The sequence below is a fragment of the Schistocerca nitens genome, chromosome 2 (genome assembly GCF_023898315.1).
Source record: "Schistocerca nitens isolate TAMUIC-IGC-003100 chromosome 2, iqSchNite1.1, whole genome shotgun sequence".
NCBI lineage: Eukaryota > Metazoa > Arthropoda > Insecta > Orthoptera > Acrididae > Schistocerca > Schistocerca nitens.
In genome coordinates, this window is record NC_064615.1 from 670,860,657 (window position 1) to 670,932,745 (window position 72,089).

Below are 72,089 nucleotides of genomic sequence, written 5' to 3' on the forward strand. Positions count from 1 at the left end.
CACAGGTTTGTTTGATCCATGGGAGAGTCTCACAGAGATACTGAAGGAACTGAACTGGAAGAGAGACATAAACTATCTCGAGAATGTCTATTGAAAAATTTCAAGAATCGGCTTTAAATGATTACTCTAGGAAAATACTACAACCCCCTACGTATCGCTCACATACGGAACGTGAGTTTAAGATCAGAACAATTACTGCATGCAAGAGGCATTCAAACAATCATTCTTCCCGCTCTCCATACTGAATGGAACAGAAAGAAACTCTACTGACTGGTATAATGGGACTTACCCTCTGCCATGCACCTCACGGTGGTTTGTAGAGTATAAACGTCGATGTAGACTTAAAAGCGATACACTTTCTGCTATTTTGATTGAAAGGTACAGTTTCAGATGCCATCATAGCCCACGTGTTGTTTTTCATGCGATGTTACAGAAGCAGTACTGTAATTTGGTGGTACAAACGCCGCATACACGAGGGAGACCAAGGAAATCTGCAGCACCAGCAAAGGAAAATAGGTAGAAGGGGATGAGTAGTATGATATTTATTTTGGTAATTTCCAAGAATGATCGCCTACAGAAGTCTCGAGGTCCAAACGATACATATCGAACGTGATATTGTAAATCGATCATGCGATTCTGGGGGCAGGCGATATGAGTATGTTTATGGTGGTCATTACAGCAATGACAAAAGAAGAGCGTTACAAAAATACTTATAATTACAAAGGGGACCACTTACCTTACTCGTCGTTGGTGTTGTGATGTCCATGTGATGTGTACGCTACGGGAACAATTCCCTTTTTGCCATAGTCTTGGTAAACTCTGCCAATGTCTTGCAGGAATATGGGTAGAGTGTCACACGCGTTAACGTTTCCCTGCAAACGCAAGTTGTGGAAATAGAGGTACTGAAACAAGTACAGTTCGTCTCTTTGTCCTGGACGCTCTTCTCTGTTAACGGAAGACTTCATAAATTTCCATAGCCGCTCGATGTTCTGCGTGTGCACACTGGGGTGATCCTAAAACACGAACTCTACAGTGTGATTGACGAACTCGTGGTCGAATCCTTCTGCTTTGAGTGTCTTGTTGGACTGAAACTTGTCTGTAATTACTTTACTACCAGGCAGTATGAAGTACTTTATCAGACACACTAATGTGACCTTGTCTCTGGACAATACTCTGACAGGGACTCTCGTTCTATTCCACCGAATACCCAAATATAATCGATTTCACTTTTTGAAGGTTGTCCTCTCTGGTTCTTTCTTCTTGCTGTGTGAGAGTTGTCCACTTCAACAACTTTACTCGGTCCACCAATTGGTACACTGTCGTTCGGCAATACCACATAACACACTTCTCTGTAAAACCGGAAATAGTCACACGCGGTATTAACAGATAAATCAATTTCCGATACTGTTCCTTTTAAGGTGTAGCCTCGAATCCAGCAAGAATTACGCTGGCCTGGATGGATAATTTGGAAAAGTCGATCCACGTATTGTTCCTGATACTTGTTCGTTTTCCACAATGCCCGAAATGAAATTGTAACGGTATTTCAGCATCGAAACTCTGCTTACGAAGTTGTACACACTTCGCACCACCACAGTCTACACAGTCCCTGCTTTCCTCGGCCGGTAGTACTCCAAATTGCGACAAAAATTTAAACAATTTTATACGCTGGATGAGCATGGAATAACATTGTTCCATGTGAGAATATCCGGCTAAGAAACATCAAGAAAACCAGACATCCCACTCACTACCGACAGAAATCATCTGGGTTTCCCTACCGACTCACAAATAATTCGCGGAGGTATGTAATTTGCAACAACTAAGGGAAAGACGAAAAACAAATAAAACTGACGATCACAAATAATTTATCATAGCACCCGCCACCAAATTCGCATGATCGATTTACAATTGCACGTTCGATATGTATCGTTTGGAACCCGCGACTTCGACAAGCAGCTATTCTTGGAAATTAGCATTGTTTTTCCTAAATGAGTGTTATTTTCTCATTTTTTAAATTTTTCATCTATTAAACATATAAATTATAAGTTAGCCGTGTCTGTCCTATTTTGCGAGACTGTTTTGCTATTTTTATTGACTGTAGTTGGCAACACTGCAACAAATGTATCTTCAAATGTTTCGCGGCGTTTGAGTGTTTGTTATTTGTTTATACTTCGTGCTAGGGAAAGAAGAAGGCAAGTAGAAAATCTGATTAACATAGTTGTTACAAAGGTTAGTGTTTATGGATATCAATACACGGTGCGACAAGCATTCATTCAGTGCATCACAAATGCGTGATCTGCAGTGGTGACAAGATTTAGGCTGTAGGAGAGTAAAGCAGTCATCATCAAGCGTGTTGTTTTCTTTAGTGTGGACACATCACCGCTTAATCCACAGTGTCACCATTCAGTGTACCTCTTTTCACATTTGTTAACCATACGATTTTAATAGGAATGCATATAATTCATACTGACGGCAGTATGGTTAACAGTTGCACCAAACTCGGGTTCTAACATTAACCGTAGTATTCACGTGTACAGTAACTCATGTTTGGTTTCTTCTGATTTGTCAAGGAACACCATTGTTATGTTAAAGTAGACAATGACAGTTTTTGCAGCACTGATGAGATCTACGTGTTGATTTGTAATTAGTGGTTTATTCACCCCCGCAGGTTTGTTTAGAGTGATATTAGAAATTTCTGGTACTCCGGTGGTGCTTCACATCGCATGTTTGAACAGCGCTGCTGTTGACAGAAATATGTATTGGGAAATGGGCATGAAATAGCTATTTTTATGATAAAAAAATTGATTTTTCCACAATGTATTTGAAATAACAAGACTGTTTCACCAGTATGTAAGGTGCCTGTAGTGATTGTGGCTGAGGTGTGAAAAAATTGATCTTTGAGCCCTCTGCTATCTACCTGCTTACAGTTCCGACAGGCTGTCTGCTACCTATAACATTACACTTTGATTAAAATAACATTATTATTGACATTTATGTTATTCGATGTGTAATGGTTATGTGCCATGCTATCGTGGTTCATTCTTGAGTGCCACCTGCAGCATGTGTTGCCTTATTTAGGTGTAGCTGCCTGCCCTCCCCCTTTGTCTCCACTTAAATTTTTCGGAAGGGATCGGACGCTTCTGTCAACCCAATTTTTCAATCACAGAGTTATCTTTTTAGCGATAATTTGTTTCCCAAATGTGCTGTTATTTAATCCCAAATTTATGATTTCATTTTTGGTAGTGATGCACACACGAAAAACTTTAGATTTAGTTATTACTAAAAAACTGCAAAGCAGACAAATTTGAACAACTGCACCAATTTGAGACAGTCTTTAACATCCCAGTTAAACTCGTAAAATTGTTAAAGACCTGTCTGTCTGTGTATAATGATGTATGGACACATTAACATGAACGAGTGTCAAGAAGTCTCCTATGATTCTGATATTTCTAAGTCAAGTGACATTTACAGAAAATGTAAATCCCAAATTAAATTTCCTCTCTAACTATATACATGTAGAGCTGTTTCAGAGCAATTGATCAGTTGGGCTTGATTAATATGTAGGCTATGTATCATTTGCATGACACTACTCATTGACAGTTTTATGGTGTGTGGACAATGTTGTTTTTATGATGTTTCAGAATGATACAAACAGCAAAAATATGTCGACATATTAGGCAATATTGCAGTAAAGCAGACCAGATCAACAACAATGAGATAACTTCCATGTTTTATAACAGGAATCCTCGTAATCTGGAACGACTACGAATTGCATACAAACCAAGAGGGTATGGTCTTGAAGCTCCAGGAAGAGAATACTGGCACAGGTCTGTGTTATTCAGTGTTGCTTGCATTGTACAACTTTTTCACTGAGTTAGAACCTAATGACAATCACTTGTGAAACCAGTCTCATTTATGAAACAAGTTAAATAGTATGTTGTACAAATTGTGTTGTAGTTTCTGTAGATGAACGAAAAATGAAGTACTCATACAGTGCATTTCCAGTTTACTTTTTCCCCTAAAAATTTGTCATCACCTATTCTGTTAACTAATAATATAATTGTGTTGAATCATTCCATCATTGCAGAAACATATTCAGAGTTGCATAGATAATTCATGCCTACCAGCTGAATTTTACCAAAAAGAACTATCAACAGCACTTGATTTTGTGTAATTAATTGTCATTTAACACATCCTGGATAAAATTAATTTTTGGGTATCATAGACTTATTTTAAGAGCAAATGGCAGCTGCCTTTTTAAAATAATGTATTAATTCAAATACAGCAGAGTCAAGCATTAACTCTTAACTGGTATCATAATGTCTGTCAGACTCCGGAAGTTTACTATTAAATTGTATAATACCGTATTAACTTATTAGCCATTTATTGATCTCGGCTAATTGCAACATGTAACATAAATATTAATAATCATGAAGAAAATACAGAAAATATTCAAATGATGAACCGAAGAAGCAGATTATCAAAGATCTAGACATAAAACTTTTAATTACTAGTCCTAGTCTGCACCTACCTTTCATAAACAACCAAGAAACAGAAACAAAACTGCTGGAAAATTTCGAGGGTAAATTTACGTTTTGAAGTCACAGTGTTCGCATTATATAAGTTCTGCATCCTGGTGTCTGTCACACACAATCTTGAATGCCTACTCAGCCAGTTTTCTTGGCAGGTACATCCAAACTTTATATTGATTGTGGAAAATACAAACAGTACATTTGAAGAGTAACACTGCTGATGGTTCCCAGTAAATCTCTTAAAGGTGTTTGATACTGCAGCAGTTGAATCTTACTTTTCCCTCTCTTCCACATCATAAATGTTCTCAAACCAAAAAGCCATTGAATATAATAGAGTGAAACATTCCATGTGGGAAAAATATATCCAAAAACAAAGATGATGTGACTTACCAAACGAAAGCGCTGGCAGGTCAATAGACACACAAACATACACACAAAATTCTAGCTTTCGCAACCAACGGTTGCTTCGTCAGGAAAGAGGGGAGGAAAGGGAAAGACGAAAGGATGTGGGTTTTAAGGGAGAGGGTAAGGAGTCATTCCAATCCCGGGAGCGGAAAGACTTACCTTAGGGGGAAAAAGGACGGGTATACACTTGCGCGCGCACACACACACACACACATCCATCAACACATATACAGACACAAGCAGACATATTCAAAGACGAAGAGTTTGGGCAGAGATGTCAGTCGAGGCGGAAGTGCAGAGGCAAAGATGTTGTTGAATGACAGGTGAGGTATGAGTGGCGGCAACTTAAAATTAGCGGAGATTGGGGCCTGGTGGGTAACGGGAAGAGAGTATATATTGAAGAGCAAGTTCCCATCTCCGGAGTTCAGATAGGTTGGTGTTAGTGGGAAGTATCCAGATAACCCGGACGGTGTAACACTGTGCCAAGATGTGCTGGCCGTGCACCAAGGCATGTTTAGCCATAGGGTGATCCTCATTACCAACAAACACTGTCTGCCTGTGTCCATTCATGCGAATGGACAGTTTGTTGCTGGTCATTCCCACATAGAATGCATCACAGTGTAGGCAGGTCAGTTGGTAAATCACGTGGGTGCTTTCACACATGGCTCTGCCTTTGATCGTGTACACCTTCCGGGTTACAGGACTGGAGTAGGTGGTGCTGGGAGGGTGCATGGGACAGGTTTTACACCGGGGGCGGTTACAAGGATAGGAGCCAGATGGTAGGGAAGGTGGTTTGGGGATTTCATAGGGATGAACTAACAGGTTACGAAGGTTAGGTGGACAGCGGAAAGACACTCTTGGTGGAGTGGGGAGGATTTCATGAAGGATGGATCTCATTTCAGGGCAGGATTTGAGGAAGTCGTATCCCTGCTGGAGAGCCACATTCAGAGTCTGGTCCAGTCCCGGAAAGTATCCTGTCACAAGTGGGGCACTTTTGTGGTTCTTCTGTGGGAGGTTCTGGGTTTGAGGGGATGAGGAAGTGGCTCTGGTTATTTGCTTCTGTACCAGGTCGGGAGGGTAGTTGCGGGATGCGAAAGCTGTTGTCAGGTTGTTGGTGTATTGGTTCAGGGATTCCGGACTGGAGCAGATTCGTTTGCCACGAAGACCTAGGCTGTAGGGAAGGGACCGTTTGATGTGGAATGGGTGGCAGCTGTCATAATGGAGGTACTGTTGCTTGTTGGTGGGTTTGATGTGGACAGACGTGTGAAGCTGGCCATTGGACAGATGGAGGTCAACGTCGAGGAAAGTGGCGTGGGATTTGGAGTAGGACCAGGTGAATCTGATGGAACCAAAGGAGTTGAGGTTGGAGAGGAAATTCTGGAGTTCTTCTTCACTGTGAGTCCAGATCATGAAGATGTCATCAATAAATCTGTACCAAACTTTGGGTTGGCAGGCTTGGGTAACCAAGAAGGCTTCCTCTAAGTGACCCATGAATAGGTTGGCGTACAAGGGGGCCATCCTGGTACCCGTGGCTGTTCCCTTTAATTGTTGGTATGTCTGGCCTTCAAAAGTGAAGAAGTTGTGGGTCAGGATGAAGCTGGCTAAGGTAATGAGGAAAGAGGTTTTAGGTAGGGTGGCAGGTGATCGGCGTGAAAGGAAGTGCCCCATCGCAGCGAGGCCCTGGACATGCGGAATATTTGTGTATAAGGAAGTGGCATCAGTGGTTACAAGGATGGTTTCCAGGGGTAACAGATTGGGTAAGGATTCCAGGCGTTCGAAAACGTGGTTGGTGTCTTTGATGAAAAGCCATTGAAATGAACAAAAGCTTTTTTTTACAGTACTTTGAAAAATGTTATGTCTGCTTCCACCCACTGAGGAAAGCTTACCTATGGATTCAGTGCCAGATTAAGAGATTGCTGTGAAGCTTATTAAAGCTTTCAGCTCAAGAACAGCAAATATCATGCACAAGAGATATGAGAGTACTTTTATTTTACCGATTTTTATTGTGTGATCTCTGCAGAATCATATCGAAAATCTTGTGAGTGAAAAGTAAACCCCATATTTGTTCAACATCTGGATTGTTACTGAAGGCATTTATCCTAAAGTCACAGATCAGAAATCTGCAACACAGTGCTGTGTTATGTTGTCTTTTTCTGATATTAGTTGATGGTTGTGCTTGTCTCCATTTGGAGTAGTTTCCCTTCACGGCGATGTGAGTGACTTATACTTAGATCATCTTCACCTGTTTGCATGTCCTATGTTCCATCGTCATTCTCTTTCTGTTTTCAGTTCGTATCACCATCACTTTCTGTCTCAAAATCTGGATTAGTATTACTGTCATCCAAAAGGTCATTCATCATTTCTTCCAGAGAAGTTTTGAAGTTTGCTTCATTTACTCTCAGAACCCGTTGAGAATAATAAGTCTGTTTGGGCTATTTTGAATGACTATGAGAGGGACCTGGTAGAGGCTCTCTATTGTGCAAATTGATGATACACTGCCACTAAGAACTGCAATATACAGGGTGATTCAAAAAGAATACCACAACTTTAGGAATTTAAAACTCTGCAACGACAAAAGGCAGAGCTAAGCACTATCTGTCGGCGAATTAAGGGAGCTATAAAGTTTCACTTAGTTGTACATTTGTTCGCTTGAGGCGCTGTTGACTAGGCGTCAGCGTCAGTTGATGCTAAGATGGCGACCGCTCAACAGAAAGCTTTTTGTGTTATTGAGTACGGCAGAAGTGAATCGACGACAGTTGTTCAGCGTGCATTTCGAACGAAGTATGGTGTTAAACCTCCTGGTAGGTGGTGTATTAAACGTTGGTATAAACAGTTTACAGAGAATAGGTGTTTGTGCAAAGGGAAAAGTCCTGGACGGCCAAGAACGAGTGATGAAAATGTAGCACGCATCCAGCAAGCATTTGTTCGCAGCCCAGGAAAATCGACTCGCAGAGCTAGCAGAGAGCTGCAAATTCCACAATCAACTGTATGGAGAGTCCTACGAAAAAGGTTAGTTATGAAACCTTATCGTCTGAAATTGGTTCAAGCACTGTCTGCAGCTGATAAGATTAAAAGAATCGATTTCTGTGATTTTGTCCTTGCTCAAATGGAAACAGATGAATCTTTCGTTTCAAAGATTGTGTTTAGTGATGAAGCAACTTTCCACACTAACGGGAAAGTCAACCGTCACAATGTCTGTATATGGGGCACTGAGAATCCGCGGGAAACAACCCAGTATGAACGTGACTCACCTAAGGTGAATGTTTTCTGTGCCATTTCAGCCAATAAAGTTTTTGGTCCCTTTTTCTTCGAAGGTGCTACTGTAACTGGACTACAGTATCTGGAGATGTTAGAGAATTGGCTGTTCCCTCAGCTCAAACAAGAAGCACAACAATTCATATTTCAGCAGGATGGAGCACCACCACATTGGCACTTATCTGTCCATAACTACCTGAACGTCAACTACCCGAGGCGATGGATCGGCCGCCAGGCAGCCCGTGACAGAGCACTTCATCACTGGCCTCCAAGAAGCCGTGATCTTACCCCCTGCGATTTTTTTCTTATGGGGGTATGTTAAGGATATGGTGTTTCGGCCACCTCTCCCAGCCACCATTGATGATTGGAAACGAGAAATAACAGCAGCTATCCAAACTGTTACGCCTGATATGCTACAGAGAGTGTGGAACGAGTTGGAGTATAGGGTTGATATTGCTCGTGTGTCTGGAGGGGGCCATATTGAACATCTCTGAACTTGTTTTTGAGTGAAAAAAAACCTTTTTAAATACTCTTTGTAATGATGTATAACAGAAGGTTATATTATGTTTCTTTCATTAAATACACATTTTTAAAGTTGTGGTATTCTTTTTGAATCACCCTGTACAGTATTATACCATAATTATTCTAATAAATACAAAATGTCGAGAAATGCATCTTGATGAAAAATAATCTCACAACTGGTAGCATAAATCTGCCAGATTTTGCGCTTTTACTAAAGGTATAACAGTGTGACCAGCACCCAACATTTGCAGCGGGAAGCCAGCACTCCATCTGAAAGGTACACGGGGGGGAGAAAATGCAAAACTGCGTCAGAATGGTAGGGGATGGCCACCAGGAAGATACAGCCCTCCAACAGGTGTATGATACCAGTTAAGGGTTAAAGAAGAGCTTAAACCCGCATTACTGACCATTTTAACTCTCATAATGCTCTTGCGTTGTTCTGTAAATTTGTGTATAACTTTGATTTTTACCAAACAGTGCAGTGGCTGAAATTGCTGCTTTGAGTTAAATTTTTGTGTTAGATATTTTTGTGTACCATGGATCACATAAGTGTGTAATCATATTGAGACACTACTGTTCGTTTACCTTGCAGCTTAATGCATTGTCTGCAGGAGGATCGAAGAAGTGTACCGTGTATGTCAGGAGAACATACTTCTAATGTTTTCCTTGTGTGTATTTGTGTGGCTGCTGTCATATCATTAATATGCCAATATTTTTCTCTCTGAATTACTACTATACCTGTCATTGCATTCCTGAGGATACAGCTAGGGATAGCTTAAAATTCATACTTCTCTTTTTCTTTGCACCAGTCTCCTCCTTTTATGTAGTGCGATTATATTTGTGGTGGTGCACAAAATTCATATTTCCAGACACATTGTTTGCATGTAGTCCTTTTTTTTCTGGTGCTGCCATCACAAATGCTTTTTGGTTTTGTCAGTGTGATAAATGCAGTCATTTAAGACCAACACCTACCCATGCACAAAGCTGTAGCTATCCAAAAGATGTAGCAGAGTACACAGCTCCTTAATGTTAACATTTCGTAGCATCTATACCAGTTATTATAATTGCTAATTTAACTATCATACTCATTGCAGAAGTTACATGCTGCAGCACATTTTTTTGTGATTTTTAGGTCCTTTGCATTATGATTCTCTTCTAAGTAAAAATGGATCATCAGATAATACTAGGTATAAAATTGAGTACCTGTTTGCTAGATAGTGAAAAATATGTGTCTGGAGTGTAGCTGTTAAAAGTGAAAACTAGATGAAGCTGTAGCATTTGTGACAGTTATTAAAGTAGTTCCTCTGTTGTGGGGAGGCAGATGTAGAAGAAGAAAATATAAGTAAACATGGTGATCAACAAAAGTTTTGCATCACCCCGATTCCCAGAACTTCTGAAGACAGACATTGACTGTGGATATTGTATCACAGACACAGTCCCTTTGACTGTTCAGAGATGTCCCTAAACCCGCCCAAAGATGTAAACTACCATGCATGAGCACTGCCTATTAGATGGAGAGGGGGTCCGACAGCTGATCAGTTCCAGTCCTTCGACCAGGAAGGAGGTACGCAGCTTGTGTTGTGTGTAATTCAACCATGCCTAGACAGTCAATAATGCAGTTCAATTGTGTCCACATTGTTACTTAGTGCCAGGAAGGGCTCTCAACAAGAGAAGTGTCCAGACATTTCGGTGTGAACCAAAGTGTTGTTGCTCAGACATGGAGGAGATACAGAGAGACAGGAACTGTTGATGACATGTCTTGCTCAGGCCGCCCAAGGGCCACTACTGCAGTAGGTGACTGCTACCTACTGATTGTGGCTCAGAGGAACCCTAACAGCAACACCAACATGTTGAATAAAGCTTTTCGTGCAGCCGCAAGACGTCATGTTACGACTCAAATTGTGCACAATAGGCTGCGTGATTTGCAACTTCACTCCCGACATCCATGCAGCGAGGTACAGGTGGACCCAGCAACATGCCTAGTGGATTGCTCAAGATTGGCATTATGTTCACTTCACCAGTGAGTGTTGCACGTGCCTTCAAGCAGACAATTGTCAGAGATGTGTTTGGAGACAACTCCGTCAGGCCGAACGCCTTAGACACACTGTCCAGCGAGTGCAGCAAGGTGGAGGTTCCCTGCTGTTCTGGGGTGGCATTATGTGGGGCCGACGTACACCGCGGTGGTCATGGAAGGCGCTGTAACGGCGGTACAGTACATGAATTCCATCCTCCGACTGATAGTGGAACCATATCGGCAGCATATTGGCAAGGCTTTCGTTTTCGTGGGCGACAGTTGGCGCCCCCATCGTGCACATCTTGTGAATGTCTTCCTTCAGGATAACGACAACGCTCGACTAGAATGGAAAGCATGTTCTCCAAACATGAACCCTATCGAACATGCCTGGGATGGATTGAAAAGGACTGTTTATGGATGACATGACCCACCAACCACTTGATGGATCTACACCGAATTGCCGTTTAGGAGTGAGACAATGTGGACCAGTAGTGCCTTGATGAATAAAATGGGCGGAAATGATGTTTGTGTTGATCTTTATTCCAGTTTTCTGTACAGGTTCCGAAAGTCTTGGAACCAAGGTGATACAAAACTTTTTTTAATGTGTGTATATCTAGGATGAGTGAGTTTCCATCATATGTGCACTAAAAAGAATTGGCGGATGAAAAAGAAAGGCTGTCAGGTATGTGGGGAGAACAACCGGAAAATACTTCTTTCAGTTGCATTGCATAGATATTTTACCAATATGCAATTATCTTTTAAACTGGGAGCTCATTAATAACAATGTTCAAAGCCAATTTGGACAGTTTGATAATAAATTAAATGCTTCTAAAAATTAACCTGTCAGCAACCACAAATACACTGTGGAAAAACACACAGTGTTCAAACAGTCTGTTCCCTGTCTCATAGTAATTTTAAGGGTTTAAAATAGGCTTATAAACATGTCATGAGCAGTCTAACACAAGATGAAGTTTTTTTAAAAATGTACCATATTGGCCATCAGAAGTGTCGCGCATTTATCATCTCAAAGACAGGCCCATTTCAATTTATGTCTGGTTGCGCACAGATGCGTTGATTTATATTTCTTCCTATGTACTCTGTTCTGTTAGCAGATTCCATATTCCTAGATTTTCATAAAGCATTTGACACAGTACCACGCTGCCAACTGTTAACAAAGGTATGAGCATATGGAATAGTTTCTCATTTGCGATTGGCTCAAAGACTTCCTAAGTAACAGAACCCAGTACATTGTTCTCTAAGTGTTCATCAAAGGCAAGGGTATCATCAGGAGAGCCCCCAGAAAAGTATGAGAGGACTGATGTTATTTTCTATATTCATAAACAGTCTTGTGTTCAGGGTAAGTAGTGTCCCATCCGGTTAGCCGTGTGGTCTAACACACTGCTTTCCAGGCAGGAAGGCGTGCCAATCCTCGGCACAAATCACCCCGGTGGATTAGTATCGAGGTCTGGTGTGCCAGCCATTCAATGGATGGTTTTCAGGCAGTTTTCCATTTGCCTTGGCGAATGCGGGCTGGTTCCATGTACGCATACACCATCATTCTCTACCATGCCAACATTGGGGCAACACTTGTCTTGTGTGAGATGTTCACAGGGGGGTCCACTGGGGGCCTGAACTGCACAGTAATCCTGGGTTCAGTGAGGAGCAGCAGAGGGGTGAGTGGACTGCTGTACCCTATTGTGGGGTTGTGTACCACTGAGGCTACAGTGGGGTCACAACCTCTCTCATCATTTCTAGGTCCCCAGTTCCATACAATACAATACAGGGTAAGTAGCAGTCTGCAACTGTTAGCTGATGATGCTACGGTGTATGGGAAGTTGTCATTATTGAGTGACTGTGGGAGGACACAAGATGACTTAGGCAAAATTTCTAGTTTCTGTAATGAATGGCAACTATCTCTAAATGTAGAAAATGTAAGTTAATGCAGTTGAGTAGGAAAAATAAACCAATAATATTCGAATACAGTATTAGTAGTGTGTTGCGTACACAGTCATGTTGATTAAATATCTAGGTATAACATTGCAAAGAAATATGAAGTGGAATGAGCAATGAGCATGTCAGGATTGTCAAAGGGAATGCAAATGATCAACTTTAGCTTATTGGGAGAATTTTAGGAAAATGGTTCATCTGTAAAGGATACCGCGTGTAGGTCACTAGTGCAGCCCATTGTTGAGTACTTGAGTGTTTGGGATCTGCACCAGATTGGATCAAAGGAAGGCATCACAGCAATTCAGGGGCAAGCTGCTGGATTTGTTACCGGTAAGTTTGAACAACACGCAAGTATTATGGAATGCATCGGGAAATCAAAAGGGAATCACTGGAGGTAAGGTGACATTCTTTTCAAGAAGCATTATTGAGGAAATTCAAAGAACTGGCATTTGATGCTGACTGCCAAACAATTCAACTGCTACTAAAGTACGTTCTGCATCAGGACCATGAAGATAAGATTAGAGCAATTAGGGCTCATATTAAGGCATATAGACAGTTGTTTTCCCCTCACTGTATTTTCAAGTGGAATAGATGAGGAAATGATTAGTAGTAGTACAAGGTACCCTCTGCCAAGCATCATATGTATGTGGATGTAGATTAGCGTTTTCCTTGTATTGGTGTGAGTCACTTTGTTTCTCTTTCTGTTAAGTAAATCTATTCAAAATGGAGGCATGAGAAATAGAGGAGTGTCTACTTAACAGCCGAGAAACGTGGACTAAGGCTGACAGAACTAGTTTAAAAGCGCCGGTGAATTTTAAGTTTTTGTTGCTTTTTTTTTTTTTTAACAATTTCTTCATCAAAAGGAACTATTAAATGGAAAGGGCAAATGCACAATTACTGATGGGAGGGAAAAGTCACTTGCAGCCTGTGGTCAGGAGACAAACAGTATACAGGAAATGTTAAGGATGTTATTGTGGCCCTAAATTGCCAGATGGAAATTTCAGAGTATGTCTAATAATGAGTTCTAGCTTGTCCAGAATTCAAAGATGGGAGCTAAACTAATGAATAATGCAAGTGAAAAGATTATAATGCAGGTTATGGATAGTATAGATGACAGTGCGAGAAAAGCAGTGAAAGAGAAACTGAAGACGAAGAAACATATTAAATTAACACCAGGTGAGTTGTGATGGCCTGATATGAGATGGAGATTTGAAGCCCTAGTTTGTGATGGTTTGGTGAAATATATTGCAGAAGCTCTGATTCTGTTTCATAGCATGGTTATCATCAGGCTGTTCATGTTATTCAGTGCTAATATAAAACACAAGACCAAACTTACAAGTTTAGCTGGTTGACTACAAGGAGATTTTCAGCTTGCAGAGTATATATCTAGATGCAGAAATGTTACCTATCTTCAGATTTTTTCTTCTTTCAGTCATGAGGCTCTTACATTTGGTACCGATAGGCTGCAAAGAACTGATTTTAGAACGAAGTTGCTCACATGGCTGGAAGCCATGGGGGCAGACAGACATGATTTGGGGCTAAAAAATATATTATGAAGTTATGGGGTGTGGTGGAAGGTACTAAAGAAGGCTTTGGAACAGTTTTAGGAAATATTGATCATATTTCAATCCTTACATAAGTATCAATAGAACTGCTACACTCATGACGTTCTTACTCAACAGTAAGTTTATCACTCTGTAACCCTACTGCAAAATTCATTTTGCCTATGCAGTCGTGATGTTTGGATTTAAAAAAAGACCCAGTTTTTTATGTTTTTGGCAGGTACATTGTTACATGTTTAAAGTCATAATTTAGATTGTTTAATGTATTAAGCTTTGAAATTGCATAATAGAACACTGCAACAATACAATAATTGAATATTAAAATGACTTGTGTGTTGATTTTACTATCCTGTACCCAACTATTATGAACTGTTTTTACATGTTTATGTAAGATTTTTCTTGTAAGTGAAATCAATTCTAGGAATAGTCCTCTTCAATTCAGGGAATTCTCTTTCGATTGGAAGGAAGTTGTTTTGTATAGCACATACAAGTTATATGCAGATATATCATTGATATCTGGGAACACAACAGTAGGCCATCTATTTGACTGCCTCTACTGTGTAATTAACCATCATCATGTCTAGTGTGTCCACAGCTCCTTTCATAGAATTGTAATCTAAACTAATTTCCAGTTTTCTTTTGCTCTTATCACTGACTTTTGCATTATGGTGCAGAGTTCTTTATAGAATTACACATTTTTCATTCTTTGAAATGTGTGATACAAGCCTTGTGTCCTGTGTGAAAGCAAATGTTGATATGTAATTAGGAACCTCTGGTCTGCAATAGTTTCGGTTAGATGGTAGGCTTGTTGGGGGTTTCTTTCCCCACACATTTAAAGAAACATTGTGATATTTCTCTTCATCAGCATTTACCCTGGCTAGTATGAGGTGAAAAACTTGTCACGGGTAATGTTATGCCCTTTCAAACTGTAAGACATGTCAGTTGCAAACCTTAGGCTAGGCGCAAATTGGGAAGCGTATAGCACACGACACTACAGCGCGACACGCACGTGCCGCACGAGTCGCGCGGGTCCAGCGCATATTGCGACGCATACACCACACTTCGCACGCGCCGACTGGTGACGCCTTGCGCTGACTGAACCGAAGCGCGTGCAACCTGTTATCTTTCTCAAACGGTTTTACAGAAACTATTCTCTGAAAATATATGGTTTTTGCCTTACTTGTAGCGTTATATATCAGCTTCGTGGCGAAGTGACCATCACCTCGCTAATGACCATTCTTATTGTGATGTACACATCTTAGTAAGACACTACGCAAAACTCAAAAAGTTTGCAACGAAAATTAGGGGTCGCTATGACTTCGCGTTTGGTGCGTATTACACCATATGTTGCTGCGTATGAAATTTAGCTAACATCCTGAATTTTTGTACGAGAAAATGGATCCCATGTAGCGCGCTCCCTTCCGATCTCACGCCCGCGAGAATGAAATACTCGCAACATCTCTCATATCTCCGAAACCGCTCGAGACATCGAAATGAAAGTTTGGCGAATGATAGCACACAAGGAGAGTGTTTTGCCAATTCTTAAACACACGGAACTTTCTTATCTATGGCGATATATCATTACTTATACATACTTTTTTGTTCATTTCGCTCCAGTGACTAATTTTTAGGAGTTATCGACAGCTAGCGAAAAAAGGGCTTCCTAGTATGAAAATAAACATGAAATGTCTTCTTTTATGTTACTGCAAACCGATACTGTGAGGTTTTTTGTAAGCTATTGAGCTCTATGATTGCCAGTTACATGTTTAATGAGGCCCTCCGTTTCGGAATTCTGTCTCAATAGCTGCTGTGAGATGAGTTTGGCAAATTACATTGTGACAAAGGAAGTACAATTAAACCAGTCACCAAGAGAAATGTGGCCTTTACTCATAAATGGTGATGCTTCTTCGAATGAGAAAAGGTTAACAACTCACACAAAAACAGATTGGCAATTCTGTTGGAATTTTGGTGGAATCCCCGTAACCCATCGTATTTTCAACACTGAGCGACTGGAATGGAAACTAACCAAAGGATTTTATTCATTCTCTTGATCTGAGCAGTATTAAAATAATGATGAGCGTTCCTTCAGGCGGAATGATAGGCACATGCCAGATACTGGTTACTCACCTAGGGCTTGCCAAACTGACAATGCGTGATCGCGAATAAAATAGTTGTTATTGAAAAAAATAAACAGTTGATCTGACGCACAACACAATGGTCAGTGTATTGTCAGCAGCGAAGGATAATGCGCGCGACAAAAATGCACACAGTGCCATGTGAGTTGGAGTTCGAAAAACATTGTCATGAAAGTAAATCTGCTTTTTCCACCAGTACATATCAACAAATTAAATAATCTAATCATAACACTCTTTTAGGATATTCCTACTTTCGTAATAATACCGACCATTTTCTTCATTTGTGTAGCCTGTTGTATAATTAGTTTATTAATGCAGATAATGTCCATGCAACAATTTAAATGCTTTTTCTCATCACGGTGAACCAATTAAAACATTGTTATTTGTGACTGCTTTTCGACTGTTTCTAGCTTGCAGTGGAAATATGATGTTCACACGCATGTAGTACAGTGTGTCGTATTACATTATTACATCCATATGAGAGTAATCACAGCGAGACTTCTATACTTCAGATCTTGGACGCTTTTTACCAGAAGCACAAAGGGATCACACCTGTGGAGATTATCCCTTTCTAAATTTTTGTAACAGATCGTACAGATACGCTAGCATACTAGGCAGCGAGAAGATAACCTTGTTTTACTTTCCTGTCTTGATTCTTAATCACATGATTTTATAATATTCCTTGCTTCCTTATTCACTACCCTCTGTCCCTTCTTGCGTTCTGAACACATCACGGAGGCATATGATGCAATTCCAGCGGCCAATGGCTTATCAGTTACTGAAGTATGCATTTTTCTTGACAGAAGAAAAACAAAACTATACAGATATAAATAACAGAAAAGTATAATGCACTAACGAAGAAAGCTGGAACGTTTAAACGGGGAAAAACGAAACACTACCCAAAGGCAAAAAAATTTAGTGTGCAGTAAGGCAAAATTTATAGTATGGGCAATACTACCACTGCACATATGCGCCGTTCCGATGTGAGCATATGGCCGGGCTACTTTTCTGCTCCCCGCCTCAAATTTCCCACGGTGCTAGCGAGGCACGCGCGGCGCGAGAAACTGTGCCACAACCACAACACCGTGCGGCCTGGCGCAGGCGCGTGTCGCGACCCAGTCGCGTCGCAATTTGCGCGGTCCCAATTGAACCTGTGATGTTACAAAAACGCGCGTTGCGCCACACGCGCTATACGCGTCTCAATTTGCGCCTAGCCTTAGGCATTGGTAGTTTTGAGTGGTCTTACCTGGTCATTTCCCATTATACAGCGTGAATATTTCACACATAACTTAATTCTTTGTCATAAAGTGTGCAAAACATGATGCCATACTGTGCTGGTTTACTAGGTATATACTTGCATACGGGGCAGTTTCCCCTGAATGCATTAAGTTGCTCATGTACATATTGGGATTGTATGGCTTAGACAATATCTCTACCCATTGCTCCCACAAATCCCTTATATGTACAAACGTATCGTGTTCACATCGTCTTAATCTCATTATCAGATCGAATAACCTGTGATTCTTTTTGAAAGTTTCATGTAGTTCTGAAAACTAGGCGAAATTTTTATTCATTCCATAAATTTTCAATAGACACTTTATGTGACATAAACTGCTGCTAATAGCAACAGACCTAGGTAAGCATCTAGGTCAAAAACATATTATTATTTCCATTTATCTCCATTTAAATGTGTTCCTTTAACATTAGAATGGGCGAGTATAATGTTTTCGGTTGACGGAGGAAGGAACAATTGGGAAACTGTGTATTCATTTTTAATGTGAGAAGTGTCATACTTTGTTGATTCTGGAGTAAGGTGAACTATATTACGTGCGGTGTGGCTTCCCAGTTGAGATAGGGGTTATGTCTTCAGTTCAGTTGATTTAGCCTTTGAAATCATAATTGTGTTACTTACTATTTATTTGCTATTCTGATATATCATCAGTGTCTTCCAGTGAAAATAAAGAGCTGCATTACCGAGCAAGGCGGTGCAGTGGTTAACACTCTGGACTCGCATTCGGGAGGATGATGATTCAAACCCGCGTCCGGCCATCGTGACTTAGATTTTCCATGATTTCCCTAAAGCACTTCAGCTAAATGCTGGAATGGTTCCTGTAAAAGGACATGGCTGATTTCCTTCCCCGCCCTTCCTTAATCCAATGGGACTGATGACCTTGCTGTTTGGTCCCCTCCTGCTGAATCAACCAACCAGCCAAAGAGCTGTAGTCCAAAACATAATCTTAATCCTCTGAAATTACTTCATCACTATCCGATACATTCAGCATTGTGTCTGCTGTTTCATCATTTGCAAAGCGGCAGTTACCTTTAGGGGAAAAAAAACTCTTAACAAAATATGTGAATTCAAAAGGTAGAAACAAGTGATCTGAGTAGAAGTGAATCACTTTATAAACAGATTTGGTTACAGTGAAAAAAAATTATTTGCGCTCCCCCTTCCCTCCTTTCCACAGAAATAGACATTGCATTGTTCAAAACAGCAATGACCTTACTTATTTATACCCACCTTTCTGTGTTCCATTGCTGACAAATTGAGTACTGTCAAACAATGGGAACTCCAGGTAGGAATATCAACGTGTAGGAGAAGACACGTCAAGTTGCAGACGGGCACAATTAAAAGACACTTACATAAGCTTTCAGCCACAACCTTCATCAGTAAGAGAGACACACACCATTCACACACACAAGCAAGCATACTTGTGCACACATGACTACCTACTCTAGCATCTCGGGCCAAAATGCAACTATCGCTTGGGATGCAAGCAGGAAGAAAAAAATCAAGGCCTTGTGGTCACCCAAAATGATGTGCCTATAGAAATTGCCCTTCTGATGTCCCCAAAGAAAAAAAAGTTAGGGGACCAAAGTCACATGAACTGATGTGCCCCCCCCCCCCTTTCCCTGCCCCCCAGAGAACTCATGCAGCGTTATCATGGTGCTATATGTTGTGTGCACTGTTGCAGCATCTTGCTGTAGCCAGCAGTGTCATTCATCAGCCTGTAATAATACTACGAACTTCATGATGATTTCCTGGTAATATTCAGCTGGTATTGTTTCCAAGAAAAAAATTGGGCCTACTATTCATTTGCACAAAATTACACACAAGAATGTCCAGCCTCCTATGTGGGTCTAGTGAAAAATGTGTGTGTTTCTGAACTCCATCTGTCGTTTTGGCTGTTTACATAGCCAGTTAGCGAAGCCGTGCTTCATCAGAGTAGAAAACATAAACCAATACCTGAACACTGTTGTGGATAAAATGCAAAACCCATTGACAGTAATGTAGTCTTTTCCCTCTCTCAGGTTCTCAAAGTTCATGCACCACGTGAATGCAATACAGATGGTATTTCAGCTTCTTTTCCACTCTGCAAACACTCCCATGAGACACAGTCTTCATATCGACTTACTTGATGAACCTAGCAAGGATGCATGGATATTTTCCAGTGAGGCATCGCTTAACACTGAAGGTTGGCTGGAATGTTCCCGTTATTCACACTATCAGTTTTTCTGAAGTGAGCAACTATGCGGGACATAATTGATTTGATAGGCACAGTTGAGGGAAAAGCTACTCTGAAATATTCCTGACATTTTAAGAAAGATTGCAAGTTGAAATAACTTTCAAGAATGAACATGTATTCAGCCAGGTTAAAACATATTTGTCCGTACACAGCTAACTCACTGCTGACATCAAAAGGACGGAAAACAGCTGTGTGTCTCCCACAAGGTCATCCTCTGGCAACACAATCATTCCCACTGTTAAGAAACTCAATTTCCCACCACGCTATGCCTTTTTTTATTTATATATATATATATATATATATATATATATATATATATATATATATATATATATATAAAAAAATCATAACTCCTGGCTCACAGAGTACTGTTTCTGTAAAAGCCAAACTGAAGCTACAAAATAACTTTTTTTCTGTCTGAATATACTTCAGTTTTAATAAGGGACAAATAAAGTCAATGAACAGAATTTATTAAAATCAAATATTTTCAAAATGATAGACCACCAAGAATCCTTGAGAGTCAAAATGGACTAGAACCCCTTAGGAAAGTTAAAATCTTCATGATCACTGTTCCCTCTAAAAGTAACTTACAAGTAAGGTTCTTAGCTAAAATTTTACTTGTTTAAATCTGGCTAAATGTGCACAGTATTTAAGAGCTCAAGCCCTTCCTGTGTGTTTCACAATAGTTGTTAATCGCTTAGCAAAAACAAATACCAGATGAATGGCAGAACAGTGGTGATAATGTCAACAGTAAAACTTTGTATGCCAGTAATATCATCTTACCTGTTGTAAAGGAAGTTGCACACTGCTCAGTGGATCCCACTTTCAGAAGGCTTCCGACAATAATGAAAAATGTGAGCAATAAACATCTGATTTTCAGGTTTAACTTAAATACTACATGTGATTAAAAGCATTGGGACTATGTTGGCTGTTGTGAATCAGGAGTACCAACTAACACCACAGAAAATTGTAAAAAGAGGAGAGAAATAATAAGAATTACAGAAAACAAAGCTGTAGTGTTCCTCGATATTATAGGAAATTGTTTTTGTTTCATCACTATCTACCAATTGTTACACCCATGGATGTCTTAAGTGTGGTATACATACTTTTTATAAAATTCAAAACAAATTCACTGTTGTAAGTCTGTTTCTTCAACAACAGAGATTTTGTTAAGCACATATTATTTGTGATTAAGTCACAGAAAGTGATGGTTCCTGAGTCTTCTGGAAATACAAAACACAAAAAACTTCTGGTCAACACAGTGCCATGTAAGTTTCTTGAGTAACTTACCCATTAGTGCAAGAGAACACCATAGGTTCAATTGGGAAGCACTGGACTGTGAACCACAGTCACGGTGAATGAAGACAGCACTGCATGAGACACATAGGCCAAATCCATATGCTAGCCAAACATCGATGGTACGTAATAGAAAAGTTCAAATCCAATTCCAGGAGAAAACAATGTAGTGCAGGGCCTTCTTGATAAGTATACCAAAGAACTTGTTGTTGACATCGACTGGTTGCAATGTAAAGCCACTGCAGTCCACAGCAGCCCTTGAACACGCTGTGGGCATTTTGCCTGGTGCCAGTGTGTGTAATGTTATGCCTCTACATCTATACTCCCTAAGCCACCTTGTGGTATATGGTGGAGAGTACTTCGTGTACCACTGTAACTTCCGCATTTCTTGTTTCAGCCACGAGTGGTTTGTAGGAAGAACGATTGGTGGTGAGCCTTCATGTGAGCACAAATCTCTCTTCATGGTCCTTTCACAAGATATATATAAAAGGAAGCAATATATTTGGTGATTCTTAAGAATGTACACTCTCGCAGTAAATTTGACTGTGATGCTGAATGTCTCCCTACAATGTCTCCCACTGGAGTTGGTTGATCATCTGTGCAATTCTTGCATGCTTTCTAGATGAACCTATAATGAAATCTGCTGTTCCGCTTAGGATCTTCTCTATTTCCTCTGTCAATCCTATCGTGTACGAGCAACCAATATTCAAGTATTCATTGAATTAGGGTTTTGTAAATTGCTTCCTTTGTTGGCAGACTACATTTTCCTCTGTAAGGCCATCTTTATACTGGATGGTTACGAGAACTCATCTGTTCAATATAATATGTCAAATAAAAGCATGTCCAACCATATAAATTTCCAGTTTTATTGTATTTTTGCTACCAGTCTCAGCGTTACACGACACCATCTTCAGGCCACCGGATGACGAGTCAAAAGAATCCCACCTCTTGCACAGTCAAAATAGGGGCCAGCTTGCAGTCACTGGTATCTGTAGATTTCTTTTTAACCGTGTCCCTTCAATCATCACATGCAGAGACTGTTAGACAAACATACCACATTGCCTTTCGTGCTGTACCTAGTGACCTTGCCAGATGTATGCATAATTATACTGATACGTCCAGCAGGATTACGAGATACACCTCATATCGAATACACTAACAAATATCAAATTGAATCATTTTGAGTGATAATTAGATGTCATCTTCATGAAGTATGGCCAACTTTAAATCTATGACCCCCTTTTTTCAGAAAATATGCTACAAGCCAAACATTCTGAAAGAGCAATGTCAGGCTGTTACGCCAAAACTCGTCTTCTGAACCCCTACAATTTTGCCTCAGTGTCAGATGAAATACCACTAATAGTGATGATGTTTACAAAATTTAATGAACCATAACATATTTTCCTTGCTGGAGAAAATATGAAATAAATTATTACAGTCGAGAATGTAAAGTAACTTTGTATTGGGATGTGTTATAACTGGTTAATGTCATGGTAATGGATTAAAAAATAATAATGTACTGCAAATGCAGTTTCCACAAGATCCAAGGTACTTTAGTGGTGATTTTGAAGTACTGCTGTCTATATTTTTTTTCTTTATGGAGTCCTGATGCCTGACCAGCACTATTCAATCCCTATAAAGAAAGGATGGATCCTGCATGCAGGCATTTCAGGATTTTCCTTTTGCTGTTCTTGATCAGTAGTGCCAAGTCAAGTGAAGGAGAAAACCATGAAGTTAAAGTAAACATGACAAAAATAAAGAAATTGCAGTCCATCGAAGTACACTTTGTTATGGAAATTCCTGACAAAATTAAAACTACATGCTTATCAAGGTTCAGGTCCCAGTCTACCACACAATTCTAAACTATCAGACAGATTAATAAAAGATAATTTGTATTATTGTCCTTGTCAGTTGATCAGGAAAAAGAGGTGAGAAGACTGATAGTTTTTTCCCAGAGCTTTAGCAGCTGTTGACATCTTTTCATTTATGTTTTATTAGCTTGTATATTTATAGTTCCAAGGCTGTTTTTCTCAGATTTTTTATGCACAAACTGTATCTTATCACAGGCTGTCACTGGAGCAGAAGAATAGGTATGTTGTTGCAAGTATTGTACATAATACAGGAGTGATTGCTGTGACAGCATCTACAGCTGAAAATGCAATCCGTCGCCATTTGTACAGGTAATTGCTACAGTGTCTCACACTTTTTCATTAAGAAATATTAGCTAGCTTCATATGTACTTTACTTAGGTTACATCAGAAAAGCTTTTCCTAGGGAGTTTAGTAAAGGATATTTTTCAGCACCCTCTTCCTTACGCTTCCCTTCATTAATTTTTACTCCATTCTTGCTGTTACTTTTATAATGGGACATAAGTATTAGTTTGATGAACACTTTGCTTGATGTCTATTTGAAGACTTCATAATATTTATGGTAATGCATGCGAATAAATTTGTGTGATTTCAGTTACAAAAGTTTACTGATTCTGCATTTAAGATATTTTATAGCATAGAAAAGCACATTCTTGAGTAACACTGTCAAAATAGTTTAATACAAGAAACATAGAAATTGTTCCTTTGTTCATGTATTGAAGCTTATATTGATTTAACCACTATATTGGTCTTTTGATATGTTTAATTCTGATTGTACTTCTTTCCCACTCATGAGAGAGAATAAACTGATAGAACGTCAACAATAGTAGGAAATGCTGAGTTGAATGAGAACGGTGATATAAGCAAAGAGAGAGAGAAAGAGGGAGCTTGGTAGTTAGTCTGACATTTCTTAAGCATACAATTTGTTAATGTGATAGTATTAAGCAAATGTCCCCGAATCCAGTGCTAGTTGCACATTGCCTATCTAATTGCTGCCAGGGGCAAAAGAAACTTGATTTTAAAAATTGTGTATAATCATTGACTGAATTTAAGAAATTAAAATGCTCTCATAATATACTCATTAAGAGGTATAATTGTACGTCAAAAGCTTAGGAAAAGTATTACAGTTAGAAATGGAGTGTTTATCTTGAAGGGCAGCATAACTGATGGTGTGGAAATACCTGGACTTTATTCATCCAGTATTTGAGAAAACGTGCAGTCAGTGACTTTAAACAAAATTTGCATGTAATTTCAAACCTTTTGACCCTTTTCCCACAGACACTTCCCGCAAAATGACAAAAGGAAAAAAGTTTATCTCGTACTACGTTTTCACTGCTCATGCAATGAAACTTCAGCATCAGACATGGTGTTTTAATTAATTACTTCTGTACTACTGATTCTATTCGTAAGATAGTTTGCAGGCAGTATTCACATATATCATTGAATGTACCTGCAAAATTATCTCATTGTATAACACACAATTCAGGAAGTATGCCATCATAAACATTGAACTACACAAAAAAAAACTTGGTTTTGCGTAAAGTGAAGTGCAATTACTTGGACTATATTCATGCAGTGTTTCATAATGAGATCACTTAGCAACTTGCAACAAACTTTAAACATACTTTCTATCCTTTTCTAAACTTTTTCATGTTGGTATGCTTAATGTAAAATATTTAAATACATTAACTCATTTGTAAAATAATCATACGTTTGAAGTGTTTTATACATGGGAGTTCTGTTCTTTAAAGAATCAAGGGTCTATCGGTTGGCGCACTAATACAATAGATGCGAACGAGATGAAATATCAAATAATATCTCTCTCTCTTTGTGACAGGCCTACAGATGTCTCAGCATACCATAATCTAGGTCGTGTTCTGGCACAGAGATGTTTGGAGTCTGGTATTGCAGAAATCTACTCCAGTCTTTCACCAGATCAAGGTGAAAAGGTTAGTATGAACTTCACACACTTAAGTTCTTTAGATTACATGGAAAAATGTAAATACCATTCCCGGGCAGAGAAAACATTGTAGCTAAGCATAGAGTGGTGTGTCTTTGCAAATTCTTCCGTAAGCATGCATTTTACTAGGTAGTACAGAACTTCATTGTGTTATTGTGTTGGTATTAGTCCAATGATTTACAAGTGATCGCACCACTGATTGTAGTATGACTACATACCAAGGTTGTTAATACAATAAAGGTTAAACGGGTTGTATCTTCTTGTCTTCATATGTCTTTTACGCAATAATCATTCAAATGTTTCTTTTATGTATCTTTATGTTTAAATATCCATTTATTGCAGCGGCAGCAATCTGTTGTCTGCTTTGTCTCATAACCAGCGGTGGAATGTCTTATACATACAAGTAATGAAAGGATTCATAGCAACAAAGACAGAATTAGACTTACCAAGGTTTATAAAATTGTGATGTTAACTCAAAAGAGTAAACAGAAAGCAAATTATAATTAATAGAAGTAACAATCTCTTACGCGAGGAGGTCCCCAGGAGAGCGAGCAACTTTTTGAAACCATCTATATGGTGATCCAGGTTAAAGTCCCCAGTCATTCATCCAAGTGGTCCCTCATTTATGAGTGATGAACAAAAAAGAATTTCATGCAATCCTCTAGAGCCTTAAAATTAATATTGTTATTCAGAACAATGGTGTAGCATAATGATTTAAGATACTGTTCTTACATGCCGAAAGTTGTTAATTTGAATCTCCCTGGGTGCTATTAATTTTTTATTTTTAAATCTTTATCAAAAGAGCTTTGATCATAATTTTCATTCAATTAATTGGTTTAAATGTAATTGTTTGCCACATCATTTTAATAATTGTATTAATTTTTTTTTTTTTAATTTGTGCCAGTTTCTCTTCCTATCATTCTTTTTTTTCCTATTAGGAATCTGTATTCATATGTTTTTAATTACTTTATACATTACATTTGATTTAATTTATTTCATTGTATAATTCTTTTTATTTTCTTCCATGTTACCTCGTTCATTATTTCTATGTCTCTTTTTGCTTGAATTTCATTTTATTTATGATTCTGTCTTTGTTTTAAATCATTGTCGGCATTTCTTTGACCATTTTGCAACAATAATTTATGTTGTAAATTCTTGTATGACAATTACCATCTAAAGAAATCCTACATCTTACAATGAAAAATACAGGAAAGGCAAGCACTTGCTTAATAATTCACTGTGTCCATGGTAGTGTACCTTTGTGTGTCTGTATGGTTGTGTTTTGTGTATTTTCTGCTAGAAGAAGAGGTGGACCTCAAAAGCTAGTAAATACTTTGTTCTGTTTCATGTGTCAATGACCCACACATCAGTCCGCTATAGATGAATAATTCATTTTTTGTCTTCTGACACATAGAGAAAGATTCTAAGTGAAAAAATAACGATAGGAAGAAAAAATGAGAGCAAATAACAAAATTAATAATGTCACCTAGAAGAAGGTGTGATTCAATGAATGACGAACACTAACTTCACGTAACAAACTTTTATTCAGCATTTGCACATACAAGAGCACGGAGCGAACTACCTCCGGCTAGAACACATACAGTATATATACAGCTACAGAACATTCCAGTACAATGATTCATGACATTTGTGGATACTTCTAGAATGTACTCGAACCGAATATAGAAATTAAAATTGTACAGTCTATGTGAGTTTTGAACTCACGACCCTCCATGCAGCAGTTTAGTAACATAACCACTACACCACAGTGATACTCAGCTTCTTCTGCGACATTGCTCCCTCCTTAAGAGAACAGCGTCTCAGTGTTACATCCTCCTAGTCCGGGAATGAGTCATCAGTCCTGCATTCTCTAACTCCTCATGACTGATTCTCACCCTGGTGGTGATCTTCTTAGAACTTCTTTTGCCGCTACACTTTTTGTCACCTTTCCACTTGTTGCCTGTTGCTGAAGCTTCGAAGTTACCCTGGGTTGCAGGATCCTTATAGGGCTTCATTCGAAGGACGTGGACCGTATCTGTGATATTTCGTCACCTTGTGTCGGGGTTGAAATCTTCAACTTCATAAGTAATATCAGACAATAGTCTTACAACCATATAAGGTCCAAAGTAGCGCATGAGGAGCTTCTCAGAGAGACCAACCTTCCGAACAGGAGTGAAGATCCAGACAAGGTCACCAGGCTGGTAGATAACAGGACATTGGCTCGCGTCACACCTTCAACGATCGTTTTCTTGAGCCTGCTGTGTGCAGAGTCAAGCTAACTGACAAGCTTCCTCAGCTCTGGTTAACACCTGTCCAATGTAGTCGTTGCCCGTGTCATCGGGATGTAACGGAGACACAGTGTCCATCATCGTAGTCGCCTCACGCCCATGCTCCAGGAAAAATGGCGTAAATCCTGTGGTGTCTTGTTTGGCAGTGTTGTAGGCAAACGTCACGAAAGGTAGCACCTCATCCTAGTTGCTCTGCTCAACATTGACGAACATTGATACCAGGTCTTAATAAGGCGTTCAGTAAACCTCTTAGTTTGCGGATGATAGGCAGACGTCATGTGATGAGTAATGTTGCACTGACGGTTTATCTCTGTCAAAAGATCCTATTGAAAAACTTTCCCTTGATCCGTAATTAATGACCTTGGGGCACCGTGTTTTAATACAGTATCTTCCATGATGAATTTGGCTACCTCAGATGCTTCAGCTGTTTTCCCTGCTTTTGTAATGGCATAGCGAGTCAGATAATCAGTTCAAATAATTGCCACTAGCAGACGTTGGAAATCATCTGAGGAGGTCAATTCCAACACACTGAAAAGGTGTTTCGGCTGGTGAAGTTGGTATGAGTCGGCCAGGTGGTTTCTGAGGAACTGCCTTGCTCCTCTGGCACTCTTGACAGTGCAACACAATGTGACGGACACTCCTAAATAAATCTGGCCAGAAAAATCTCTTGCAGATTCTATCGTATGTCTTAATAAATCCTAAATGTCCGGCCTGAGGTGTGTCATGGAATTTCTGGAGAACATCTAATCGCATGTGTTTAGGAATCACCAGTAGCCACCTTTTTCCAAACAGATCAAAGTTTTTCTTGCAAAGTAATCCATTAACTGCCTTAAATTGTCCTTTCACATCCTCTGACTAATTTAAGCCAAGCATAATTTGAGATATCTTGGCATCCTTCTTCTGCTCAGCAGAGAGATCCTGGAGTACAGCGAGACAGTCACTATCTTCATCAAAGTCTTGATGGTCTTCTACAGGGTTTCTTGAGAGGCAGTCAGCATCTTGGTGTTTTCTTCCACTTTTGTACACTATGGTAATGTCATACTCTTGAAGACGCAGTGCCCACCTGGCGAGTCGTCCTGTTGGATCCTTAAGACCTGTCAACCAACAAAGTGAATGATGGTCTGTAACAACTGTGAATGGCCTTCCATAGAGATACTGTCAAAATCTGTACATGGCCCAGATCACATTAAGACATTCTCTTCCTGTAGTTGAGTAGTTTCTCTCGGCTTTTTTAAGAGTCCTAGAAGCATAGGCTATAACCTTCTCTTTTCCATCCAAAATTTGCACCAGAACAGTGCCAATCCCTTACCCACTGGCATCTGTTTGCAGTTCTGTAGGTGCTCTCTCAGCACACACACCAAGTACAGGGTCAGTCGTCAGAGCTTTTCGCAGCGCATCGAAAGAATCTTGTTGAGCGCCACCCCAGATAAATTTAGTATCAGCTTTTAATAACTCTTGGAGTGGCCTGGCTTTGATACAAAAGTCTTTGATAAAATGACGGTAATAAGAACATAATCTGACGAAGCTTCTCACATCTATAATACTTTTAAGAATAGGAAATTCCGTTATAGATCTCTTTTTTTCTGGGTCTGGCCACTCACCTTCATTTTACACAAGGTGTCCAAGTATTTTGATTTCTTTTGCTCCAAAGAGACACTTAAGAACGGCCCTCAGTCTTTTGTTATGTGCATCAAATGTCTCTGAGAACGCTATAATGCTCGCATTCGGGAGGACGACGGTTCAATCCCACGTCCGGCATCCTGATTTAGGTTTTCCGTGATTTCCCGAAATCACTCCAGGCAAATGCCACGATGGTTTCTCTGAAAGAGCACGGCTGACTTCCTTCCCCATCCTTCCCTAATCCAATGAGACCAATGACCTTACTGTCTAGTCTCCTTCCCCAAACAACCCAACCCAACCCAAACACTAAAATGTCATCTAAATAACAAAGACATATCGTCCACTTCAGGTGCCTTAGAAGATTGTCCATCATCCGTTCAAAAGTTGCTGGGGCCTTACACAAACCAAACGGCATTATCTTAAACTCATACAGGCCCTCAGGGGTAGCAAATGCAGTTTTCTCATGATAATCCTCATCTACTTCGATTTGCCAATATCCCTAGTACATGTCCATGGTTGAGAAAACCTGAGCCCCCTTCAGACAATCTAGTGTATAGTCAATTTGTGGAAGAGGGTAAATGTCCCTTTTAGTTATCTTATTAAGCTTCCTTAATCAACAAAAAAGCATCCTTCTTCCTGACGAGGACCACTGTTGACGACCATGGGCTCTGCGAAGGCTGAATGATGTCATTCTTCATCATTTTCTCTACCGCTTCGCGAATTATTCGACATTCCGTTGCTGACACACGGTGTTCTCTCTGGCTTATTGGTTGATGATCTCCAGTGCTAATCCGGTGCTTCACGAGAGCTCTTGAAGGTGGGCAATTAGCTTCTGTTATTCCTTAGTGAGATCTAGTGATAGTCGAGCTAGAAGATCTTGTCTTAGGTGCTGACGCCCATAAAAATGAGGCCTGCCTGAAAGTCCGGCACCCGTAATTTTACGGGTGCGTGTTCTCGTTCTTCCCCTTCCTTCCTTTGTGTGTTCCTATGGCTCCCGCTTGTCTGAGAGGCACTGCATGGACTGTAGTTCGAGTATTGGTCACTAGATGTTGCGGGCATGCTGTGGGAGGGTGTTCGTCCCTTTTTATTTGTTGGGTTTTGTGAGCGGCGATTTTTTCCCGTGGTCTCAGTGGCGTCGACATGGCAAGGCATGGCTTGATGGACGAAGAAATTGCTCACGAGTTATATCGTGATTTAGAAGAAAGTGACGTTGATTTGTCAGAGGAAGATATTGAAGATGACTCTGATGATGATGTGGACTATGTTCGAGAAGAAGTTTCTGGCAGTTCAGGTAAAGAATTCTGACAACAAAACACGTGTAATTTTTGTTCAGAATTTCACTGAAAAAACTCTCACTACCTAATTATGATTTTATTTGCAAATACTACTCTTCTGATAGATTCAGAAGAGGAGAGCAGATGTCCAAGCACTTCAGCAGCAAATAATCCCATCGATATTGTGCCTGAAGAACGAGCAAGACTGACGGCGAGGGGGAAGCCGAGACCTACGCGCCGCACCAATTCTGAGGAAGGTTGGATGACTACTGATTGTGCACCAGTTATCGATCTACTCTCAGGACAATCCAGTATATGCAATGTTGTCAGTTTAGACCAGAACAGTGCACCTCTAGAATTTTTTTCATATTTCCTGACAGACAGTATGATGAAACATATAAAGGAACAAACTAATCTGTATGCTCAACAATGCATCAGGAAGTTACGAAGCACAAATTCCCTTTCACCCACCTGCTCATTATCAAAGTGGAAAGGAATTACACTTATGGAAATAAGGAAGTTTCTGGCAAATGTAGTCCATATGTGTGTAAGTGTGAGGCCACGTATACGAGAGCACTGGTCCAAGAACCCTGTTGTGTCATGTAATTTCTGTCCAAACATCTTGAGCCGTGACAGATTTCTTTCTATTTTGAGAAACTTCCACATTAGTGATAATTCCTTAGCTAAGAGGAAAGGAGAAATTGGCTACGACCCACTGCACAAGGTGAGACCCCTCCTAGATAATGTGTGTGCTAATTTCCAGCGTGCGTATACACCATCTCAAAAAATTACAATAGATGAAGGCATGTGTAAATTTCGAGGTCGTGTGTATTTCATACAGTACATGCCACAAAAACCAAATAAATACGGTATGAAACTGTACATGTTATCCGAATCTGACGCAGGTTACATCTGGAATTTCTCTGTTTATGCGGGTGAAAGGTCTGACACAGTGACTCTGGTAAAGACATTGCTTGCAAATCTGTCAGGAAAAGGCTACACTTTGTTTACAGACAGATTCTACACAAGTCCAATACTTGCTTCAGAACTGGAAGCTGCAAAAACTGCTCTTGTGGGAACAACAAGAAAATCTCGGCAGGGATTGCTTCGTGCTATGAAAGATCCGAACATTCAGCGAGGTGAACTTATTTTCAGGCGTAAAGGAAATATTTTAGCACTGTGTTGGAAGGACAAAAGAAATGTGCATATGATAAGTACAAGGCACACTGCTGAGATAGTCACTTTCACTTATCAGAGACGAAGAGAGAAGTCAAAGCCAGCCTGTGTAGTGGACTACAGTAAAAACAAGTTTGGTGTCGACTTATCAGATCAGCGATTGTCATACAGCGCATTTGAACATCGAACTGTGAAGTGGGGAAAGTTGGCGTTCCACATTATACTAATGGCGATTGTAAATTCCTGCATATTATACAATAAGGTTACTGGAAAACACCTCACAACATCCCACTTCCTGACACTTATCTGTGCAGATCTTGCACAAAGCAAAGATCTTGAACGCCGACCTGGTCCATCTGGACTCTCAAGACTATCAACTGGAGATAATTTCCTGGAAAAGATTCAGACAGAAGTAGGTAAGAAACAGAAACAAAAACAGTGTGTAGTGTGTTCTCTGAGAGGAAAAAAACCGACTGGAAAAGTGTGGCAAAAAGACACAAGCTTCCAGTGTAGTGAATGTAAAGTAGCATTGTGCAAAATGCCATGCTTCAAAATTTACCAAACAAAGAGCAAAATTGCATCCTAAAATAGTTACAGGAGGTTACTGTAGATAAGACATACTGTATCCATCATAATTACAATTTTTGTGTAAAATAAAAAAAAATTCCTTCTGGAAAATACAGTGAATATACCTTTGACCAAAATACAGTGAATATACCTTTGACCAATTTTACCTTTTTTCAGAAATAATGTTATAATAATAACGCTTGTCAAAAGTATGTATTAATTCAAGAGAAAGGTATTATATATGGTTTTAGACAAGAAAGTCTAGGTTTTTCAATAAGAGTAATTTTATTGCTATAACTGAAACCTTTCATGAGTTGTAGTAGTTTAAAATATGTTAAAATCAGCCAGTCTTTATGGTAGACACCAGCTCGCAATGGCTCAGGACCCAAAGTGTTAATGGTAGCACCAATTTCGCCCACAGACGCTCATCTGTTCTTCAATTAACAGCTCAGCGTTTGCTATGCACATGCATCTTGGAAGGATCTGTGGTTCTCAGCGACAGTTTACTATCCACAATTTACCGAATCCGTTCTTAAACGAGACGACAGAGGCTGGGATGGCCAAGTTATTCTTCAGTGGTATGCTTCTCTTATATTCCACTACAAGATCCATGGGTTCTGTGGCACTGTGGCACTGTCTGCAGGAATGATCACTTCATCCAGTACACAGTCTCCACACACTCGGATGCGCATCTTCCTGTCCATAGTATCTCATCTTGTCTAGCATAATCTTCGAACGACCACAATCTATAATTGCCTGAGAAGCTTTCAGATAGTACCATCCGAGAACGATGTCATGACTACACTCTTGTAAGACGAATTCTAAGGGCTGTGTATGGCCACTTATACCCACACAAATGGTACATCTTCCTGTAGGTTTTACATATTTCCCATTACCCACTTTTAGCAGAGGTGTTTTGTTGTCAACGAATACGGTTTTCTGCAACTGGTGACGGAACTTCTCCGAAATGACTGAATATGATGCTACAGAGTCCACAAGAGCTTGGACTGGTCAGCCATCCATGAGGATATCGACGTAGTTTCTTTTCATTTTTGTAGTGATCAACGGTGGAGGATTTTTCTCTTTGGCTTCCTCACCTCCAAGGTAGGTCACATTGTTCAGTTTTCCAGGTTGCAGCGGCTAGGTGATCGGCTGGAGCTTCTAATCAGCGATGGAGACCTTGATCAGCGTGTTGGGGAGTGTCCTCTCCAGAAACTAGCTTGCGGCGATGGTGACCTATGTCGTCCTGCACCCACGTCTTCTTGTTCATCATTGTCATCCCGGAGTTAGCATCGACTAAGATCAGTCTGTTGTCTGCTGGCACGGGCGTCATCAAATATCCGCCGCCTTTCTCGACAATAGCGCGCCACATGCCCCAGTCATCTGCAGTGGAAACATACTGGTTAGTTATCCTGGGCCCTCCAGACATCAGTCTTCCTTGGAGCCCAAACAGGTTCCTCATGCGGCATTGTAGGGACATAACTCCACCTGGGTCTCGACTTTTTCGCCATTTTAAAGGGAAATGAAGGACAAGAGATTGTGTTCAGTGTCTGTTCCACTTCCTCCTTTATGACCTCTTGAAGCATCTCAGTTTTTTGCTCCATCACAGACATCGATACGGTGTTGGGAAGCCATTCAAACTTCTTGTGTGTAATTGTTTTTTGATGCATTGTCTCGATATACTGGCACCATTTTATTAAGCCGTCTGCTGTCTAAACCTCCTTCAGGAGTAGGGTGTGATACATGTCCTCAGCAACACCCTTCATGAGATGTGCAACCTTATCTTCCTCCTTCATTCTAGGATCCACTATTTTACACAGCTCCGAGACATCTTTAATGTAGGATGCTGTAGTTTCTCCTGGACGCTTGCACACTGCACTTTAATTAATCTTCAGCCTTGCACTTCCGTCATGTGTCACCAAAACATTTGAGCAGTTCTGCCTGGAATACTTCCCAGCTTGTGAACTTCTCCTCGTTGTTCTCATGCCATTGCTTGGCAGTACCCTCTGAGTAGAAAAATACGTTAGCCAAACTTACGGTGTTATCTCATTTGTTAAATTTGGCTCTACGCTCATATACCTTCAGCCACTTGTTTGGATCTTACCCATTGTCACCAGAGAACCAGGAAGGATGTCTCATGTGGTGGCACACAGTTGCTGTCATCGTAACGTAAATTGTACAGTCCATGTGAGTTTTGACTCATGACCCCCCATGCAACAGTTTAGTATCATAATCACTATGCCACGGTGCTACTCAGCTTCTTCGGCAATAATATGATGATTAAAATGATACAGTGAAGGATTAGAAGTTTAAAAAATACATGTGAGCTCATCAGGGTTTGTGGACTGTGTGTACATTACATTTAAATCAATTAAATGAATAAAAATCATAAAGTCATTTCGATAAAGATTTAAAATTAAAAATTTAATAATACCTGAGGAGACTGTAACCCAAAACCTTCAGCCTCTCGCATCTTAACCACTATGCTATGCTGCTGCATTGGGTAGTACTACAATTGTTAAGGAGATACAGCTAAACTCTGTTTAGATGATTACTCCCAAATAACATCCGAGCTGGATGAATGGCAGCAGGATGTCATACTTGTGGCCCTAACCTACACCACCACACACATAGAGGTGAGAAAAGTCATGGGATACTTCCCAATGTCATGTTGGATGTCCTTTTGTCCAGCATAGTGCAGTAACTTGATGTTTAATGAACTCAACAAGTTGTTGGAAGTCCCCTGCCGAAATATTGACCTTGCTGCCTCTATAGCCATCCATAATTGCAAAAGTGATGCTGGTGCAGGATTTTGTGCACAAACTGACCTCACAATCATGTCCCATGAATGTTCAGTGGGAATCACCTCAGGCAATATGGGTGGCCAAATTATTTGCTCGAATTGACTAGAATGTTCTTCAAACTATTCATGAACAGCTATGGCCCAGTGACATTGTGCATAGTTGTTTGGGAACCTGAAGTTTGCGAATGGCTGCAAATGGTCTCCAGGTAGGCATACGTAACCATTTCCAATCAGTGATAGGTTCAATTGAACAAGAGGACCCAGTCCATTCCATGTAAACGCAGCCCACACCATTATGAATCCATTACCAACTTGCACAGTGCCTTGTTGATAACTTGTGTCCATGGCTTCGTGTGGTCTGTGCCACACTTGAACCCTACCATCAGCTCTCACCAACTAAAATTGGGACTCACATGAATGGACCACAGTTTTTTAGTCATTTAGGGTCCAACCAATATGGTCACAAGCGCGGGAGAGACTGCAGGCAATGTCATGCTGTTAGCAAAGGTACTTGCATTAGTTGCCTTTTGCCATAGCCCATTAACGTGAAATTTCCCCATGCTGCCCTAATGGATATGTTTGTCGTACGTCTCACATTGATTTCTGCTGTTATTTCATCCAGTGTTGCTTGTCTGTTAGTGCTGACAACTCTGTCAAACACTGCTGCTGTTGGTTAAGTGAAGGCAGTTGGCCATTGTGTTGTCTGTGGTGAGAGATAATGCGTGAAATTTGGTATTCTTGGCATATTCTTGACACAGTGAATCTCAGAATATTGAATTCCCTTACAGTTTCCAAAATGTAATGTCCTGTGCATCTAGCTTTAACCATCATTCCGAATTCAGAGTCTGTTGATTACCGGCATGCAGCCATAATCAAGTTTGTTAGCTCTTCACATGAATCAACGGAGCACAAATGACAGCTCCGCCAGTGTACTTCCCTCTTATACCTTATGTACATGATACTACCACCATCTGTATATGTGCATATCACTATCCCATGACCATTGTAACACCAGTGTGCTAATTAATTGGGACAAAATGGTTAAAATTCAGTGGCACACATTTGTACTGTTGTGTAATACAATTAGTAACTTACCGAATATTAATACCTAATGTGCCCTCCTGTAGCTTTAACCAGCTTCTGAACACATATTGGCATAGATTTGATCATTTAGAGGAAACCACACTTTTACCACATTTATTAACATACATTCTTTCGTTGAACAGTCTATTTTACCAAGACCCCTTTTCACAATACTCCATAAATTCTCGGTGCGATTTAAGTCTGTTTATTTACCAGCCCATTAAAGCAAGTTAATGATATTTTCTTTCATGAAAGTCTTAACTGCTGTAGATGTGTGAATAGGGCCAGTTCATGTTGAAATGTTTCTCCACCTTCTGCAAAAGTCTGTAAATATGGCACAGTCCTGTGCTAAAGGATTTCCGTTATTTGGTTGAATTCATCATGCTGCCAACTTGAACTAGTGCTCTGTCCAATTGCTGTGAAGAAACCGCAAAACATATTTTTGGGAGGGTAATTTACTGCCTGTCCAAGATGCTCAGCTCTCCCAGCCTCATGGGTGCTTGATTTGATAACCATTGCTCTGTGACCTTGGACAATAAAGTGTGACTCATTTCTGAAAATTACATGTTTCTGGTCATTGGAGATCCAAGATTTATGTGTTTTGGCCCATATCACCTGTTTTTTCTTCATGACAGGTGTTACTTCTTTACTGGCTGTCGTGCTTCCACCCACAATCAGAAGGCCTGTGCCATACCATTGAAGAGTCAGTTTCAACCCCAGTAGCCAGTAAATCTCCCAGAAGGTCCTTACATGTGTTGTGAAGATGAATTCTACTGTCGCTAAATAAAGTTTCATCAGTTTTATATGTGTGTGTGTGTGTGTGTGTGTGTGTGTGTGTCCACACTTCTGCCTTTTCTCTTTGGAGGCAATGAGGAAGTATCACTGTATGGCCTAATAAGTCTTGAAACACTACATTTTCCCACACCAAGAACAGAGGTAATGTCTCCTATAGTCATAGCTGTGTATTCATGAAGAGCAACTATTTTTGCCTGCTTTTTAGGTGAAATGTCCATTGTAATACAAACATAATGTATTCCTGTTGAGAACACAGACATAACATCTGCTGGTTCCACACATACAAGCAGTCAGCTGAACTCAAGAGGACTTGAAATGTTGTTCATAGTCAAGGCTGTAGCAGTCTACCAAGAGTCCAACAGTTGGGCGGATGAAGTCGGTTACAGCTAACCAACTTCAACTGCTTGTAAAATATGAGCTTGCCCCAGTTAATTTGCACATTGCTGTAGATGGTTTGATAAAGTCTGTCTCACCCCTTAGTTACCTCCCTTTCTTAGAATGTGTGGTATGGGAAGTATAGGCTATGAAGAAAGAAAGGAATTTTTTTAGCCATTTTGGAGAACTTTGTTGTCTTTACTGATTGGTGTGACCTTTGGAATTAAAGGTTTTAGTGCCATTCATACATTCTCTTCATGTCAGTCCATTTGAACTTCAGTGTTTGATGATACCCAGTTGTGCCCCACACCACAGTGGCTCCTGTTTGTACTGGGAGATACTGACCACACAATGTCTGTGACTGCCTTGTGCTCCTGAATGTACTCTAGTTTAAAGTGCTACATTTTCAGAAACATGGTTAACTGTCTATCTGCTCCCTACAAGCCACCATACATTGTGTAATGGAAGTTAGATGGCATAACTCAATCATTTTCCACCCCTCCATGTTCAGTTCATGGGTGATGGATATGAAGATAGATTATCAGTATCTCTCTATACATACAGTACCTCAATTTTTCCATCTTTGCACTGATGGTCATTACACAAGATATGAGTTGGAGGAAGCAATGTGTATCTTGTCTATTATTGTAAGAGAACTTACTGAATTTTGAGAGTGAAAACCTCGGTACCATGCAGTATCTTTAATGGAGTGTCTGTCATTGAATTTTGTTGTCCATTTGTCTGATCATTGAGTGAAAAAACTGTGTCACTTGTCTTTTTCTCCTCCATTAATCAAACTTGGTAAGCATCTCATACTTTCAAACTGTACTTAAGAATTAGGCAAAAGAAGGTTAAGTGATCTTTGTGGGTGGACTACACTTTCTTAGAATTCTTCTTATAAATCTCACTACACCCTCCCCATGACTTACTTATGGACGCGTTGGACATATATCCCAACATATCTGACGATTGTGGTTTCCAGTGAAAGTTCAGTGACTGTATAGTCTGGCAGTGTCAGGTCTTTTCACCTATTTATATGCATCACATTATATTCGTTTGTGAAAATAAAATGTGATAGATAAAAGTCTATTCACCAACCAGCAGCAGAACACACACATAAAAGACAGTTGTAACTTACAAGCTTTCGGAGCCAGTGGCTCCTTCTTCGGGCAGAAGGGTTGAAGGGGAAGGAAGAAGGGTGAAGGAAAAGGACTGGAGAAGTCTAGGAAAAGGGGAAGATTTCGAGAAAGTCACCCAGAACTGCGGGTCAGGGGAGACTTACTGTATGGGACGAGAAGGAAGGACTGATTGTTGGGGACTGCATTGGATGAGATTTGAAAACCTGAGAGCTTAAAGGTGGAAGACAGGGTAATATCCAAGACAGAGATTACTACTAAAACATCACGCACCACTTAAAAAGAATGAAAAGCTAAGTGCATTGTATGTAACGGAGGTGGAAGGGGGGGGCCTTGAAAAATACATGGGAAAGACAATGAAAGATGTAGAAAACTAAAACAGAGTGAAGTAAAGAGTAGTTACAATGAAGAAATGCTGAGATGCAATAAATTAACGTAACTTAAGGCCAGGTGGGTGGTGAGAACCAAGGACATTTTGTAATGCTAGTTCCCACCTGTGAATTTCTGAGAAACTGGTGTCTGGGGGAAGAATCCAAATGGCGCTTGGGGTGAAACAGGTGCCGAGGTCACGAATGTCATGTGTAGGGCATGCTCTGCAACAGCATATTGTGAGTTGCCAGTAAAAACCCTCTGCCTTTGCCCATTCATTTTAATTGATAATTTGGTGGTAATCAAACCAATGTAGAAGGCCGCATAGTGTTTACATAATAGCTGGTATATGACATGTGTCATTTCACAGGTGGCTCTCCCTTTGATGGTATATGTTTTGACAGTTACAAAGCTATATGTAGTGCTAGGTGCGTGCATAGGGTAAGTCTTGCAGCGGGGACAGTTGCAAGGGTTGGAGCCATAGGGTAGGGAGATGGGTGCAGAGGGAGCATAGGGTCTGCCAAGAATATTGAAATTGGGAGGGTGATGGAAAGCTATTCTAGGTATGGTGGGCAAAATTTCAGACAGAGTGGATCTCATTTCAGGGCATACAAACAGATCAGGTATATGGCTATGGGAACCAGGATGGCTTCTTCCTATGCCAACCTTTTCATACCTCGAATAGCTTTCCATTGCCCTCCCAATCTCCACAATATTCTTGCACAGACCCTGTGCTTCCTCTGCACCCATCTTCTTACCCTATGGCTCTTACCCCTGTAACTGTCGCCGCTGCAAGACTTCCGCTATGCGCCCACCTACCACCACCTATAATAGCCCTGTAACTGTCAAAACATACACTATCAAAGGGAGAGCCACCTGCGAAATGACACACAGCATATACCAGCTATTACGTAAACACTGTTCAGCCTTCTACATCAGCTTGACTAACACCAAATTATCAATTAGGATGTATACTGGCAACTCGCAATATCCTCTACAACATGACATTCGTGACCTCGGAACCTGTTTCACCCCACGCGCCATTTGGATTCTTCCCCCAGACACCTTTCTCAGAACTCCACTGGTGGGAACTAGCACTACAATACGTCCTTGGTTCTCACCACCCACCTGGCCTTAATTTACATTAATTTATTGCATCTCAGCATTTATTTATTGTAACTACTCTTTACTTCACTCCGTTTTAGTTTTCTACCTCTTTGATTGTCTTTCCTATCTATTTTTCACAGCCAACCTCTGTTATGTACAATGCACTTAGCTTTTCATTCTTTTTAACTCATGCACAATGTTTAAGTAATAATCTCTGTCTTGCATATTACCCTATCTTTCACCTTTAAGTGCTCAGGTTTTCAGATCTCGTCCAATGCGGTCCCCAACAATCAGTATTTTCTTCTCGGCCTATACGGTAAGTCTCCCCTGACCTGCAGTTCTGGATGACTGTCCCAAAATCTTCCCCTTTTCCTAGACCTCTCCAGTCCTTTTCCTTTGCCCTTCTTCCTTTCCCTTCAATCCATCTGCCTGAAGAAGGAGCCACTGGTTCCGAAAGCTTGCAATTTTTTAATCCATCCAATTAAATTATTTTGTCAATAATTGATTGTTTTCGATGTTACATTTTATTGTAAGAGTGATTAATTTTTCTCTGTAGGTTGCAGCTTTCGTTGGCGCTCTGGAAGCAGCAGGAATTTCTCTGGCCGAACCAAAAAGGTTTTTTGCCCCTCGACCTTGGGACATGCACAGGAAAGAAAAGCCATGGGAAGTAACTGAATAGTTTGCACATGCCATTTGGTGTATATTTTGCAGTCTACTGTGACAGAGACAAAATCTCAAAACCGCTGTTGAATGTCACGTTGTGAAAATAGTGGATTAAGTGTGCTGGCATTTCAGATGTTGTTTTGAGACGTGTAAATATGGGTTTGGTAATGATGTCATCATGCAGTGCATAAAGTTGTGATAAAAGTTATTGTTGTAGTCTGATTAAAAATAAAAATATGAAAATATACAGTTGTTTGTTGTTGTATGGTAATTTTAATCCATGCAGTAATTTTGTTTGATTCTGGAGATTATTTAAAAGAGCTAAACTGCTCGTATTTGCACAGTTACATGGTGAAATAATGACTTTATTGAAAAGAAATCTGTAGAATTTATCATTCCTCTTTTCATAATCTAATTTTATTTGTTGTGTTTAGAACCTAGCATTAAAAATAACAGAGAAACAAAAGCAGTTAAGTCTCTTAGAAATGACTGTGTCATTCATTCTGTCATCTCATCCCACAACATTTCTTCAAGACAGTTACTTGACCTTTTCAGGTGCTTAACACTGCTGTTGCCTGTGACAGATGTGCTAACTATATATGCAACAGAGGTCTCAGGAAAGGCTAAAGTGTGAAAACTCTTGTGCTTGTGGATATGTTGGGAACAAAATGTGTCACAGTGTTAGTTTGTGGGGTTGGGGGAGTTGCACTTGCACTATGTGCCTAATCTTTCTGCCACATGAAATGTACACCTCAACCACAATTCCTCCATTTATATCATCCAGCACAACGGTCAGTGATGAAGTCATTTAAAGCTCAATCTCTTATTCTGATCTGCCGTGGAAACAGAACAGAGAATATTTTATACACTTTTATGTCCCTTATGTCTATTTGATGTTGAACTCTGTTCACAAAATTTACCATTGCTGATGTTCATAACAGCTACATTTTCAGAGCATTATTTCTCACCCATCATTCTGCATGCTCAATTTGGTGTGACTGAAGCATCCAGTAAATTCTGCAAATTGCTATTGCTGTTTCCATTGCCATGTGTTCAGAATTGTGTGTTGAGACTTACATCCAGCTTGTACATAAATAAGAACATTTTTCACTTGATTGTTATATTTTCCGTATGTGTGTGTGTGTGTGTGTGTGAGAGAGAGAGAGAGAGAATCTGGTTGTCAGTTCCATATTATTTTTCATTTTCTTATGTTTTTGACAAATCAGACTTTTTCCCTCAGTTGTTACTTTTCTTTTGAATATTCAGTTTGACCAATGAGAAGTCTTTGCAGTGATAATTGGCAAGTGTTTTAGATAGCCCTATAGAAATTTTCAATCTGCTCCAGGTTTGTGTGTCAGCGGTGAGCATGGTGCTTGTTTGACAGCTAGGAGTTAAAGAAAGACATTTGTGAAATATTCATTGCTAAATTTCTATCTTTCATTGCACATTAGTGGAATCTTCTCCAGAGATGCTCCACTTCACTGTGTCTCAGCCTTCGCAATCAGTGTCAGCATAGGCAGCACCTAAGACAGCAGATTAGAGGAAAGTTTGTTTGTAGTAGGACCTACTGCCAGATAAAAGTAATTTGTGAAGAGGGATGTGGTTTGTCTTCTTTCCTGAATCATTGTACTTTCAGATAATGGGTCTTCAGCCTTATCATGAATATACTTAGGGATTGAAATGTAATTGTGGTTACACTTTTCTTCACTGTCCTTTCCTATCATGTATTACTGACGAATTTGATTTATTTCCTTCTGAATACAATCAAATTCTGAAGATACAGAAACCTGTGGTTCCTGTGATGAAGTAAGTTTTCTACCCTAATGAGATCTTGTAAACTCTCTTCACACTTTTCAGTATCCTATGTAACAAGAGCATTACACACACTAGATGTTGTGAACCTTATTTTCCTGCCAACAGTAATATTCTGTAATGAATGCCAGATCAGGTGTGTAAAGCCATTGAGGATATGAAGAAAGGAAAAATACCAGGAGATGATGGTGCTTCAGTAGAAATGGTTAATGCTGGAGGCAAAGTAGTAAAAAAAATTAAAAAAAAACTTGCAGAATGGTTACATGTGCTTGCAGAAGATGTTCCAGTGTAAAGTCAAATGCCGGAACGCTAGTAGCGAATGTTAGAGCATAGAGGGCTTTGAAGAAGACATCAGCCAATTGCACGCAGACAGACCCCTCTCTAGGATGACAACCCATTGACAGTGCCCTCCACACGAAGAGGACATAAGCGCCACACCTCCTGGCCGCAGCTCAGTTGAAGACTAGCAGTTCTGCAACTTCCACAGCGGCATCAAGAATAGGCACTTGTATAGTAGTGACTTAGGAACTGTATTACTTCTCTTGTATTACAAATTGTATATACTGAAGGGATTTTTTGTTTGTCTGTCACCCTTTGCTCATGACATGTCTGTATCTCACAAAGTTAAGTATGAGATAATTTCAGAAAATCTGGAGAATGCTGTTATTCTTCTACTTCACAAGAGTGGAGAAAACACGAGAAACAAATTTGAATTTTTGTAAGATTACTGCCGTTAAAGTCCTTCACACAGTGTTTTCTGTGCAATTAAGTTGAAGAATAAATAGATATGTTCAGTGTTTTAATTGCAGTCATTGAATGTTTGATTTTCACACTAAGACGTATAGTGTGTCCCAGGAAAAATGATAATATTCAGGGATGTGACTGGAATGCTAATTTGAAACAAAAAGCTTCATATGGGAATATGCCCCATTTTGAATGATTTCTGAGATAGAACACATGTAATGTACTTTTTTTTATGGGCTAGTGGTGCACATATTTGTCTTATCCATCCCATCTCTTTGGCATTTTGTTCTAGTCCAATCTACCTCGCTGCTTTCGGCCTATTTGCCCAGGATGTCTTTGTGGTGTTGCAATAGCCCATTGAATGCACAGTTGTCCACAGTGTGTCATGAGTGAAGTAGTTCAAGTGCGAGTATATCAGAGAGAAGCAAGTTGAACTGTGTTTGCATTTGTACTGGATAGAATGTCGCACACCTACACCAATGAAGAATATGCAGGTATGGTGTATGTTTACGGCGTCTGCGATAATAGTGCTGCTGCTGCTGAAGAATACTGACGGCGGTTTCCAACACATTGAATTCCTGATTGTAGAGAGTATACCAGAGTTTTCTGAACAAGTTTCCTTAAAGTTCCCATTTTTCTTCTGTATGTGTCGTTCAAGAACCTTTGCAGGAACAGCAACACATTGTTGAAATTGTGGAGTGTAGTCATATGACCAGCACATACTGACTTTCTGCATGTATCAGCGTCCCACATAGCGAACACTATGTGTGAAAAACTTGTACCCATTTCACATACAGCATGTCCACAATCTTCACGTTGGTGACAATGCCACATGACTTGAATTTTGTAACTGGTTAAATGACAATAGTCATTAGGATCCCTTAATACCATACATTCAAACTGTATGGAATCAGAAACACACATAATAATTGTCAATGGTTGCAGTAAAATCCACATGCTTCCATGGAAACCAATTTCAGAGATATTTTCTTGATCGATGTTTGATGCGGCATGATGAGTAACATGGCGATTGGTCCAATCATTTTAGAACACTTTTTTTGAATACTTTGAAGATATTTCTCAGACGCACAGACTGCGATGTACTTCCAGCATGACGGAGCTCCTCCACATTTTGTCAGATGTTGGAGGGAACATTTCAACCACACTAACCCTAATTACTAGATTGGTCATAGTAGTACAATTAACTGGCCGCCAATGCCAAACATACACCATTACATTTCGCTTTATGGAGCTGGTTTAAGTCTGGGGTGTACAAACAAAAGGTGAATATGTGTATTTTTTTCGCATCATGGACACTCCTGTCCTCCTCAGTGAACCTACAGAGGCACTCTAGTAAGCAGCGCAACATATTCTCTGAAGAGTGCACAAATGCATTGAAGATGAGAATGGGATATTCTAAAGTTTACTGTGAACCTTACAATAACTGTAATGTTACATGCACGATAATGCGTTGAGCAGAATGTATTAAAAATGCGTATTTTTCAATTGATGCTTTGTGAAACACTTGTTGTAATGTTAAATAATTGTTGTACATGTAGGAATCTTGACAATGTTTTGGATAACACAGAAAATAAATAAGTGTACGTTAAATGTGTCATGTCTTGGAAACTATTCGGAATAGGGCATGTATCCATATGAAGTTTTTTTCTTCAACTCGTGATTCCTGTCATATCACTGAATAATGACCATGGCATAGAATATGCTAACATCTGCATCTAAATAAATAAAAATGTAAATGTTCCTTTGCTCAAAATCTTAAATCTGCAAAAGTTCTTCAGCAATGACTTCAATCGTTATCTTAAATTTTGATACAGTGTTGCATTCAAATATGCACTTGTTTCTATATATCTACTAGAGCACCAAATATAATATAGAAATATATATGCAATAATTATAGGGTAAATCTGTATAAAAATATAAATTTTCATTTGTTCAAAATCTTAAATATCTGAAAGTTGCTCACCAATTGCTTCAAATTTTTTACACAATGTTGCATCCGAATATATACCTATTTTTAAACATATACACTGAAGCATCAAAGAAACTGTTATAGGCATACGTATTCAAATACAGAGATATGTAACAGTCAGAATATGGCACCGTGGTCGGCAGCACCTATATAAGACGACAAATGCCTGGCGCAGTTGTTAGATCGGTTACTGCTACTATAATAGCAGGTTATCAAGATTTAAGTGAGTCTCAATGTGGTGTTATAGTTGGCGCATGAGTGATGGAACACAGCGTCTCTGAGGTAGAGATGAAGTGGGACTTTTCCCGTACAACCATTTCACGAGTTTACTGTGAATATTGGGTATCTGGTAAAACATCAAATCTCTGACATCGCTGCAGCTGGAAAAAGATCCTGTAAGAATGGGACCAACAATGACTGAAGTGAATCGTTCATCCTGATAGAAGTGCAACCCTTCCGCAAATTGCTGCAAATTTCAATGCTGGGCTATCAGCAAGTGTCAGCATGCAAACCATTCAATGAAACATCATTGATACAGCCTTTCGGAGCCAAAGGCCCTCGTGTATATCCTTGATAACAGCACAACACAAAGCTTCACACTTCGCCTGGACCTGTCAACACCGACATTAGACTGTTAACTGGAATGATGTTACCTGGTCAGACAAGTTTCGTTTCAAATTCTTTTGAGTGGATAGATGTGTATGATTATGGAGACAACCTCATGAATCCATGGACCCTGCATGTCAGCAGGGGGCTATTCAAGCTGGTGGAGGCTCTGTAATGGTGTGGGGTGTGTGCAGTTGGAGTGATATGGTACCCCTGATATGTCTAGATACGATTCTGACAAGTGACAGATATGTAAGCATCCTGTCTGATTACGTGCATCCATTCATGTCCATTGTGCATTCCAAAGGACTTGGGAAATTGCAGCAGGACAGTGCGACACCCTACACATCCAGAATTGCTACAGAGTGGCTCCAGGAATGCTCTTCTGATTTTAAACACTTACGCTGGTCACCAAACTCCCCAGACATGAACAATATTGAGCGTATCTGGGATGTCTTGCAATGCGCTCTTCAGAAGAGATCTCCTCTCCCTCGTACTCTTACAGATTAATGGACAGCCCTGCTGGATTCATGGTGTCGATTCCCTCCAGCACTACTTGAGACATTAATCGAGTCCATGCCCTGTCATGTTGTGCCACGTCTGTGTACTCGTGGGGGGGGCCTACATGATATTAGAGAGGTGGACCAGTTTCTTTCAGTTTATAATACATTCTGTTCAGTTTATAAACATAAATAAATGTATGAAAGGAAAATGTTATTACCAAGAATCTTGAAACGTTCTTGACTGATTTACCTCAAATGTTACACAATACTCTTTAAAAAAGTAGTAAAACATTGTTAGCGAACAGGAAAGTTGTGTGTATGGTTAGAATATCACTACAGAATGTGCAATAACAGTAAACAAGGCTGAAGGTCAGAGACGGGGGCAGGGGGGGGGGGGGGGGGTGAGATGGTCCCAGTGAAGTGAGATAAAATAGACATTGAAAGTGGTTAGGAGAAGATGGAAAGAAGGCGGAGGGGGGGGGGGGGGTGATGGACCGAGGGAGGGTAAAGGAGGAGGAGATGGATGAAGGGAGGGGGAGGAGGAGGAGGTGCAGGTGGACAGGGGGAGGGGAGAGGAGGAGATTAGAATGTATATCCAATTCCCATACATATTAGAAATGTGTGCATTCTCTTTTCCTTTCTTTTCCATTCAATCAGACTGAGTTACAGCAATGTGTGGCCAGGAAGAGCTACTATTTAATAATAACATAAACTGCTGGTATTTTGCATGTAACTCAAAAAGGATTCATTTAAAATCTAGCAAAGTTGTCAGTCATGATTATGTCAATGTGCCTTTTAATTACCCAACTAGTCTAAATTATTTACATTCTGTGAGGACTTTCCAGTACAATCTAAATGATAATACTGGGTCTTTTGAATAATTTGAACAACTTGTGTTTCTTATGACAACAATATTCTTCTATAATATTTTTCCTAATTTATAACATTTTGAAAGATGATGTAGTAAAAAAATAGGTCCTTAAAATGATGTATGTCAGTCCTGAAACAAGTACTTATTAGTGGAGTTGTATTTTTGATTTCACAGGATTTAGTAGCTGTTAAATGTCGATATTTCGTCAACAAAAATGTTTCTCCTCTACCATATGCAGAAAATGCAGTGACTGAAATGCAAAGAAAAGAAGCCGGACTAAATAAATTTGGTCCCCAGACTCCTGCAGTCGTCAGGAGAGAGCCAGGCAGTATGAGGTTTGAAGACCTGGTTATGCTTGAGAGGACCTAGAAAACATTATTTACAATAACACATTTATTAGACAGTGATACAGGGTTGTATTTCAAAGGGTCACACCACAGCCAGGCCATCGGAGCAGTGACCTGTCAGCAGTGGAAGGCCAGTATGCACTCGACTTGCTGTACCACCAGTGCAGCAAAGCGTCAGGTGGCAGTTGTTACGTCATGGGATTGCCAGTCACCCGTGGACTCCAGTGGCCTCCAGCTCTATGTATCGATCTCCAAAGTGTACTTTTTGACATCAAAAATTTGCACTCAGGAGTCAGGCCCCAGGTCCCCCTGAAGTATTCGCTGGCTCGCGGGGGTCAGCTCTCGGACCCCATTCAGGAGACAGGAGCAGCCAGCAGCATCAGTGTCTGCTACAGGAATGGGATGAGCAGCAGCAGTCGCCCCCCTTCTCAAAGACAAATGACGGACAGCATCCAGATCATGGGCGTCAAGGCTCCAGCAGACATGGAGAGTGACGGTGGCCCCTGCATCCCATCAGTGTTGCCTTGGATGCTGGCAGTGCAGAAGCAGCCTTCCAGATGGACTCAGAGATGATTCAAGATAGTTAAGTGTGCTGATAGTCAACCTCCATAGCCTCCTCTCACACTGTGAAGCAGCAAAGGACACAAGGGGTGATTACGTACTGGGCATTCGCTTATCTGCGCTCAGCAATCAAGCATTTGTTAAGAAGGGTGGGGTATTTGTGTTGGCTCTTCCTGTGTGCTCTGCGGCAGTGGGGATGGCTAGGACATCATGTGTCCTGATATTCCCTCTCAGCTCTCCTAGTGACTTCAGACTATGACAACTTCATCTTTCATATGCTCTTTTCTGCTGGTTCAGCATCTGAATACTTATTGTTGCATTGTACTTATCCAACCTTACAACACTCTGCTTTTTTTCTGGTATGACTATATCATTCTGCTTTCATGATGTCATCATACTTCACTTGCTGACGTGAGCTCTCAGTTGCTCCTCTGAGCTGTGATAGCTTCCTGCTGTGATGGCTTCGATGTTTGCTGCGACTCACTTGGCATTTCCCCCTCGTTGGCCGTCTGCTGGTCATTGACACAGAAACTTTGGCTTCCAGAAGTTGCAAAAATAGAACTTGGATGAATTTTTAGTTTCTGCTGGGGTTATTTTTCTGAAGTATAACAGTACAAAGAAAAAGCCACCAACAGGGGGCGTTTGGGCATGTCAACACAGCTCACGTGAAGAAGCTGCCAGGCGTAGCAAGCAGTTGGCGGTAACTTTATGTGGACACAAGCACAGCCTTGCAGGGCAGTGGCCAGAAACAGTAGTGCAGCAGGCGCAACATGGTGTGCCACACATTATAGAGGCTGAGGCGGCAGTGCCTGACAAAGGATTTAAGTTCAGACAGTCATCCCAAAAGGCACCTCTCTGTAGTTCAGACCCTGGACCTATTTAGTGTTTGCTCTGGTTCTGCTCATGTTCATGCTTAGCAGCGTATCTCCCTCCAGGGGAACGTGATAGGCCCGAAATAGTGTAATTCTGTTGAGTCATTCATTCACTATTTGTTCAGATGAGCCTTAAAGATTGCTGTTGTTCAAGTCTTGCCTTTTGTTCGTTTATTTCCCGACTGAGTTCCAAAACTCCATGAGAACGTATAGTTACCCACCTCCAAGTTAGCTAACTAGCTTCCTCGGTCTTTGTCATTAAGTATCTGTACCACTTGCTAGACGCAACATTAGGACTTTATATTTTCTGGTTTCAGGAGTGGGATGAGTTGTGGATTAGCATGCAGTTGTTGTTATGCTATCAGAATAGGTTACCTCTCTTTGAAACATTGAACCTGCTAAGCCCAACGTCACATAAAGAAATGGAGTGGCTTTCAGAATCCCTTCTACATTACTCTAATAAGTACACAGGCCAGCGGCAGAGCCAGGAGAAAAAAGTGTCTTCATCTCCTGCTCTGGAGAAGAACAAGATGGGCCCTTGCCAGTGCCAAGGAACAGACAGTACCTGGAGAAGAAAGAAAAGACTGGGTTTAGCACAGCAGACGGACAGAACCTGAGGATAAGGCAGTCACCTCAGAAGGCAGCCAGGAGTTGTGCAGCCTGAGCAGCAATAGACATATGGCCCCCAGGGTCAGGGCAGACATACCAGAAAGGCAGCCAGGAGTGGCCATCAGTGGCAAAAGGTCACAGATACTGCATTGGCATCCAGTAGCCGTGTCAGGCAGCATGGGTTAGACGACACACTGAGGTGGCTTAGTAACACCAGTGGTGGCATGGGTCGGAGACAGTGCGAGGGCAGGCGGCAGTAGTGACACCACAGACACAGGCATGACGTTATGAATGGTGGCGTGAGGCAGCAGAAGGCACGCATCAACAGCAGCAGCAATTGCATATACCAGCATGAGGAATGAGAAAAACACTTCTTGGTAGCAGGCTTGCAGCGGTGGCAGCAGCAAGAATTCCCAGCAAACAGATATGTCACACGACAGAGAGAATGTTTCAACCAATGACGCTGAGGTGCCAGAGTCACCCAAACAGAAAAAATATTGCTCTGTTAGAGGCCCCCAAATTAATGCCACAATGATTTGACGCACTAAGAATACTCTAAATGAGTTTAACAATGCATTTACACTTATCGCATTTGAACTTATCGACCCAGAGCAGCATGATAATAACAAATTTGTAAAAACTGAAATAGTTGGGTCGGCATGTAGCAAGTTGTTAGTTAGATATCTAAGAGCCGCTTGATGAGTTGTTCACGCCATACTAGTAGAAAACTGTGCTAGCAGAAGGACACTGGATTTCTGTGCATGCCAGATTTTGTATGTCAGCAAGAATATGAGGAAAACAGCACAGTGGGGCTCAAGACTGAAAAAAGTGCAGCTCTACTTCAGGGAAGCTATGAGGGGTACTGTGCGAGAACTGGACCTAGAAGTCAGCCTTTCGCTCGTCTGGAAGCTAAGCAAAGCAGTTTTTATTCAAGGAATTTACATGGACAGGATAAAGAACAGAGAGAGAGTGTAAGTGTGCATGTGTGTGTGTGGGTGGGTGGGCGGGTGGGTGCGCGCGTCCGTACGTGCCAGCGTCGGCCTGATGAAAAATGGTCATTTGAGGCGGGGTGCAGTGTAGTGCAATGAAAAGAAGACCACCAAGTACTTCACAAGTGGTAAGCTGTTTGTATCAGGAAAACGAACAGGTTGAGGGTAGTGAGGTGGCGAAGTCACAGAGGCCCATGTAACAAGATGAAGCCCATGGCATGTTTTAAATGCAACTGAACTGGTCACTATCTGAGAGACTGCCCACTGAGTGCTTGCCATGTCCAGAACGCGGATAGGAACAGGAAAAGCCAGAAAGACGAAATAAGAGTGTAAGAAAGCAGCCACCTTACGCTACGCTTGAAAAGATGTTAATAATACACTGTGAAGGCAGAAATGAATCTATTGAACTGGAGTGCCAAGTAGAGTCGCCTAAGATTTCTTGTGGATACTGGGGAGCAGAGAAGCCCAGTTTGGTGAAGTAGCTGACGGAATGGCAGAAAGTATAATCTGGCAGAATGTATTATGACGGGTAACACATTTACCAGGAAAGAGAATGCTCTTTCGAGAAAGGGTTGAGCCTGAAGCAAGTAACATGTAGAAAGTAGGAGCAGAAAGCAAACTGTCGATACACAGCAGAGGCAGGTAACAAGGGTTGCTCGATACAAGCTAAAGGTCGTAAGCCCAGTGAAGCAAGGCTAATAATAGGACGCCGAGAGGAACAGGTGAGCCAAATTTTAAAAAAGAAAAAAGGCGAACAGAATGAGAGGGCGCTATCAGCTGTCATTCCAAAACAGGAGATCACTAAGGGTCTGTATCTTCCAGAGGTATTCATAAAAGTAGAAGTAGAAGGATGCGTAACAAGTGTGCTGAACACTACAGATGCGAGTGTATCAGTGAAGTGCCCACAATTGGTGACGAAGCAGCCCCAGAATGGACGTTGTTGCAGGAATCGCTCAGTAAAAACAAACCACAGTTGAAAATGAGAATAAGTACACTAACAAAGAATATCTGCGTGAATCATTTGAACTCAGAAGAGAAAATAGCCATTATAGAGCTATGCGCTATGTAAAGCGATGTTTTCTATTCGCCAGGAGACAAATTATCTTATCAGAGGAAGAAGGTAGTGTGCTATGCTACAGAATACTGCAAGTACCAAAAGAGGTGCTCCAGCAAGAGGTAGCAAAGATGTTAGAGGATGTATGTGGTTGAGACTTTACATTAATTATGATTCTGAAGAAGATGGATGCCAGTGGAAATCAAAAGTGGTGTGGTCACTGACTGTAGACGACTGAATGAGATCCCTCTGAATTCAGTTTATCCTTTCTTGAAGATAGTAAAATTGTTGACAGTATAGGACAGGCAAAGTGCTTCTTGACACTCGATTTAGCGAAGGGCTACTGTCAGGTCTTATTAGACAAACAGGATCAAGAAAGAACAGCATTCAGTACACTGTAAGGGCATTACAAGTACAAATGAATGCACATAGCCTTCAAACAGCTCCAAGTAAGTCCTCAGATGAACTCCATTTTCACATTGTTACAACGTGGACCCACGATTTGAAGCTACGGGCAGACAAGTGCAAATTTTTCCAAAAAGAGGTATGTTATTTACGTCCAATGGGTCGACAAGGGCTTGAGGCCAGACCCACAGAAGATCAAAGTGATACAGCAGTATTAACAGCCCAAAACAACAAAGCAAATAAAAGTGTATCTAGGCATTATGGTTCGCTACAGGCATAGTATAAACAACTTCAGCAGTCACGAAGCCACTACCTGAGTTATTGAAAAAGGAAGTACCTTACACCCAGGGTGTCGAGCAAGAAAACATTTTGTAACATCTGAAAGAGAAACTGATTGATCCACACTTTGAAAAGGACTTCTTAATCACCATGGTTGCCATTCAGACAACTATTGGACCAGTTTTCAGACGGAAAAATCGGTAGGGCAACCCATGCCAGGATCTCGAATTGATGGCACCTTCTGTGACCGTAGGATAGCGTTGCTTAGCGTAGTCATTCAATTTGACGTCCCTTGCGCAGAATTTTGAATGGATGGCACCTTCTGTGACCGTCAGATAGTAGATAGTGTTGCCTAGTGAAATTTCTGTTTCCCATGTTTAATGTGGTGCACTGGGTAGAGTAGATTCGCATTGCTGGCTCCTAGACATAGTGCTAATGTTTAATTATTGTATGTGTATATTTTCATGTTGTGATTGTGACTTCTGTGTCACTTGATTGTTTCTGACGGCGAACGGCGTTGTGCTGATTTGTTAGGATAGATTAAGAATTTAGTTTGTGAGCATAGACAAGCGTGCTGTCATTTGAATTCGTTGTCACGAATTAGGAATCAGTAGCTCACGGGAGCATAATTTAGAGTAGAATCTGTGTGGCATAGGAATGTGCAGTGTTTAAATTCGTTTGGGTCAGGATTAGAGAGCATGCTTACAAGAAGCAAGGCATCTTTGCTACACAGTAGTGGAAGTAATTGTGTTTTGTTAACCATGAATCCACGTCAGATTATTAGCGGTGACCAGGCAGATATTACACAGGATTCTCAGGTAAATGCAGTTGCAGACCGGGCAGAAATGTCGAACGTAGAACCTGCAGAGTATGACGACATGTTTCAGTCAGGTGACGAAAGTGAACGGGAGACCGAAGCAGAACGAAATGTAGATGCTGCTGGTATGAGACGCACCATCAGTGACCAGAATCACGAACGAAACGTCCCAGAATGATGGAATCTCGTTCGTCAAGTCCTGGAGATGTTAGCAGTGATCTCAGTTTGAGGCTCTCATGCAATTCATGCAAGAGGCAGACAGGAAGAGACAAGAAGCAGAGAAAAAGAGATGGGAGGAAGAGGAGGAAAGACACAAATTAGTCATAATAACGATCACAGTCGGTATAGATGGAGTCAAGAAAGAGATCGTAGGAATCCAAGAAGAGCTAGAGAATATTCAGAAAACGACAGCAGAAACGCGTGAGGTCGCGGACCAGGCGGAGCGCGATGACAAAACAGCGCGATTGGTAGCGCAAGTAGCACGAAAGGACGCATCAGTGGCCAAAGAACAAGTTAAACTGGCAAGAACTGAGCTGCGTGAGACAAAAAAGGCACTAGCAACTCTCCAAAGGCAAGGCAAAAAAATAGTTCAAGAAACGCAGGAAAAAATGAGAGGCTGCGAAGCGAATCGAACAAATAGAGACCAAACAGGCCAAAATCTCTGAAGTTAAAGGTCAGCAGACCCGAGTCGCCGCGCAACAAAACGAGCTGTCTAAGGACGTTCGGCAGGCACATGAGTGGGTCGCGCAATTTCAAACACAATCTCGTCCGGCAGAGTGCCTTAGAGAGCTTCGCAGAAGTGAAGAAAATGTTTTGCGACTCTCCGAACCGCCATATGAGGACACATCCCCTACACTTGGGCGAATGCAGCAGGAATATGCTCCTGCCGCGGCGAAACGCGCAATAGAACACGCTCCGTCGGTGACACACAGCATGTCAGAGACCGAGCCGGAAAACAATTGTACACGTCTATGAAGGTCAGAAACGTTATTACGTGAATCTGACAACAGGCGGGGATACCACAACGGTGCACGAGGATCGTTTGGGCACGAATTCATGCAATCACGCGCTGCAGACGAGAGGGAAAATTCGTACAGCGGATACGTCAAACCTTTCGACCACAAAGGTTTCTTGACCATCCAGAATTTTCAAGTCTGCAAGGAGGCAAACAACGCATTACATCCGAAGACCTGGATGGCACAGTACGATCACGTGCTACCAGAATCTTGGCCACTGAAGTACAAGCTCCAGTTTATCTGTGGTTTCTTAGAAGGGTCGATTGCAGAACATATGCGTGGAGTTGCGGAGAGTTGTCGCTCCTTCCAAGAATTTAAGAACGCATTCCTTAGCACATACTGGTCGCAAGACACACAGGAAAGGATAAAACAGGTCATGTTAGGAAAGGACTTAGAAGCGTCAGGATTCCGCAGTCCTGTCAAATTCTTCGAATCCCTGGTCAAGAAGAACCGATTCTTGGATCAACCGTACAGGTCCAAGGAAATTAGAAGGCAATGCTACATTAAATTACCTTTACGTTACCAGCAAGTGCTCATCGGTAGATGCAGCGATTCAGTCGAAGCTTTCAAGAATGCACTGTGCGAACTCGATTACGTGAATGAAATTCACAACACGCGGGAAAGAAGGAGAAATAATGACCGTAACTGGCCAGTTTCGCCAGAGAGGAATAACGATGGACGAAATGGCGGAAAACATCGATCGAATCAAAACCAAAATTAAAACTTTAACAACAACAATAACCGACGAAACGGAAACTGGAGAGAGCAACAGAACTCGAACTAGGGCCAACAGGATTCTAGGGACAAACAGCAAAGCTACAGCAGGACGTACAACGGCCAAGGTCAGTGGAATGACCAACGTAGCGAAGATGTAGAATTGAGGCAACCTAACCCATCGCAGGGCATGGGTCAAGCAAAAAAAGAAAAGAAAAGAAAAGAAAATAGTCATATAGGAATTGAACCCGGGTTCGATTCCTGGCGGGGTCAGGGATTTTCTCTGCCTCGTGATGGCTGGGTGTTGTGTGATGTCCTTAGGTTAGTTAGGTTTAAGTAGTTCTAAGTTCTAGGGGACTGATGACCATAGATGTTAAGTTCCATAGTGCTCAGAGCCATTTGAACCAAGCCATTTGAATTGATACACAGCCGCTGTGGACTCAGCTCAAAACAATGCCGCAGAAACAATCTGGACGAGCGATATAAACCCATTAGAATACGAAGATACAAGAGAACTGCTACGGGAAGAGAAGGAGATCATGACACAACCGGATTTACACCCCATCATTCATATCACCGTCTGAAAGGTCAATCTAACCGGGATTGTGGACAGTGGAAGCCAAATGACGGCGATATCGGATTCAGCATACATGAAATCCACTGCGAAGAAAACCAAAATCACCTTCGCTCTGAGAGGGAAGCATAAAGAAGTGCAGTTACAAACCAGGTTGATGTTCAGCTGCCAAGGGCACACCTTAGAGCGAACTTTCTATTCGTCCCTTCTTTGGAAATTGAGATAATGTTTGGCATGGATTTCCTAAATCAACAACAGGCGGTATTGGACGTAGGGCAAGGAGAACTGACTTCACACAAAGACGGCGCCATGAAGATTTCCTTTGCCGACCATGCAATACGTGTGCAAACCCCTGCCGAATGCTTCAATCTAAACCACGCAGGAAAAAGGGGGAACAAAAAATCAATCGTGACACCATGAGTGTAGCCGCCAAGATGTTGAGCAAATTTGAAGAGACGTGCGCGATGCTATTGACCACATGCTAGGGAATTTAGTAAACATCCGGACACAGATAAAAGAAGAGCTAGAAAGAATATTAAAGGAAAACGCGGATGTCTTTCTACCGAAAACAGGAGCGACCCCAAATTTCATGTATGCGTTTCGAGTGCGGGAACACACTAAATTCTTCGTGCCTCCCCACCAAATCCCACACACCTACAGACAGAAGATTTTTCTCGAGATCAAGACGATGCTTGACGAAGACATCATTGAACCAACAAGCTCCACGTACAACAATCCACTCACAGCGGTAGAGAGGGCTGACGGTTCGATCTGTTCTGTCTGGTGCTGGATTCGCGCCAAATCAGTACAATCATTAAGCCAGAGACAGATCGCCGGAAAAGCTGTAGGAACTCCTGCCAAATTTCCATGGTGTTACGGTTTTCTCATCTCTTGACTTGCGGTCAAGTTTCTGGCAAACTATGCTCCACCCAGACTGCAGGAAATACACAGCGTACCTTGCATTCAGGAAATGCTATCGATTTAAACGTTTACCATTCGGGTTACACGTGTCTTCATCTGCCTTCATCAGAGGACTCGATAGCATCTTAAAGGATTACATTAAGCAAAGGATCACCATCTACTTGGACGACCACTTGATAGCGGGACCGACGTGGAGAGGACACAATGCGATCCTCAGAGAAATCCTGCAGGCCTTCAAAGAACCGCGACGTAACTTCCAACGTCACGACGTCGTGCACAGGAACCTCACGAGTAAAATTCCTCGGACATATCATTACTGTGGAAGGAATCACACCAGACCCGGACAAAATAGAGGCAATTACGAAATTTGCCGCGCCAACAAACAAGAAACAACTACGTGGCTTCCTTGGCATTGCAAATTTCTGTAAACCATTCGTCCAAGTGAAAAAATTAGCGACACCGCAGCTATGCCAGCTCACAGGAAAAAAGACGCCGTGGGAATGGGACGACGTGGCGGAAGATGAATTCCAAGGCCTCAAAACCGCGCTGATTAATGCGTCAGTTCTTTCGCACCTCAACCTGGAGGAGGAATTTTGCATGGCGTCAGACAGCTCCTACTCTAGGATTGCTATAGTGATTTTCCAAAGAAATCAGCAAGTGGGAAACATGGTGCACAGAACCATTGCTTTAGGAAGCCGAGTCCCCAGCAAGTGTGAAAGAAATTATTCAGTGACTGAGTTAGAAGCTTTGGCGGTTGTTTTCGGCTTCGATAAATTTCTTTTTTTCTTGTATGGGAGTAAAACAAGAGAATACACCGAACACAAAGCCTTGGAATTCCTACTCACAGCGAAACTCCGAAACAAATGTCTAACGAGATGGGCACTCTTGCTCCAGGAGTATGACTTTTCGATCACACACGTACCAGGGAAGGAGCACATCACTGCAGATAAGCTGTCACGTTCACCTTTGGGGCTAGAAACAAGTGAGGCCAACGTACTGGAAGACGAACACTACAGCTTGTTCTATATTGAAGAAGGTTGCATTAGAGAATTATGTAACCTCGAGCCTCAAGGACATCAGCAAGGAGGAGGACAAGGCTCAAGGTCTATTTGCTTTAAATCAGAGGGTGAAAGACGAGAGGGATTCAAAACTGAGGCAGTTTTACTTGGTATGAAAAGACATTCTGTTCTTTTGAAGTGAAGAAGAAGAAGCGTCCTGGTGCGTTTGCATTCCAGATGAACTGGTGAACAAGATCATCTGTCACACACACCTGAGTTACGCACATTTTGGACCCAGGAAGTGCTACTTAAAATTACCCACACTGTGCCATTTCAAGAATATGGAGAGAAGAATCTGGAGGGTTTTGACTGTCTGCAAAGTTGTCAATAGTCAAAGCACATCACTGTGGAAACGCAAGCATCTCTATATCCCATCAAAGTTTAAACACCTTGCAGCAACAGATTTAATGGGCCCACTAGTGCAAACAAATAGAGGATACTGCTACATCATTGTGGTAGTAGAGCTGACATCGAAGTATGTCACTTTAACCCTGCCCCAGAAAGCAATGCACAGTTAGTATGTAGAGCATTCTGCCAGGATTTCCTGACGCACGTCGGCCATGTTGACAGGATCATCTCTGACAATTGACTTCAGTTCTGGTCAGAGAAGTGGAAAGAGATGTTGTGGAAACACAGAATCAAACCCATATTCACTTCCATACGACATCCACAATCGTCGCCAGCAGAGAGAGTGATGAAAAGTCTGGGAAACCTCTGCCGTATGTACTGCGTGAATCGTCACACCACCTGGGATGTTTTCCTACGTGACTTCCAGGACGTGATGAAAGAGTTGCCACACGGTGTCACCAAAATAGCACTAGTGTGGCGGCAGCACCGTCCAACGCACGAAGGGCTGAACTACGGCACTGCCGATACAAGTAGGGGCAGCTGTACCGTTACGCAGAATTTCGGCAACGGTGCGTCGCACACCGGACCGCACGGGAACAAAGCTGCCGCCAGTGCGAGCTAGTCGACGTGACGCGACACACGTCTCCCAGTTCTTCCGCCGCGGACCACGTGCGTCGAGTCAACGTGACTCCGCCGTAAATGCGTACGCGCGGTCGTAAACGCAGTCGCCGTTAAAGGGTCTTTCGCTTCTTCGCGGACGTTACGGCGCCTCCGGTCGCGCCAGGAGCAGAACATTCTGTGACGCGGCCTTTTGTCTCGCTCGGTCCACGCGGTCGCGCCGCGGCTCGTCACTGGAGTGTACACCCTCCGGGATCGGTGATCGAGCCGTACCGCCAGTGCAACGCACCTGTATAGACGGACATTAGCGAAGAATGTTATTTGTTTTCATTGTCAATAAACGTGTCCTGTCCCGAAACCGCTTTAGTCGTTTATTTCCACAAAGCCTCTCCCTTGAGCATAGTGCGTGGGCGCGGCGATAAAGCCGGTTCATTGCACATGAGTGACTGTAAGCGGAGATACAACACGTTCCCGCTTCACTAGTAACAGTTCTCAAGAACAGGCAACCCACAGATCTCATCTGTGAAGTTGTAAATTTTCCCCTGCGATCTCGAGAACAACACCAACAAGTTGTTGACCTTGCACTCAGGAGATTGCGTAAAGCAGGAAAGAAACCGAAAGAGAGTTGGGATAGAAATGCAGGCAAGAGTGAGTACCGAATTGGCCAAAAAGTGCTCATCAGAAGTTTCCGTCTATCTAACAACCAGAAGCAGCTGTGGCATAAATTCTACCCCATCTATTATGGACTTGTCCATGTCCAGAGAATCGCTCACTTGAACTCTCTGGAGCTAGAGACCTTGAAATCAAGGAAATCTCCTGGCATCCACCATGTCTGTCATGTAAAGCCGTTCATGGAATAAGTGTACATAGTAGATTTATAGATCAGAGAAAGTACAGTATGTAAACAGTCTCCATGGATGAATTGTTTAACGTAATTTATTGTTGATATTGTGATGATTAGCGTAATTTTCCATTTGTTCTATTTCAGTGTTTTTTGTTTGTTTGTTTGTCATTTCCATTAGTTTTCAGCATGAGTCCTTGTTGAACGTGGTCAAGTGAGTTGCTTGTTTGTGACATTTTGACGCCAACATTCACTGGCAGGTAGCAGGTTGAATTAAAATTCCGTTGCAAGTTAAATCTCCTCAATAATTGGCACTTTTTGTGGCATGCCAAACCAGGCACGTTGCAATACTGACTACTCCAAACAACTGAGTGCTGCTATTATTTTTTTGGACCTCACAACTGTTGTCAGATTTCCACTCCCAGGAGAGCAGGGAGATCTGTCGTAATTTCACCGTAATTGAGCATCTTCCTCTGTCGTAGCATTCTCGTAGAAGAGTCTTCACAAGTATGACCATGGCCAATGAAATTGTTTCTGTTTACTTTCCGAGGGTTCTTGTACACTGCCCAAGGGACGTATGACACCACTTTATGTTTTTTCGTGGTGTCAAGACAGTAAATTGTGCCATAGAGCATGTGCCTCTTGATTTTCGGATGTGTTTCGTATGGTGTTAGCAGTCCACGCTTTGGGCGCGCGTCGACGCTAAAACTCGGTGTCTGATGAGCCATCGCCTGACATGCTGTGTAGCCTGTCTCGTGGTGGAATTCTGCCAGCGCCATGTGAGCGCCATCGGTGAAATATTGTGTATGGGGATTTAGCACAGACAAGTGCAATTCACTGTAGAGTGGCAAACCCCAGACCCAGAAATAGGAAGCAGAAACGAAATGATGGACCATGGATGAGACTTTAACGCAGTGTGCTTGCGTTTCATTTTAGCAGCAGCGATCCTGACAGAGGGGACAGGAGGCATCCTTGTACTATGTAAAATTACGTCTACATGATCATAAATGCCACTTCAAAGATTTCAAGTAACTCACCAGCAACTGAGTGAGTAGACGCAGTCCCTGACCACTTCAGTGTCAGCAGACAACACCACCAGACATCCAAAGATAAAAGAGGAGTATACAAGGAATAAAATGAATGAAATTTCGCTTTGGTAGTATTAGCGAAGGCATAGGGTAGTACAATAAGTTTGTATTTGGAGAAGTCTGCACGTTTGGTGGAGGTATAGAGGTAGTGCCAGCGTAAAATTAAGATGCATGTCAGGAGTAGAACTAACCAAAAACTAACAAAAACACGTACACACACAAACAATGACACCTCACACCACATAATTTACGTCCATACAACATTAACAGGGCCCTGCTGTCATTAAATTTATTTTTGGATATTGCGTCCTTAGTAATATTGTATTGTATTGTATGTTAACCGGGGACCTAGAAACGACGGAGAGGCTCCGTCCCCACCGCAGCCGCAGTGGTCCACAACCCCACGACGACTACCGCAGTCCACTTCACCCCTCCGCCGCCCCACACCAAACCCAGGGTTATTGTGCGGTTCAGCCCCCGGTGGACCCCACAGGGAATGTCTCACACCAGACGAGTGTAACCCCTGTGTTTTCATGATAGTGTACTGGTGGTGTACGCTTACGTGGAGAGCTTGTTTGTGCAGCAATCGCCGACATAGTGTAACTGAGGCGGAATAAAGGGAACCAGCCCGCATTCACCAAGGCAGATGGAAAACCGTCTAAAAACCATCCACAGACTGGCTGGTTCACCGGACCTCGACACGAATCCGCTGGGCGGATTCGTGCAGGGGACCAGGCACTCCTTCCCGCCCGGAAAGCCGTGCATTAGACTGCACAGCCAACCAGACAGGCTTAGTAAAATTACAAACGCCAAAAAAAAAAAAAATAAATAAAAATAAAAAGAGTTAAGAAGAAAAGTTTTTACTCTTCATTATTTTTTCTGTAAATTAATTGTATCGATGTAATGACATTTGTGAGAAAATACGGCATTTGACAACACCTGAGGATTGTGCAGATCCACCGTTGCACTCCAGAACCAACACGGCAGACAGGACATCATGGCCGATGCCAGCCAGCAAGGCGAGCAGGCAGCCATAATTAGTCAGCTGTAGCAGGCCAGGTGAGGGGGACCACCTGCAGCGACAGAACCAGGCACTGCCAGCTGATGCGCCTACATCACGCAGCCTGGTTGTCTACCAGTGAAGGCAGCACGTCTCAAGCTAGAGCAGACAGTGGGACACTACCACATGTTAGCAACAACTCCCTAACAGCCAATGATCTGCCACGCCACTAATAGGACAAGCATTTCACATGGCACCACAATCGACACGTGTGCCGAGCCTGACTGACTCAGTGGCGTGCCGAGAGTAACGTGTCCCATCGACAAAAGGTGAGCTAATCCAATGTCCCATGTTGGCAGGCACACGTTCTGATGCAGAAGCGAATGGGAAGAGTAAGGCTGTCCCATGTCCTGCTAACGCTGAATGGATTTCTACGCCCAGGGGCGGGTTGCACATCAAATGCAATGTGCAATGCTATCATGCCAGTCCCTGATGACTGACTGCAGCCTGACCAGGATAAGGCCAAGGGTCCAGCTGTGGTCCAGAAGCTGCCAAAGATACCAGAAGCTGCCAAGATGCCAGATGCTGCCAGAGACAAGAGGGAATGCCAGAGACATCTGCCACCACTTCTGCCATGTCATGTGCTGGGTGAGAGGCCATTCCACTCTGGTGCAAATTGCTGCTCTTCAGTCCTACCAGTCACGGTTTGTGTGTATGCATAAGTGCCATGTTCTCAGTTCGTGTGACATTTTCAATTGTAAAATTTGCCTCCCCAGGGACCATTGCAAAGGGAGTGATAGGATACCTTTCTGTAATATCAGTATGTAATATCTTTTTGTGTTTTTGTATGTATCAATTGAACTGTTTTGATTGTGAGATCTATGTTTTTCTGCACATTTATTAATGCTCTTGACAGTGTTATGTGCCTGTATTTGTTTTCATGTCATAGAAAATAATACACAGTTTTACACAACTTAGGTAATAAGAGAAACAGATTACACATGTTATTTCCTTATTCATTGAGTATTTGAGAATGTATGTGTTTGACGATTGAGACCAAACAAGTGATAGAGCAGTGGTACATCAATGAGCAGAGGGCAGTTCATACTCCAGGACACTGTAGTTGATTAGGGACATTAGACATCTCTGACCTCAGGATATGGTTTGAATGGGTATATTTCTTTGCTGCAAGGCCTTTTAACCATATGTCAAATGTTTAACGGAAGTCTGTGATGTAGCAATGACTCCTGGATCTATCATAATTCGTACTACTCACAACAATGTTGACATGTACTCTTGCTGGCTTGAAGCTTCATATAAGTGAATGACCCCTGGAATGAATGAGGTCAAGCTAGGATGTGTTTTAGCCATGGGCAATCCTGATTGGCAAAGTTACCTTTTTCACATATATATCGGTTATCAGGATGAGGTCCTCCTACTATTTTCAGTGATTTCCTCTGGTTCATGTCACACAAAACAATGCTGAAGTGAGACACTGTCCATGCAGAAATCAATGGCAGGTAGGGCGCAATGAGAGAGGACAAGTTACTCTCTCACCTATTTTTTGCATACAAAAAATTATTATAGATTTTATTACAACCTGACACACCTTGAGTGAGACTCCAGAAAGTTAACGGCCTGAGCAGATGTTGATGGAGCCTGGTAGGGTGCTAAAAGCATGAGGTATTTTTATGATTCTTAGCTCACAGAAACATATTGCTGGGAGTTGAAAGCAATTAGTGGCGAGCCCATCCCTTAGTAAATTTTGCCGGATAGTCCACAGCCATACAGAGCAGACAGGGCAGCCCCTCGTTGGGACAGGCCTCCAGCAGAACAATGCCGCGATACCTGCCACTGCGCCAGCAGAAGCCTGGGCAGGGCAATGGTCTTAAGGAATGCATCTACATGGGGGAGTTGTAAACCAGGCATTGTGTGCAGAGCCATGCATAATAAAAATTCATGTTTTCATGTTTGCCGATATTTCAAGAAGGCCAGTGAGCCACTTCCCTCGGCCGCCTCTGTGGTATAAGAAAACTCCGACATCTGAGAAACGTAAAGATGGAATCTTTAGTACACCTCATAGCTAGGACTAACAAGCTCCAAGGCACAGGTGATTTTGGTAAAGACATTTGAGATTGTATCTGTTTGCTTGTTGCCATGGGAAGAGACACGACTTTGGAGAATATCACCATTTCCCCCTATGTGAAAACTTGCAAAAAACAGTAATTGGCGGTTTCTTTTTTTACAGAGACATAGGTTTCTTAACGCTTGCCCTGGTTTGACATGAGTTTGTGCTGTCATGTGGGAGGGGAGATTTAGCACCTCTAGAGCCTTGTGATTGGCTCAGGATTCTGTGAAGCCAGTGTCGTTCATGCACTTTGTGGGAAAACAGAATTCTTTTCTGGATGGGTGGGACGCTCTCGGGTGCGGGGACCTTTGGGCTGGTAATCTTTTCTGGTTGAAGCTCTGGCATGTGTGGTTGGTACTTGGGACTTCTCCTGGGACTGACTTCACTTGCAAGTAGTGCAGACTGGGGAGCCTGTGATGAAGTTCTTACTGTACCGACAGTGTGACTTCAAACATCTCGGACTACTCGTTAGCTGAGGGCACACTTACTCGATTTTGGTTTACCAGTCTTGGCGTTTGGTATCCTTGTGCACTCTGTTGTATAAATGAGCCAAATTGGTCCTAGGTATGACCAGCAAATGGGTGTGTCACACACTGAAATCTACCATGATTTCAGAGATCTGGTAGAGAGTAAATTGCAATCCATCTGCCTGATCACTAGACTATGAGATCTTCGCATTTCTTGCATGGCCACGACTGATTCACAGGTGCTGCCTCCACATCTCACCTCCTCCACCACACACATCTCGCCAGCTACAAGTCACGTCGTGCCGCTCCGGCATTGTCAGGGCATATGGATCTCAATCACCACTTGCTCTCAGCTGCACCTGTGTAGAGAAACTTCAGTAGATTTGATCAGTCAAAGTCTGCTCAGTGTCAGATCAATTCAGCTTGCGTTACCATAACTGTCACTGTCAGGTACACTTCACGGATACTGACTAAGATCGAAAGGGGGTAGTTACAGCACATTTTAGAGGGGCATGTTATTCATTTACTGGACAGTAAAAGACTTTAGACCATATGTATTTGATAGAAAGTTCCTCACAGGTACTGACCATATATCCCTAACATGGGCAGGTTGCATATCAGATCCGTCATCCAGATTGATGAAGTTTAGGTTAAAGCTGGGGGAATATAATAAGAGCATAGAAGTGGTAAATGAATCCAGCAATTGATGCACTTTTGTGTGTAAGAGAGGTCAGGGCAGCTAGTGCACTACCAGAAGGCAACAGTAGTCTAGGTCAGGACACAGGAGGAGAGGAAGCCATAGTATGGGTCAGGGACCCACAGGTGGGAGGGGACAGCAGGTGTGGTGACATACACAAGCCAGTGGCACCCACAACCACCAAGGACACAGACACTACTTGCAAGTGAAGTCAGTCTCAGGAGAAGTCCCAAGTACCAACCACACATGCCAGAGCTTCAGCCAGAAGAGATTACCAGCCCAAAGGTCCCCACACCCGAGAGCTTCCCACCTATCCAGAAAAAAATTCTGTTTTCCCGCAAAGTGCATGAACGACACTGGCTTCACAGAATCCTGAGCCAATCACAAGGCTCTAGAGGTGCTAAATCTTCCCTACCAGGGAAAGCGTTAAGAAACCGACGTCTCTGTATAAAAAAGAAACATGTTCTCCTAAATCTTTCTCCATACCATTCCATTCTTTATTCATTTGTAAATTCTTTCTGTGATCTGGTGTCCTCCAGTAGAATCATGCAACTTTTAATATTGCAACTTGTTGTGGCATAACAAGCTAGCTACGCCACACTGAAGTAGCCGAAAGGGCACGCGTCAACTCACGCCGTCTTGCGTTAAGTCTGAAACAGGATACTCTATGAATGCTATAAAGAAAAGAACGGAGCTTCTCGTATACTTAACTTTTATTTACTTCTGCGGTACATCGCTCTTGATAATACAAGTGAGACTCTCTCCAGATATGGTTAATGCGCCTTGCTAGGTCGTAGCCATGGACTTAGCTGAAGGCTATTCTAACTGTCTCTCGGCAATTGAGAGAAAGGCTTCGTACATGTAGTCGCTAGCAATGTCGTCCGTACAACTGGGGCGAGTGCTAGTCCGTCTCTCGAGACCTGCCATGTGGTGGCGCTCGGTCTACGATCACACAGTGGCGACACGCGGGTCCGACATGTACTAATGGACCGCGGCCGATTTAAAGCTACCACCTAGCAAGTGTGGTGTCTGGCGGTGACACCACACAACTTTTTCATTTTCACTTGTTACTTCACCATTCTCGGAAATCCAAAAACTGTCAAAAAAATATACTCATTAGGAAACACACAAAAATGCTTTCAGAGATTACAAAGACACCTGAACATGTTTTCAGAAGGTGTGATATTAACATACCAGCTCCATTAAACCATGTGCACTGAGGGAACAAGTGCACCCTTACATTTCAGGATGCACTGACTGAGTTTATGGTAGCTGAATCCACTGAACAGCAAGATTCCGACACAGTAGTGCAGGTGCTAGCTGAGAAAATTATACTGAGGTACGTAACACAGTCAGTGTTGCTATGTGACATGCAAAATAATTTCCTGAACAAAACCATGAAAAGAGTATGTAAACTGCTGTATATTGAGAAAATATAGACTAACAGCTACCACTCTCAAATGAATGGAGCATTACAGAGGTCACATCGAACATTAACAGAGATTTCGCAACACTATGTAAACAGAGGACAGACTTACTGGGACTGTTGGGTTCCATATACAGTTTTTATGTATAATATGACACTGCACAGTGCGAAATGATATGCGCCCCATTAATTATTCCTTGGAAGAGCATGTAACATCCCAGAGACATAACAGAAAGATCTGGCTGGTCTGAGGTATAATTTTGACAATTATGTGCTAGAGCGAAAAGAGTGCATGCAAGAAATGCACCAATGTGGGAGAAAGCAGAATTCGCACTGTAGAACAGGAGATATGGAATCCTATGATAGAACATAGAATCCAGAGCAATTCCAATGTGGAGATAAGGTTTTGTCGCATGATGAGAGCAGATCATGTAACTAAAATACATAGTGGTGAAGTCTGTACAGAGTAGTACAGCAAAGGACCTAGTGTTGTAATCTGTCTAAAAAGAAACAAGTATCTTACATCTCATTCCAACAGACTGAAGGAATTTATCTAATTCTAGACATTGGTGTCATACTACATCATCAGCACTATTATTTGCTTATTGGAGCTGAGCACACAGATGAAGTACAAACACTCAGATAATACACACGTCAAAAAAAGTTTTGCATCATCCTGGTCTGAGAACTCCTGAAGATAGATGTTGACTGTCCCTTTGAATGTTCAGAGATGTCACTAAACCCACCCAAAGATGTAAACAACCATGCATGAGCAGCTCCTATTTGATGGAGGGGGTCCGACAGCTGATCAGTTCCAGTCATTCCACCAGGAAGGAGGTACACATCTCGTGTTGTCTATAGTTCAATCATGCCTAGACAGTCAATACCATGGTTTGACCGTGTCCGCATTGTTACTTTGTGCCAGGAAGGGCTCCCAAAAAGGGAAGTGTCCAGGCATCTCGGAGTGAACCAAAGCAATGTTGTTAGGACAAGGAGGAGATACAGAGAGACAGGAACTCGATGACACGCTTCGCTCAGGCTGCCCAAGGGCTACTACTGCAGTGGATGACTGCTAGGGATTATGGCTTGGAGGAACCCTGACAGCAACACCACCATGTTGAATAATACGTCATGTTACGACTCAAACTGTGCACAATAGGCTGCATGATGTACAACTTCGCTCCCGACATCCATGGCGAGGTCAATCTTTGCAACCACAACACCATGCATCATGGTACAGATAGGTCTAACAACATGCCAAATGGACCACTCAGGATTGGCATCACGTTCTTATCACTGATGAGTGTCGCATATGCCTTCAACCAGAGAATCATCAGACTTGTTTGGAGGCAACCCAGTCAGGCTGGACGCCTTAGACACACTGTCCAGCGAGTGCAGCAAGGTGGAGGTTCCCTGCTGTTTTGGGGTGGCATTATGTGGGGCTGACATATGCCGCTGGCGGTCATGGAAGGTGCCATAATGGCTGTACAATATGTGAATGCCATCCTCCGACCGATAGTGCAACCATATCGGCAGCATCTTCATGGATGACAAATCGCAGCCCCATCATGCACATCTTGTGAATGACTTCCTTCAGGATAATTACATTGCTCAACTGGAGTGGCCAGCATGTTCTCCAGACATGATCCCTATCAAACATGTCTGGGATAGACTGAAAAGAGCTGTTTATGGGCGAAGTGACCCACCAACCACTCTGAGGGAACCACTGCCGAATCGTCGTTGAGGAGTGGACAATCTGGACCAGCAGTGCCTTGATGAACTTGTGGATAGTATGCCACGATGAACATAAGCATGCATCAATGCAAGAGGATGTGCTTCTGGCTATTAGAGGTACTGGTGTGCACAGCAATCTGGACCACCACCCGTGAAGGTCTCACTGTATGGTGGTACAACATGTAATGCGTGGTTTTCATGAACAATAAAAAGGGTGGAAATAATGTTTATGTTGATCTCTATTCCAATTTTATGTACAGGTTCCGGAACTCTCAGAACTGAGGTGATGTGAAACTTTTTTTGATATGTGTAAACTTCCAGCCATCACCAGGATTGTATTATGATAACTTACAGTGTAACTTGGAGAACTGTGAATTATTTCAATTTGATGGAACTAAAAGAAAAGTTTTAGTACACTGAGGTTCTCATGAGGTGAGTGATTGGATATTGTTAAGATAGGTTCACATTATTGACAATTAGTGCAGCACAGTGTAAAGTTCAGAACTTGGGTTGCATTGGCAGTAGGAAAAATTGAAAAAGCACAACATACAATTAGCATGACATGAATCTCATATGAAGCAGCAAGGAATCTTAAATTTTGTGGGCAAGATCAGTAAAATATTGCTTGGAACATTAAATGAAGGTGACGCAACATATTTCAGGGTGAAGATAGATGTCTTAGAAGGAGAACAGAAACAGCTACTCAGCCTTTTGAAGCAGTAAGTGACCATAGTTAAAGCAACATTAACTAGTTTTAATCAAATGCTAAGATACATTGCAAAAAATGAAGAGATTATCACCCAGGGAATGAAACAACTGAGCTGGCACATAGTAGAATATGAGAACAGCATATGCAGACAGTTGCAGAGGGCAATAATTTTGACCACTGTTAATGAACAGCTAATACAGCTCATGGGTATTTTCAATGAATTAGAGTGGGAATATGATATGTTAATATCAGCAACTACCAATCCTCTTAAAGGCGTTCTAGAGACACATTTGATCAATCCAGTACAGACTGTAAAGTATTTAGAACTGATAAAAGACAACATCAAGGACAAGTCACGATTATGGCAGATATTGGTTACCAATTGATCACAATTATTGATCTGGATGTTTTCATTCCTGTAAACATCTTAAGTTAGGTGTTAAATATCCCACTAGTAGAAGACTATTTGTACAACCTGTATAGAATAATACTGTTGCCATCAGAAGTTGACAGAACAAGGCTACTGCTAGTTGATGCTGTGAAACGGCAGTATGCGAAGTTAAGTAGTGAGCAGCTACAGTGTAAAACAGTAGATCAGAGTTTCAAAATAAGAAAGTAAGCATTTATACTTTTGTTCACATATGGTGATGAGAGGTGTGTAGCTAACATGCTACTATCAGTCTGAGAAGTTCCAAAGGACAGCATGCAGAAGCTGATAATGTTGAATGAAAGTCTGTGGACACCAGAAAGTAACAATGAATGGCTGGTTGTTGTCTCTGTGGACAAGGGCATTACCGTCATCTGTAATGAAGGACAAATAATGGCTATCTTATTATGAGGCTAAAAGGAAGCTAAAATTTTTAGATAAGAGCTTTGGATATACTGCTCAAATGATGATACAATCTGAGCATATAACACAAATAAATGTTCCCAGTAGCGACATTGTGCCGAACTTGAACATGGAAATAGACTGCTGCATAGTAAAGACCGAGAGGAAAAATACAAATGAATTCAAGCTGGATTTGCCAATACAGCCTGCAGTTAGGGGGTTGGGTGACTTACCAGCTGCAGGATGTAAGCTGGATGAACTGCAAACTGAGACTGAATATTGGGAGAGAAGTGCCTTTAGCAACTTCTCAGTAAGTAATTTCTCTTTCAGGAGTTACAAGGGCTCTCGTGTAATGATTGCAGTAGTTGTATATTGTCTATGTAAACACAATAAATGTTGTAGAGGGTGCTTTAAATTTCTGTTCAAAGCAATGTGTAATGACTGCTGTGGGAAAATATTTGTTAATCATACTATTGTAAGTCAGTTCCCTGACATGGGTGTAGTCAGATCTCGTTCTACTAGAAGGACATCTAGAGACAGCGACAAAATAAGTTTTGGTAGGTTTCTAGTGCCTGCTAGACATGTGCAAAGTGGTGTTAGAGGAGGTGTTTCTCAAAGCAAAAATGGACAGATGCTGAACATTAGATTTGTAGCATAGATAGGAAATGTAAAAACTGTTGTAAAGGTTTATCATGTTGATTCCACGGGGAACCAGTAAAATGTTTTCTGTTTCAGGTATTAAAAATTGTAATCGTGTTATTCATTGAATGAAGTGTACATCATTGTAAAGTCCATTGTAAAATAAATTGTACATCCATACTACCAGAAAAAGAATTGTAATGGTGATATGAAAAGTCTCATAATATAAAATAAAATGTGTCTAAATTTCAGGTGTCAGAATTGCAACGATGATAGGAAGTGTGAAATGTAAGAACGTAAATGTGTTTCTCTTCCATGAAAAGATTTATTTATATATATTTCTTTAATTGACTATTGTAAATCATTTATGTATGTGTTTTGAGTATCATTATAAAGCAATTGTGTACCTCTCCAATTAACTGAATAAAGCTAGGGCAAAAATTTTTAGTCACTGAGGGCAGTGCCTGCAGATTTTTCCCCAACAGTGGCAGGTGTCACGTATTTAGAAAAATTTTTAGTCACTGAGGCCAGTGCCTGCAGATTTTTCCCCAACAGCGGCAGGTGTCACGTATTTAGAAATGAAACATCAGGAAGGCCAAGAACAGGAGTCAGAATGAATAAGTTTGTTAGCAGAGTGCAGTTTGGTGTGGCAGGCGGTGACCATACACAACTGCATGTGCTGCCTCGCAGAGTCATGGGAGGAAACCAGCATGGAAGGCATGGTGCAGTCTGCCACACAGTATAAAGATAGAGGTGGTAGTGCCTGACAGAGTTCAGTTCAGACAGTCATCCTGAGAGGGGCTTCAATGTAGGCCAGGCCCGGGACGTAGACTTAGCAATATTTGCTCTGGCTGTGCTCGCGTTCATATTTAGCCATGTATTTCCCTACTAGGGAACTTGATAGGCCAAAACAGTGCAATTTCATGGAGTAATTCATTCAATTTCTGCTCAGACAAGCATTTTGAATTGCTGTTGTTCAAGTCTTGCCTTCTGTTCATTTATTTCCCAACCAAGTTCCACAATTCCTTCAAAACATTCAGCTAGCTATCTCCATGTCAGGGAAACGCACTATGCAGAATATTTATATCATTATAATCAGTCTAATATAAATTACACTTCATATATTTGCACCATTGAAAGGCATATAAACCAGACTGAAAAAAATTGCTAGCTTTTGGTCAAATACTTTCTCACAGTTAATGGAATACACATATACATCTGCACAGCTATTTTGTTCCCACTAACTACTTTGTGCCAGAACTGCAGCTGAACTGGAATCAAGGGTTGAACTGGGTGAAATGGGTGAGGGTAAAAAGAAGGCAAGGAGGGCTGGGGAAGGCCTGTTGATGGATAGGAGGGAGAGGCAGTCAGCACATGGGATTTTAAAGTGGCACCAGTGGGCTCGTTCCGGCCACAGACAGGGAAGCTGTACGTAACATACAGTGCCTTGAAGGAGTGGATTGGGAAACAGGAGACATTGAAGAGAAGGGTATGAGTGCAGAGTGAGGGAATTCTGGCATCGTTGTAGGGCAGGGAGGAGCTAGCAGAGATTGAGGGTAGAATGATAATGAGATCAAAGGATTTGTTGTAAGGACAATTCCTACATACGTAAGTCAAAGAAGCTGGTATTGGAGGAAGAATCCAGATGATACAGACCATAAAGTGGCCCTTGTAATCAAGCATGTTATGCTCAGCAGTATGTTCTGTCACTGGATAGTCAATATTACTCTTGGCCACTGTCTGGTGGAGGCCATAATTTGGGTGAACAACTGGTTATTGGTCATTCCCATATAAAATTCTGTGCACAAGTTACAGCAGTGCTGGTGTATGATATGGCTGCTTTCACAGTGTCTCTAATAAGATGGGATAGGTCTGTGACAAGACTGGTGTAGGATGTGCTGGGTGGGAGAATCAGACAGGTCTTGTGTTTGGGGTAAGAGGTTGGGTGTATGTGTTGCATAAAGATGAACTACAATGATAGTTTCATGCTTCTTATCTGTACATCACCAGCATCGTTACTGGTCGTGAACATTAAATACTTTTGTAGAGCACAATATGTTGCAATATTTTTAGTGGCATTAGTGAATACAGCAGGGGCAGTGTCACCTGAAATGTGGTATTTTGACTTGCTGCTCTTGGACCTAACAACCTCAGGTTCAGCTGCACTTCTCTGAAGTTTACTTAATGTCAGAGTTGTAAATACTGTTTTGTGTCTTTTGATTTCAAGTAGATACATTATATAATGCACTGTGTTCTGTCAGGTAAGTTGTGCTTTCTGTTTATATCAGAAGATTCACATTTATTTTATGATGGGTTGAATACTCAACATTTATATTTCTTTGTTTATAGTGGACTCAACTGTATGTATCTGATATCCTTGCCTTCACTGCATTTTCTTGGCCAGTGCACAGTGCTTCACATCCAAAACTCCTGGTCGAGTAGATATAGTCCCAAAACAATTAGTCAGTGTCAAGAAAACACCTGTCATCTATTGCAAACATTGTTCTCTTCAGAGTAATGAAAGTGACTTATTAGTTTAGTCCTTGCACA

General features: G+C 41.6%; 1 protein-coding gene across 1 annotated transcript; it reads left to right on the forward strand.

Annotated features, from left to right (window-relative positions):
* Positions 1 to 2,106: 2,106 nt before the first annotated feature.
* Positions 2,107 to 40,520, forward strand: LOC126236783 (39S ribosomal protein L18, mitochondrial). Its single transcript, XM_049946364.1, has 5 exons — positions 2,107 to 2,189; positions 3,639 to 3,824; positions 23,256 to 23,369; positions 24,895 to 25,006; positions 40,167 to 40,520. The coding sequence occupies exons 2-5, from the start codon at positions 3,640 to 3,642 to the stop codon at positions 40,287 to 40,289; spliced, it is 534 nt and encodes a 177-aa protein (XP_049802321.1). The 5' UTR covers positions 2,107 to 2,189; position 3,639; the 3' UTR covers positions 40,290 to 40,520.
* The last annotated feature ends 31,569 nt before the right edge of the window (positions 40,521 to 72,089 follow it).

Coding starts and splice junctions, on each gene's coding strand:
- LOC126236783 (XM_049946364.1), top strand. CDS start 3,640: ATGATACAAACAGCAAAAATATGTCGACATATTAGGCAATATTGCAGT. Junction 23,370..24,894: donor ATCCGTCGCCATTTGTACAG/GTAATTGCTACA, acceptor TCTTTGTGACAG/GCCTACAGATGTCTCAGCAT. Junction 25,007..40,166: donor CACCAGATCAAGGTGAAAAG/GTTAGTATGAAC, acceptor TTTTCTCTGTAG/GTTGCAGCTTTCGTTGGCGC.